The sequence below is a fragment of the Dendrobium catenatum genome, unplaced genomic scaffold, assembly GCF_001605985.2.
Source record: "Dendrobium catenatum unplaced genomic scaffold, ASM160598v2 fragScaff_scaffold_313, whole genome shotgun sequence".
Lineage (NCBI taxonomy): Eukaryota > Viridiplantae > Streptophyta > Magnoliopsida > Asparagales > Orchidaceae > Dendrobium > Dendrobium catenatum.
The window spans coordinates 1,024,352-1,081,325 of NW_021318775.1; the positions used below are offsets into that span (position 1 = coordinate 1,024,352).

General features: G+C 33.9%; 1 protein-coding gene across 1 annotated transcript; it reads right to left on the minus strand.

Moving 5' to 3' along the window:
- Positions 1 to 16,579: 16,579 nt before the first annotated feature.
- LOC110092697 (CLIP-associated protein) lies at positions 16,580 to 55,855 on the minus strand. The gene is given in 23 exon segments (XM_020817350.2): positions 16,580 to 17,102; positions 17,560 to 17,661; positions 21,265 to 21,333; positions 21,458 to 21,526; positions 21,601 to 21,675; positions 21,773 to 21,877; positions 27,217 to 27,318; positions 27,441 to 27,634; positions 27,637 to 29,161; positions 29,163 to 29,239; positions 29,433 to 29,793; positions 29,871 to 29,969; positions 30,674 to 30,791; positions 30,871 to 30,956; positions 31,028 to 31,096; positions 31,187 to 31,261; positions 31,464 to 31,561; positions 37,605 to 37,766; positions 42,938 to 43,103; positions 43,255 to 43,323; positions 53,403 to 53,465; positions 53,701 to 53,856; positions 55,289 to 55,855. Coding segments are annotated over 23 exon segments (4,335 nt in total). The 5' UTR covers positions 55,622 to 55,855; the 3' UTR covers positions 16,580 to 16,940.
- Positions 55,856 to 56,974: the final 1,119 nt, after the last annotated feature.

Genomic DNA, 56,974 nt, shown 5'->3' on the forward strand with positions numbered 1-56,974 from the left:
TCCGCATTTATTTTTGTGGCGTGATTTTGGTTTATATTTTTTATTCTTTGTTTAAAGAAATTTTAAAATACCAATTCACCCCCTCTCTTGGTTAACTTGGGCCAGTTCTATAGGGCTTAACATCCCTAACGAACTTTCACGCTGGACTTCCACCAGGCAGCCGACCGATGCCAAAATTCTACCCAACTACCGACTGATGCTAGAGTTCTGCTCAAATGAAGACTAACGTTGGAGTTCTGTCTGACCGATGTCTAATGCTGGAGTTCCGCTCGATAGCTAGCTGATGTCAGATTTCTACCCGACCGTCAATTGAAGTCGAATTTCCGCCTGACCACCAAGCATCATGAGATTTCCAATCTCTGTTTGTAACTAAATTTTAACTCGAGACTTGATTATTGTGATCGGATCATCCTCAATTTCAGTGATGAGTTAGCCACTTATAATCTAAACAAACACTAGTAGAATCCTTTCAATTAGGCATGGCCCCATGGTTTTTCCCTTTTTCAGAATTTCCATATAAAAATTTTGATGTTACACCTTTCTTCTATTTGTGTGTTGCTTATCCATACAACACTGAGAAATTTTTTTTTTAAATGTTTGATGTCATCTCTAAGAACAATCCCACAATTCTAAGTATTTCTTCAATGGCGAACAAGCATAGCAAGTGCATCTTGGGAGCCTCCCACTCCAACACCCATCAATCAAGGAATCAGTCTATGAATTATAGATGCCAAGAGTTACCTCTATTTATCTTGAGGGAAAAATGCTTTTGGAGAAGAAATTTTAGGACTTAGAAGAACATATCCGAAAGATGGAAGAATCTCAAAGTGAGATCAGTCAACTTCAGCTAGAGACTCAACAAATGCCTCTAGCAGCACAGGCGGATGTTCTTCTCCTTCAAAATCCACCACTGGCCGAAGATGTTCAACTCAAACTTCTTCACGCAAATATTCCTCTTCCTCCGCCAAGGAGGCATATGCAATCGCATCAAGACAACAAACTTACTCACACTGTAAGTTCTACCTATCCTTCGCATACAGGTCAGCAACCACGCATTCCTCTGAATATCCCTAAGGAATTTTTCTGACAACACATTATTGAGCTCCCTCTCAATACCCTACAATATGAACTGCGAATATTGGTCCAAAAAGAGTTTCCTGTGGGAGGTGTAATACAACCTCTTCATTAGTGGGACTTTTTGGAGTTATCACCCATAATTGGATCCATTCTTCAACACCTCATTTTGGTAGGATTCAAACTACCAAGCATTGATTCCTATGATGAGACATCTGACACGTATGAGCATATCAATCATATTATAACCATCATGCATATCCAGTGAGCCTCAGACTCGCTCTTGTACCAGGTTTTTCCTACTACCCTTAAAGGATAAGTTCGAATGTGATTCTATTCACTTCCATCTAGAATGATCCCTACTTTTATCAAATTGGTCAAAGTGTTCATTGAACAATTTGTTATCAATCAAAGAATTGTTAAGGATTCTTCTCACCTTTTTGGGATCTCCCAAAATGAAAGTTAATTACTGAAAGAGTATTTTCAATAATTTTCTACCGATGCTCGATAAGGTTTAGATCTTAAATTAATGAGAGGAGTCTTTCTTAGAGTCCTCCATCATGGCCCCTTTTAATTGACACTCATGTGAGACATGATTCATTCATATACCAACCTGATTCTTTGCATGAAGGTACAAATCTCTATAGATTAAGCCATAAATGCGCATAGAAAGCAATTCGAGCAAATAAATATAAAGCAAAAAAGAGCACATATAATGGATAATTTGTTTTCATAATGAAAAAAAAAATAAGGGAAGAATAATTTGCTTTCTGGGCCTCTGATGCCACGACTGGAACCTCCATAGGAGAAGACATATACACCACTAAACGTATCTCGGACAAATGTGTTGATATCCATCCGATATTAGGAGAACATGAAGTGGCATAATCCTTTGAAGCTGAATATAACAAAAATCATAATTAATATTATCACTTTCAATATATTCATTGTCACACTACCGAAGCTTGTAAGCAGCTCAAGGATGAAATTGAGAGGCTTATATGCCAAGGTTATCTTCCACAATTTATTCAAGATCAACCTACTCTAGAGAAAGCTCATCCCACTGGGGGATAAAATCAATAATAGTATAGACAACTGTTGAATAAACGTCTAATAGTTGGTGAGATTAAGACAATTACAGGAGGCCCCTTATTATCTGATTAGGTCATATTTGTTGTAGATGAAAAACCAACACCAAAGAAGGCTTGTATCGATCATTTTATTACTTTTGACGATTCTAATTTGGAGGGAGTAAAAACACCTCATCAAGTTGTGCTTTGTGATTAATACAGGGATAGGTGACCCGTGTTATAATATCAAAAGAATTCTTATGGATAATAGAAGCTCCAAGGATGCCATATTCTATTATATTTTTTTAATATGGGTCTCACTAGAGAAAAGCTTCAGCTTGTTATAGATCCATCATATGGGTTTGATAATTAATGTGTATGACCAGAAGAGACAACTATTCTCCCAGTTGTACTTGAAAATTTTCCCTAACAGACTACACACTCCACTCAGTTCATTGTAGTAAAGTTAGAATTACTTTATAATGCTATCTTTGGAAGGCCTCTCAAATTGATCTTTGGGATTATCGCCTCCATCCCTTACCTTAAGATAAAGTTCCTTACCCTGGCGGGAGTCAGTGTAGTACACGGAGATTAATAAATAGCACAAACTTACTATCTTAGGCAAGTTCAAACATAAGAATTTTGATCTCCAAAGTAAGGATATCCCTTAGAGCGCTTCTCGTATAAAAGACCTTACTATTTTATCCATATCAGAGAAACACCCTTCAAGGACTTTGCAGATCATATCTCTTCTCTCAGAAGAGGAGAAGAAAAAATACGTAGATTTTCTACTTAGGAATCAGGATGTTTTTTTATAAAGTCTGGCATATATGCCTAGAATTGACCCTGAAATGATTGTGCACTACCTTAAAGTCAACCTGATGTGTAAGCCAATAATCTAGAAGAAACAAAATTTTATGTCAAAATGTTAGCAAGCAATCAAGCAGAAAATGGATAAGTTTTTAGAAGTTAGATTTAAATGGGAAGTGCACTGCCCCACTTGGTTGGTGAATATCATTATGGTATAAAAGGAAATTGGAGTTTGAAGAATGTGTATAGATTATATATATATATATATATATATATATATATCAATAAAGCCTACCTAAAGGATAATTTTATGCTTTCTCGTATTGACTAGTTGATCGATTCCACTTTGAACATCAAATGTTGAGCTTTATGGATGTCTACTCCGGCTACAATCAAATGAAGATGAATCTAACGAATAAGGAGGCAATAACTTTTTAGACATATAAGGAGTTATATTGTTATCTAATCATGCCATTCAGGCTCAAAAATGCTGAAGTAATATATCAACATCTTATGAATAAGATTTTTAAAGAGCTTATTGGGTGTAGTATGGATGTATATATTTATGATATGCTAGTAAAAAGACTTAAAAATTCTCAACATATATCTGACTTAGAATAATGCTTCCATCTACTATAATGTTATAATATGTGACTCAACCCTACCAAATATTTATTAGGAGTCACCTCTGGAAAGTTCTTAGGGTTTGTGATAACCCATCAAGGGATTGAGGCCAATCCTGAAAAAATCAAGGGACTAAGGGACATGGTTCCCTGATGAATATCAGAGAAGTTTACAAACTAAATTGAAAGATTCTTGCACTATCTTACTTCCTTGCCCGCTCAGAAGATAAATATCTGCTATTCTTCAAGATACTTAGAGGTGTTCGTAGCTCAAAATTCCAATGGACTAATGAATGACAAAAAGCCTTCGAATAGATACGAACGTATTTGGCATCTCTACCACTACTTTCTAAACTAATACCTAGAGAAATTTTGTATTTGTATTTGGTTATTTCTACCTAGGCAATCAGTTCTATCTTGGTTGAAAAGAAAATATTATACAATGTTCCATCTATTATATTAATAAGATCTTATCTGAAATAGATGGATGTTATCCTCTAGAAGATAAAATAGCTTTAGGTTAGTTTACTCAACCAAGAAGCTATGCCCTTATTTTTAAGCCCATACAATTAGATTCTACACAAATCTACTGTTGAGAAGTATCCTGCTAAAGTGTAAAACCCCTCCAAAGCTAGTTTTTTTTAGTGCTATTAGTCCGTACGAACTGGCCTTAGTCCCGGACGAATGAAGAAAATGCCTGAAGAATCTGTCATCTTGTCTGTACGAACCTGGAAAAAGTCGGACGACCGTCGGGCGACACCTGAACCCGAGAGCATCGTCCAGGGACGAAATAAATTGGAATTAATTTTGTCTGTACGATCCGTGTCCAGAGGAGTTCGTCCCGGGACGATCTGGGCATCGTCCTGGACGATCCTGCTTGATAAATATCTGATTTGAGATATTTTGGATCATTTTGAAGAGAGAGAAAAGGCATGATAGAGAAAGAGAAGGAAAGAGAAGAAGAAGCTTGGTTTTGGAGCCCGCGGAGCACTTTTTGTCCGACAACGAAGTTGGAAGATTTCTTTGTCTCGCAGTAAGGAATTCAAATCCTATTTCTGATTTCGAAGATTTCGAGTTTTGATATTTCTATGCTCAGTTTTGTTTTTTCGTTACCAAAAAATATGCATAATTTTGTATTGACGAAAGTTTTACCACACAACTTTTGATATGTTTATGATATGATATTTTTACACAATTTGAGTATTTTCTGTAAAGTTTCTACCGGTTATTTTGAGTTTTGTGTGATTTTTATCGAATAGAAAATTATCAGGATGTTGAAAAATATTGCTTCAGTACAAGTAAAGCTTTGTAACGTTGTTTTATTAGATTTCTGATAATTTGGTAATTTTCGAGAACTGTGCATTTTGAAACGACATCTATCTGCTATATGATATTTTAAGGAGTTCTTCTACATTGAGCTAAATTGAATTTATTAATTGCAATACCTTATTGATATGCATATGAATGTGAATATATGATTGAATTATTGTTATTGTTACTGAAAGATAAGTGAAGACTGGTTGAAGCATTGGTTGGAGATTGACTTGACCTGTACAGGATGGTGGGCCGACGGGCTTTCCTTTAAAAAGAGTTTGGCGATATCCTCTATTAATCATTGATACAATGATTGTGAGTCATGAGGAGATTATTATGCCGATGGGCGGCCGACGGGCACAGAGTGACGACTCTTATTGAGCCAACGGATATTTTTATGGATTTCTACAACAGCACTATGGATTTCTACAACAGCACTATGGATTATCGACTCGAAAAACGCCTTAATAGCCAGTGATTGTACTTGTTCAGTAAGACTATTGTATTGAATTGCATGTGTACAGTATTGTCCTTATGATCTCATTATGGATTTTTTTGACATTGCCTTGTATGGATTTCCTGATATGAATTGATATATTGATTTCTAATTGATTTATTGATTACCCTACGCATGATTGATATCGACGGATTTTATAGACGAATTTATTGGTAGTGAATGGATTTATTGATTTATTTATATGGACGGATTTATTGTATTAAATTTATTTATTATTGAATGGATTTATTGACGGATTTATGGATTTGCTGTTACTGTACGATTTCATTGATATTCGCATTATTTCAATGCTCATACTGATACTGATATGGATATCGATATTGCATTGACTTATTGATACTATGGACAGGGATACTATTGATTCATTGATACTGATTCATTGATATTGACTCATTGATACTATCGCTTCATTGACACACCATATTGAACTGGTGCATGTGATTCATTAACTGATATGGAATAGGTTTTACTATATTGATTTGATTTCAACCGTTCTTGCGATGTATTGGTTTAATTATTTTATATGATTTCATACCAATTGATGTTATTGACTAGAGATGATTGATTTGATTGATTTTATTGATACGATATTGATTTAACGGTTATTATCGAGACGATGATTTTCCTCTATTGATTTGATTCGATTCTTCCGAGATTTGACGTATGTACTAATTTATCGAACTTTATGGATTTCTTCCTATTGTTTATCGATTCTTTTACCGATGATTGTGGATTGTATCGATCATGCATTGATAACTGATTTTCGTACCTGCTACATAGATTCACTGATTATGTGTAATTGACTGTTATGGATTTGATAGATTGACATGCATATTGTTTCAGTACCGTGCTTTGATTTCAGTTGTAGGCTTTGGTGACCTGCTGGGCTTTTTGAAGCTCATTATATGTAGTTAACAATTTCAGGCCTGAGCAAGGGAGTAAGAAGTGATGGTTGATCAAGACTGTCGACGAATCCTTTCACTATGGATGCCTGGGGCGTCACAATTGGTATCAGAGCAAGTATAGTGAAAGGATTTGATTGATAGTTTGATAGAATAGATAGTTTCAAGTGCATCATTTACATAGTAAATGACATGTGATTGAATGAACTGTATGTCCGTATGGTTTTCGACGAGTTTTGATTTTGATTTGATTTTGATTTGAGTTTTGATTGGACGGATTTGTTTGTCGATTTTGGCGTTCGCTCCCTTAAGGAAAATGTCGTCTTAAGGTGGGTAGATTATAAAACCCCTCCAAAGCTGATTTTTTCTTAGTGTTGTTAGTCCGTACGAACTGCCTTAGTCCTGGACGAACTGAAGAAAATTGTGAAGAATCTATCATTTTCATCTGTACGAACCTGGAACAGTCAGGACGAACCGTCGGGACGAACTGAATCCGAGAGCATCGTCTAGGGACGAAACAAATTGGAATTAATTTCGTCTGTATGATCAGTGTCCAGAGGAGTTCGTCCCGGGACAATCTGGGCATCGTCCTGGACGATCCTGCTTGATAAATATTCGATTTGAGATATTTTGGATCATTTTTAAGAGAGAGAAAAAGCAGGAGAAAGAAAGAGAAGGAAAGAGAAGAAGAAACTTGGTTTTGGAGCCCGCGGAGCACTTTTCGTCCGACGACATAGTTGGAAGATTTCTTTGTCTCGTAGTAAGGAATCTGAATCCTATTTTTGATTTTGAAGATTTTGAGTTTTGATATTTTTGTGCTCAGTTTTGTTTTTCCGTTACCAAAAAATGTGCATAATTTTGTATTGACTAAAGTTTTACCGTTCAACTTTTGATATGTTTCTGATATGATATTTTTACATGATTTGAGTATTTTCTGTAAAGTTTCTACCAATTATTTTGAGTTCTGTGCGATTTTTATCGAGTAAAAAATTATTATAATGTTGAAAAATAGTGCTTCAGTACAAGTAAAGCTTTATAACGTTGTTTTATTCGATTTCTGATAATTTGGTAATTTTTTGGAACTGTGCATTTTGAAATGACGTCTGTCTGCTATATGATATTTTAAGGAGTTTTTCTACATTGAGCTAAATTGAATTTATTGATTGAAATACCTTATTGATATACATATGAATGTGAAAATATGATTGAATTATTGTTATTGTTACTAAAAGACAAGTGAAGACTAGAAAATTATCTGGTTGTTGAAAATGTTGCTTCAGTACAAGTAAAGCTTTGAAACGTTTTTTTATTCTATTTCTGGTAATTTAGTAATTTTCGGGAACTAAGCATTAATGATGTCTGTCTACTATACGATATTTTAAGGGGTTTTTCTGCATTGAGCTAAATTGTATTTATTGATTGCAATACCTTATTGATATGCATACGAATGTGAATATATGATTGAATTATTATTATTGTTACTAAAAGACAAGTGAAGACTGGTTGAACCGTTAGTTAGAGATTGACTTGACCTGTACAGGATGGTGGGGCGACGGGCTTTCATTTAAAAAGGGTTTGATGTTATCCTTTATTGATCATTGATATAACGATTGTGAGTCATAAGGAGATTATTATGCCGACGGGCAAAGAGTGACGACTCTATTATTGAGCCAACAGATATATGGATATTTCTACAACAACACAATGGATATACAATGATACATCGACTTGAAAAATGCCTTAATAGCCAGTGATTGTACTTGTTCGGTAAGACTACTGTATTGAATTGCATGTGTATGATATTGATCTATTGATCTCATTATAGATTCATAGATTTATTGATATCGACGGATTTATATTAAAATTTATTTATTGATGGATTTACGGATTTACTGTTAATGTACGATTTCATTGATATTCGCATTATGTCACTAAGCATTGATATTGATACTGATATGGATATCGATATTGCATTGACTTATTGTTACTATGGATATTGATACTATTGATTCATTGATATTGATTCATTGATACTATCACTTCATTGATACACCGTATTGAACTGCTACATGTGATTCATTGATCAATATGGAATAGGTTTAACTGTATTGATTTGATTTCAACCGTTCTTGCAATCTATTGATTTGATTTATTATATTGATACGATATTGATTTAACAGATATTATCGAGACGATGATTTTCTTCTATTGATTTGATTGGATTCTTACGAGATTTATCGTATGTACTGATTCATGGAGCTTTATGGACTTCTTACTACCATTTATCGATTCTTTTACTGATGATTGTGGATTGTATCGATCATGCATTGATTACTGATTTTTCGTATATGCTACATAGATTCACTGATCATGTGCAAGTGATTGTTATGAATTTGATGGACTGACATGCATATCGTTTCAGTACCGTGCTTTGATTTCAGTTGTAGGTATTAGGTGACCTGCTAGGCTTTTTGAAGCTCATTATATGTGGTTAACAATTTCAGGTCAGAGCAAGGGAGCAAGAAGTGATGGTTGATCAAGACTGTCGATGAATCCTTTCACTATGGATGCCTGGGCGTTACAGATTGGTATCAGAGCAAGTGTAGTAAAAGGATCTGATTGATAGTTTGATAGAATGGATAGTTTCAAGTGCATCATTTACATAGTGAATGACATGTGATTGAATGAATTGGATGTTGTATGGTTTCTGACGAGTTTAATTTGATTTCGATTCTGATTCGATTTGATTTTCATTTGAGTTTTGATTGGACGGATTTATTTTGTGTCGATTTTGCATTCGATTCCTTAAGGAATGTTGGAACGATATTTTTTTAAGGTGGGTAGATTGTAAAACCCCTCCGAATCTGATTTTTTTAGTGCTGTTAGTGCGGACGAACTGACTTTAGTCCCAAACGAATTGAAGAAAATTATGAAGAATCTGTTAATTTCGTCTGGACGAACCTGGGTGCATCGGGACGAACCGTCGGGACGAACCGAACAGAGAGCATCGTCTAGGGATGAAACAAATTGGAATTAATTTTCGTTTGTACGATCTGTCTCCAGAGGAGTTCGTCCCAGGACGATCTGGGCATCGTCCTGGGCGATCCTGCTTGATAAGTATCGGATTTGAGATATTTTGGAAATATTTTGAGGAGAGAGAGAAGGCAGGAGAGAGAAAGAGAAGGAAAGACAAGGGAAAGCTTGATTTCGGAGGCCGGTGAGCACTTTTCGTCCGACGACACAGTTGAAAGATTTATTTTTCTCGCAGTAAGGACTCCGAATTCTATTTCTGATTTCGAAGATTTTGAGTTTTGATATTTCTGTGCTCAGTTTTGTGTTTCCGTTATCGAAAAATGTGTATAATTTTGTATTGACGAAAGTTTTAACGCACAACTTTTGATATGTTTCAATTCTGATATGATATTTCTGCACGATTTGAGTATTTTCTGTAAAGTTTCTACCGGTTATTTTGAGTTATGTGCGACTTTTATCGAATAAAAAATTATCTGGTTGTTGAAAAATGTTGCTTCAGTACAAGTAAAGCTTTGAAATGTTATTTTATTCGATTTCTGTTAATTTGGTAATTTTCGGGAACTGTGCCTTTTAAAATGACGTCTGTCTATTATACGATATTTTAAGGGGTTTTTCTGCATTGAGCTAAATTGTATTTATTGATTGCAATACCTTATTGATATGCATACGAATGTGAATATATGATTGAATTATTATTATTGTTACTGAAAGACAAGTGAAGACTGGTTGAACCGTTGGTTGGAAATTGACTTGACCTGTATAGAATGGTGGGCCGACGGGCTTTTCTTTAAAAAGGGTTTAGTGTTATCCTCTATTGATCATTGATATAACGATTGAGAGTCATAAGGAGATTATTATGCCGACGGGCAAAGAGTGATGACTCTATTATTGAGCCAACGGATATATGGATATATGGATATTTCTATAACAGCACAATGGATATATAATGAAACATCGACTTGAAAAATGCCTTAATAGCAGTGATTGTACTTATTTAGAAAGACTACTGTATTGAATTGCATGTGTACGGTATTGACCTATTGATCTCATTATGGATTCATGGAATTATTGATATCGACGGATTTGTATTGAAATTTATTTATTGACGGATTTACGGATTTGCTGTTACTGTACGATTTCATTGATATTCGCATTATGTCACTAAGCATTGATACTGATACTGATATGAATATCGATATTGCATTGACTTATTGTTACTATGGACATGGATACTATTGATTCATTGATATTGATTCATTGATACTATCGCTTCATTGATACACCGTATTGAACTGCTGCATGTGATTCATTTATCAATATGTAATAGGTTTTACTGTATTGATTTGATTTTAACCGTTCTTGCGATCTATTGATTTGATTGATTATATTGATATGATATTGATTTAACGGTTATTATCAAGACGAAGATTTTCCTCTATTGATTTGATTGGATTATTACGAGATTTATCGTATGTACTGATTCATGGAGCTTTATGGACTTCTTCCTACCATTTATCGATTCTTTTACCAATGATTGTGGATTGTATCGATCATGCATTTATTACTGATTTTTTGTATATGCTGCATAGATTCACTGATCATGTGCAACTGATTGTTATGGATTTGATGGACTGCCATGTATATTGTTTCAGTACCGTGCTTTGATTTCAGTTGTAGGTATTAGGTGACCTGCTGGGCTTTTTGAAGCTCATTATATGTGGTTAACAATTTCAGGTCAGAGCAAGGGAGCAAGAAGTGATGGTTAATCAAGACTGTCGACGAATCCTTTCACTATGGATGCCTGGGGCATCACACATAGCATGAGAAGGTGGTGGGGTTAGAGCCCAAGGATGATCTTGAGGTTGAGAGTCCTAGGACGTCAAGTCGACATCAAGTAGAGAAGTATATATTTTGATCATGACTCCACATGAGGGAGTGGAGCAAGGCTATAGTGTCTTTTTTTTCCTAGACTATGTGCATGCCAAACATATGTAATACACGGTATGATCTATTAATCATGGCATTTTATTTGTTATTTTTTATTTCAATTCATGAGATATTTTAATAGGTTCCTTAGTCAAAATAGGGTCAACCTAATTTGTAGGTCAATTAGGTTGACTTGATCTTCCTAATATTTCATGATTGCAAGGGTTGATTAGGTTAAACCAATGGGAATAATTTGGATTTAGGTTCACATGGTGTATTGGATACCAAGTTCAATGAGCTAGAATGTATTAAGAATTTCATCTATGTGCTAGAGAGTTGGTAACAAAAGTGGTGCTAATAACATGATTACACGGACTCCATGACAACCACCTTCTAAAGAATCTTACACCATCTCATTTATTATGATTAATCATTTAAGTTCAATAAAAATTTACACTAACAACTTTATATTGCTTTTCAAAAAGACAATGGCCAAAGCGCAATAAATCCACTACACTCTTTTATATATTTTTTATCATATATCTCCTTCTTCTAAATGATTTTCCTTGTCATCATTTACTCCCTATTCTATGGACAAGTGATATATTAAGAATATCTACTCAACCATAGCTGGCAACACATAATGGATGGTAAAATGCATGGGTGCCTTGCTTAATCATCATACTTAATATTTAGTTTCACCCCCTTCTGAGATTAAACTCATTTCTTCATAATGGATCTTATTATTAATTCCATGCTTATGACTTTTTTTATTGTTATAATACATAAATAGCTATAACACTCGATTGGTGATGAAAGAATGTACTTTAATATATGACATTTACTACAATGGGGACTTTTATCATCAATTGCTCTCCTAAATTATGTTCTTATTGCCACTAATCAAAGTTGTTCAATGCTCCCAATAGATGTCCATAATTTTTGTTTATTTATGAGGAACTCATCAAAATTGTTTATATGGAATAATCTCAAAGGTATATTTCTTTAAAGAGAACAAAAATATGATACTTTTTTTTGTAAAGTAATACTAATGATCATTTTATCTTTTATTTGATACTTTTTTTGTAGCACCATGATTCTTGTTGTGTATATTAAGGATATTGTACTCACAAGAAGTGATGCTTCTAACATTACTAAAATAAAATAGTATATATATTTATATGATATTTTTACTAAAGGTCTGTAATGTCAAAAATATTTTCTTGATATTAAGTTTGCATAAAGGGGACATTTGATTTTAAATATTGTGAATTCAGAGGGATTTTAAATATATTATAACTTAAGCATAAGGTATTAGAAACTTAGGAGATAATTTTTTGTGTTGGATTGGAACTAATTAAATAATCTAAAAAATAAACCTAATAATAATAAATAGAGCTAATCCGTGTGGGGGACTTGTCTCGAATTGGAGGTACCAATGACAAAGGTGAAGGTGGATCTAAGTCGTGAGCAACGAGTAGAGGTGCAGAGGTGGAGGTGGAGGTGGCATCAACGTAAGGTGTTGTTGTGCATGCAAAAATAGTGCGTAGGTCAAGGATGTGACTCGTGATGTTGGGCGACATGGAGAGCACAGAGGTCATGAAGGCAATGTGGAAGTGCATGAAGGTCACAATGATACAAAGGAGGAAGTAGCGTGGAGCTTCTAGCAGCATCGAGTGTCCATGCAACATCGCAATACCATGCATAGGAGCTTGTGGCGTAAGATTTTGAAGCAAAAGCAACAAACTTGAAATCATCCAATTCAATTTTTTTTAGAATTCACTAAAAAATAAGCTATTCGCTAATTTAGAAATTCTTAAAATTAATACTTTGAATTTGCTTAAATCCCAACAAAACGAAAAATTTTGAATCCCAGCATTTCAAATGCGTTACAACTTACACCCAAAATCCCTCCAACCAAACAACCTCATAGTCTCTCTCTCTTTCTCTCTCTCTCTCTCTCTCTCTCTCTCTCTCTCTCTCTCACACACACACACACACAAACAAACAAACAAAATATACCATGGTCCTTAGAAAAATTTATCTTCTTGGATGCAATTCTAAAGACTCATGAGAACTAATAAGTCTTCAAAGACATTTCTCATTTTTCAGCAACTACTTAATTAACATATTTATCTAACCATGACTGAACCTGGCATATATTTTTTTCTTTTTTATAATAGTAAGCACACACAAATTTCAAAGAACCACTTAAAGCTGCGTTAGAATACAATAAAAAAGTTGTGCCATATAGCTTTCTTACTGCTTAGCTTTTTTCAGTACAAAAATATTTTTTCGATACATGCAAAAAATTGTACTAATAAACTGCTTTCTACAACTTTAAAAAGTTACTTTCTTTATCATAATTTTACAAAATAATAAAAAAAAGTTGTCTCAAATGAAGCCTTAAAACTCTTTTAAAGAATTTAATTTTCCTATTAACTTGCTCAAGATCTTAAGCTGTGCTAAGCAAGTTACAAACTACATTGCTAATGATTTTATCTTGTTTTAAAGAGTTAATGATATCCAAATTGATTGTCATTTATATCAAGAATGGTATCTATTAAAGAAGATAATTACATCTAGCTGGTGAGGAACAATTGGCTGATCCATTGCAACTTTGGCTTTGTTTGGGACACTTTATTACTATTTTCTAAAGTAGCTTTCTAGTACAAAAATTTATAGAACTAAAAATTTTTATACTAAAAAGCAAGTTTAAAAAGCTATAAGAAAACTATCCCAAACAAAATCTTTGTCATATATAAAAAAATATTTTTATAAAAAAATCCTAAAATTTATGGATCCAAATATATTTGTCATGCACTTAGCGATAAAAGCTATTTTTAGAAATTTATTTACAAATGGAATTCAAATAAGTATTTAATTTAAATAATTTGAAGGCGAGTTTTAGAAATTTATTTACAAATGGAATTCAAAAAAGTATTTAATTTAAATAATTTGAAGGAGAGTTTTTCAATGTTTAAAAAATTGTAATTCTTTCACCACTAAATTATGATGATATGTTAACTAGCAGAAGTGATTAGCACCTATACAAAAAACTTATTTTTTTGTTAATTTATGATACTAATTTAAATACAAAGGCTTCATTTGTGATAGCTTTTTTATTACTTCTTAAAGCAGTCTTTTAGTACAAAAATTTTTAATTTTTTTACTAAAAAGATGCTTTAAGAAGCAGCAAAAAAGTTTCACAAACAACGTCTTAATGAACCACGAATTGCATATGATGAAGAGGTAATTTTGTAGTAAAGAAATTTATAATGTAGTAAGAAAATAGACAAAGCCTCTCTGGCTTTGTTTGGTATTGCTTCTTAAAATATTTTTATAATAAAAAATTATTTTTTTACTAAAAAAATATTTTAAGAAATTATAAGAAAATAATCTCAAACGAAACATGTATTTAACCATGTCTTTCTTTAAAAAATTCAGCTCATTAAAAAGATTTTTAATAGCTTTACAATATATTTCGCAAAGGTGATTATATATGTTGATATGATAGAACATATGTTCGACTGACACCGACGCATGAGACAACTGGTCTTCATCCCACTAGAAGTACAAACAAGTCGAGTCGAGCTCAACTGTCAAATATCGAGCTCGAGCTCAAAGTCGAAACAAACTCCAAAGTCGAGCTCGAACTCGTCACATCTATAAAGCAAGCTCGAGTCAACTTGCAAGTCTCGGCGGACTTTTCTAAATATTATTAATTAAATTAAATACTTAATATTAATATTAAATGTTTTAAACATATATTATTATTATTTTAATATTTAAATTTACTAAATAAAATAAAATATTTAATTTTTCTAGTGATTCTCATCCCAAGAATACCTCTCTGGATTTGTTTGGTATTGCTTCTTAAAATATTTTTATAATGAAATTTTTTTTTTTACTAAAAAATAATTTTTAAGAAAACAGTAAGAAAATAATCTCAAACGAAACATATATTTAATCAAGTCTTCTTTAAAAAATTCAGCTCATTAATAAGATTTTTAATACCTTTACAATATATTTCACATAGGTGATTATCTATGTTGATATGATAGAACATATGTGCGTTAACACCGGCGCATGAGACATCTAGCCTTCATCCCACTAGAAGTACAAACAAGTCGAGTCGAGCTCAAGTCAAAGGGTGTTCGTGTCAAGTTAAACTGTCAAATATCGAACTCGAGCTCAAAGTCGAGCTCGAACTCGAGCTTGTCACACTATAAGCAAGCTCGAGTTAACTCACAAGTCTCAACGGACTTTTCTAAATAATATTAATTAAATTAAATATTTAAAATTTTATAAATGTTTTAACATTTATTATAATTATTTATTATTATATATTTTAATATTTAAATTTACTAAATAAAATAAAATAAAATGTTTAAAAACATTAATAATTATTCAGCTCACAAACTCACGAGCCTAACATCATCAAGCTCGAGCTGGCATGGCTCACTCACACCCCTACATCCCATTTATCGGATTACTGTAATATTTTTCACCATGATTTCCTTATTAGTATTAAGAGTGAAATTCTCATATATATATATACTTTCTAACTGATTTTTAAAACCTTTTCTTGATAAAAAAATTTTTAATTCAAAATTATTTTGTACTAAAATACTGCTTTAAAAAATAAAAAAAAAAATTATCCCAAATGAAACCTACATACGCCTTAACCTTTATTTAACATAGGCTATTTTAATACATCTACTCTATCATCAAAAGACTAATATTTTATGTGACCAAATCTTCTAAATCAACTCCCTATAATCTTATAAGCCTTTAGAATTACTCTAACCTTATCACACACTTAATTGCAGGTTAAGGTTTCGTTTGGGATAATTTTCTTAAGAAATTATCTAGTACCAAATTTTTATTTCAAAAAAAAAAAAAATTTGCATTGAAAAATTACTTTGGAAAGTGAGAAAGTTGTCCTAAACAAAAAATAAATCAGCCAACAGACAAACCAGTGATCCTAAATAGGAAAACAAATAGGAAAACCAGACTACTGTTGAAGTAACTAACCAAATTTCTCTGAACGAGTTAGTTCTTCATGATCCTTTTAAGTCTGGAGAAATTATTCTGTGCGAAGACCGGATATAGAACGCCATCCAGAGACAAACTAGAATGCGCTAAGTCAACGGTACCGAGTCGCGGCACCGATCAGTACCGAGCCTTAGTATCGAACACAGAAGTGACATGGCTCATTCTGATTGATCTTCGGACAGCATTCAACGTCCACACATAATAATTAATCGTAAATCTAAACACTGAAGCAACAATACTGAACAAACCAAATGTTGAGAATATAGAACCCTGCATTACCAATATACTATAAAAACAAAAACAAAGCTGGAAGAGGTTATCTGGAATTACATATTGCTACTAATATGCAAGGATTTGGAAAACCAAAGTTCATGTTAGATACTCATCTAACTTTCATTCGCTCACACTTGCAACTTCTACGGCAGCCACACAAATCATATACAAACACCCTTAAACACAGAAGAACAAAACAAATCAGCTTCCTCGTCCAGAAAAAGACCTTTGAACCATACAAAATGAACAACAATGAATCAACAGCCTCATATATTGGTACAAACAAATAAGAGAGAAGAAGAAGAAGAAGAAGAAGATGAAGATGAAAGAGTTGATACTTTCAGCCATGTTTAGCTTCACCTGTAGCAATGGACCTCGCTTGAGAAATACGGTTGGCATATATGGTAAATAAGCGGAGTTGGGTGCTGCTTAGTCCCTCCAGGTATGGTAAGAATGATTTGCCAAGCAAGATGTAGATATCTACCAAGCAGAACACAACACCCTGTAGAAAATCCAGACAAAGAATCAAGAATGATTTCAATTTGAATGGCGGAGAGAAGGATTCTTCAGAAAAGCATAATATTCCAACTATGGATCAATATTATATTGATGAGTTCAAGTTGAATCTGACTTAGGTTTTGTTTGTGACAGGCATTCTTCTTGCTTTTCAAAACAGTTTTTTGGTACAAAAATTTCTAGAATTTGAAATTTTTGTACTAAAAAATCATGTTAAAAAGCAGTACGAAAAGTGGGACACTAATACTGCACACATCAACCAGGAACTAGTTGTATAAACATATTAAAAACTGGATCCAGACCAGATAGAGTTGATGTGTTCTATATGAATATAGATGGTTATTTAAATTTTAAGTTCTGAATTGAAATGGGTCCTTAACAAAATAAATGTATCCTACATCAATATATGTATGGTTATTTAAATGGAGGCAGCAGGTTCAAACCTTTCGAACATCCAGGCTTTGACTTCCAAATGCGTCAAAGATAGAAGGAAGAAATAAAGGCAATTGAGACAGCAGCTCCTCTTGCGAAAGGCGGCTTACCAGCTGCATGGGAATGAATATAGAAAAAAAAAAACATTACTTCGGCCCAGTTAATCAGACACATGAGAAGATCTGACAAATTGAAGAGACAGTAGAAGTAGCGTATAATAACATAGGAGGAATAAGAATTCTGAAAGCAAGCACACTCTAGAATAAAGCAAATAAACATGTCATGAGGATTGATCATAGATTGATCTAACTAGGATCCTCCATCAAGTATTTGGCAGTAAATTTCATGTGAGATGAGGATTTATATATTTTTTAGTAATGTGTTATTGAGTCTGATGTGGGTCACGTGTTATTGGGCCTTGGCTGGTTTTATTAGTTTACGAGTTATTTGCCATCTATCCTACTAGCTTGGCTATCCCCGGCCCCTTCCGCTAGAAATGCTATTCATTTATGAAAAATAAAAATATGTATGCTAAAATTGACCCTCCTTTATGTGGTCGGTAGCCCTTTCCTTTCCACTTTTTTGAATTTAGTTTGCCGCGCTCGCAACTTTTCTAATAAAAATCAAACATTGTACTAGGATTAGATGGGGCATTTAAAGAATATTAACAAAATATTTTTGAGAGTAAGATTTTAGATTTTAAGATTTTGTCTGTGCATGAAGAAGCAAATATTATGTGGGAAAAAATAACTAGTGATATTAAGAATATTTCAAATAATGTGCTTAGAGTATCAAAGAAAAAAGCTCATAATAGCAAAAATAGTAGTAGCTAGCTGGAATCAAAATGTACAAAAAAAAATATAAAAAAATAAACAATTTTATTAAACATATTAGTTTAGATGTAATAATTTAGATAATTAGGAAAGATATAAACAAACTCGTAAAGAGTCTAAGAAAGTCATATGCAATGCAAAAATTTTAGCTTTTAATGATTTATATAAAATATTAACTACTACGAAAGACAAAACATATATGTATAAGTTATCCAAACTAACATATATTAGTAAGGATTTAGTTAAAGTGAAGTGCATTAAGAATGAAGATTAAAAAGTGATTTTATTAGAAGAGAATATTCAACAAAGGTAGATGAGATATTTTACTAAAATTTTCAATAAATATTGTGAGAATGCAACTGATTTTAGTGATATTATCACCCTAAATAACAAAAAAGATTTTTATTTTTATTGGCGTATTAGTAAAACCAAACTTAGAAAAGCTTTAAAGAAAAATAAGTGTAAAAAAACTGTTGGAACATATGATATTCCAATAAAGGTGTGGAAATGCTTAGGAGACGGAAGGAATTTCTTGGCTTACTAAACATTTTAAAGACAAAAAAGATGTCAAATGAGTGGAGAATGAGTATGTTGATTCCTATTTTTAAGAATGAAGGTGACGCACAAGATTTTGTGAATTATAAAGGAATTAAGTTAATGTGTCATACTTCAAAACTATAGGACAGAGTTATGGAGCATAGGTTGTGCCGTGATATTAATGTTTCTCAAAATTAATTTGGATTCATGCCGGGTAGGTCTACTATGGAAGCTATTCATTTATTGAGAGATTTAATGAAGAAGTATAGTGAGAATAAGGAAGATCTATAGATGATATTTATTGATTTAGAGAAAGCATTCGATAAAGTTCCAATATAAGTGCTATGAAGAATTCTAGAGAAGAAAAGGGGTTAATAATGCTTATATTCAAGTCATTAAGAATATATATGCAATAGGTGTTACTTGTATTCAAATACAATGTGGTTTAACCAAGTATTTTCCTATTTCAATTGGATTACATCAAGGATCAACCTTAAGCCCATATCTTCTTGTTTTAGTCATGGATGTTCTCACTAGACATTTTCAAGAGGTTGTACCCTGTTGAATGTTATTTGCTGATGATATTCTTCTTGTTGATAAGACTAGAGAGGGAGTTGAAGGTAAACTTGAATTATGGAGGTCAACCTTAGAGTCTACAGATTTTCGTTTGAGTAGCTCTAAAATTGAATATATATAGTATAATTTTAGTAGTAATAATCTAGTGGGGGGATTGAGACTTTTGGGCGATCAAGTCATTAATAAGAGTACATGTTTTAAATATATTGGGTCTATTGTTCAAAGTAATGGTGAAATAGATGGGGATATTATAAGTAGAATTCAAGTTTGATTGTTGAAGTAGAGGAATGCATTGGGCTTGTTGTGAGATAAAGAAGTCCCCCTCAAACTTAAGAAAAAATTCTATAAGATAATGATATGACCTGCAATACTTTATGATGCAAAATGTTGGCCATTAAAAGAGAAGCATACTATTAAGTTAAGTGTTGCAGATATGAGCATGCTATGGTGGATGAGTGGCTTAACTCTTAGAGACAGGATACGGAACGAGCATATATGTGAAAAGGTTGGAGTATCTCAAGCGGAAGATAAGATTAGTGAGAATCGACTTATAGATGGTTTGGTTATATAAAACGGAGGCCTTCCAATGACCTAGTTAGGAGAGTAGATGCATTAGATTTGGCTTATGTGAAAACAAGATAGAGTTAGACATAAAAAGATTTGGTTAGAAAATATTAGAAGATATGGCCTTTCCTTATTAGTTATTAGATTTAAATGAGAATTTGACCCTTAACCGGGCATAATGGAGAAAAAAGATTCATGTAGCCGACCCCACATAGTGGGATTAAAGCTTAATTTTGTTTATTATTTGTTGTAAATTTTATTCTCTAAGTTATATCTTTAGCAAACCCTAGTAAATAGATGTGCTACAGATCACCTCTTTAGGCCATTTGTGGCAAGGATTTTAATTGAATTGGATGTTACTATGTCTCTGAATGGTGAAGTTTGGACTTGCTTGTCTTCTTGTCACCATTGATAGAAAGTCATATTTAAAAAATTTTAGCACAACTACTATGATTACTTCAGAGCTCATCTGGAACCCAGAAAATCATCTGTTATCGATCTTTGTAAGTAAGAACATTGGGAGCATTTAAATAATTAAAATATCATTTCACGTGGTAAGTGTAGTTCCATCTTCCTTGATACAAGCATATACATCAAATCTTGAACAAACTCTAGTAGGTATTATAGAATCAGATCCAACAAAGCTGTCCTTTATTGAAATAGGTTTAGTGGAGAATAACATAAGCACTTCTCCATCCAAAACCATTATTACATATCCTGCAGAGAATAGAGCCATGGTTATGTAAATATTGACAAGTAGTTTAATGCCACTCAATCTGATAATTTGGATGGCAGTTTTTAGAGTATTAATACCCAAGTGGATAAAGGTTTCAAACCATGTTTTCCAAGAGGGCATAAATGAGAAAAAAATTTAGCATCACACAAAATATTCACCAGGCTTCAAGCGAGACACAAATTAGAGCTTATCATGCATCTAATATATTAATATTTTCTACTTTGACAAACTATTATCCATCATTTATCTTTTTTTTCTTTTACATTGTGATTGGGAAATGCACTATAATTGTTAATTGTGCACTCATTTCACTCTATGGTTATAATGATTTGCCTTAATAGAGCTCAATGGAGAAAAAGGATTAATGTAGCCGACCTCACGTAATGGGATAAAAAGTTCTTTTCATTGTTGTTTTTGTTGTTGTGTATTTGTGTGTGTGTGTGTATATATATAAAGAGAGAGAGAGAGACCTTGGTCAAACAATTGATGCAAGTAACAAGCATGTTTTCATCATCACTAGCCAGCAAAGGTACAATAACCTGCATATTGCAAAATGAAAAATATTCAGAAAAAAAAAAACCCAACAGACATCATGTATATATATATATATACTCGAATAAGAGAGAAATAAAAAGTAAATGATGGTAAAGGGGAAGCACATACAGAAAGGCATCTAAACGTGTCATACTTGGTTAGCACAATTGTCAAGCATTGGTGCGCTTCATTTGAAACCTGCATATAGGCAGAATAACTAAGATGCAAAGACAAGACAAAAAATTACCCAAAGGAGAAGAAAAGGATGACACCTTTGCAACTGAATCATTAGCCACATTAAGTAATTTTTCAATGACAACTTCAACTGAATCTTCCATGGCCTCTTTCTACCAGAAGTCGTCAGTTAGAACAAACATCACAAATTGCGCCCATGAAATAAATAAAAAACACATACAATTTTATATGTGAAGGGCTGAATGTAACCTGATGGTTGAGCATTTCGAGTATCAAAGAAAGAGCAAGCTCCCTTGTAGAAGAATTGTGATCGTCCAAAACATCAAAGACAGCCGTTAAAATTTGATTGAAGTACTGTAGAAATAAAATCAGTTGTCAGCTATAGCATCCCTCACATTAGTCAAACCTTAAAGGTTCACCAAATCCACACCACTAACTCCAACAAATTAAAATATGGGATGATGCATGGGTGCAAAACTATGTATCTTGTACAATTGAAATGAATGGGTTGGTGAAACAAATCTCCGCATAATGTACAGGCCTAACAATGTGTTCAAAAAAGGCTTCGGCAGCTGCAACTAAATTGAAAACACGACCATAAGTATGCACCTCTTATCCTAGTGTTCCTTGCTGGACATTGAATTAATAAACATAAGGAAACCACAAGTTTATTAAAAATTATGTGCCATAACTCGCATAATCATTATGCAATTGTAAGTTGGCATAATATGATATCTACGATGCACCGATACTTCTCCTCAAATAGGTATGCAGTGTCTGACACATATTGGACATGGTACGTGTCCGACACTCCTTCGATAAGTGTCGAACATGTTGAAGATGTGTCCGATTAAAAATAAATTGGATACACATGTCTAAAATATTTATGAAAAATTTTATAAATATAATTTATTATATCTAAAAATTTTTCTAGTAAAAAAAAAACTAAATTTCTTATTTCCTCTCCATAACCCCAAATCAATTGACAGAACTCAATGCCTCATCCCCTAAACATTTTCATATTATTTCTCTCTTGTAATTTGCAGATAGGATTGCACAACAACGCTCGAAATTATCTCAATATCGACGTCCAATGTCATCAGAACATTAACATTTCAAAACCATCTCAAAATTAAAATATGACATTGTGTTGACATTGACGCTTGACTCCGACAATTTTTACACCCACAATCACGCCCCCATGTCATCTTGACATCTCATCTTTATCTAATATCGTCTTAAAATCGAAGACCACTGTCATCTTGAGATCGAAGACCGATGCCGTCTTGACATCAATGCTCAATGCCTATTACAAAACAACGATGTCTGACTATCGAGAACATTGTCATCTCCCTTCTCGATGCTTAACACAACTTTAACATCCAACTCTCGACATCCTAATATTAATCAATTTAAGCATAAATCCTAGTTAAATTACTTATTATTTTTCAATTATTCTTAATATTTTGTTTATTCAAAATTTATAAATTATTTTAATATATAAAAATTATAATATCATGTCTAACCCGTATCTATCATATATTTTCAATAATTAATGTGTCCCGTGTCTATGTTTGTGCATCATAGCATAGTATATAACAATAGACAAAAATTGTCTATTACACAATGAAACTAAGCTCAACTGATGCAAGTACAGTTCAAAACTTATAATAGAGCGGCCAAATCAGTACATAAGCAATGCATGGTATTCACACCAAAGCTTGTTCCAATATTAAAGAGTTCACATCGATACAAATATTTTGGCAAATTTTATAGCCCAAGAATGTCTCTGAAAAGAAAAAAAGAACTCTTTAATTGTACATCATAGTTAAGATTCCATTTACTAATAGTTATATGAAGGATTAACAGTGTTTCTAAGCCACCAAAGTTAAATATTAAATTTATTAGAAAAGAAACCAATTCCAGAAACTCTCGATAAGGATCCTCTTTTAGGTAACAAGTTCATACTTTGCAATATTTTCAACTTGTTTAATCCACTAAAAAACTTAATAACCCATCAAACAAGTTAAAATGCTATCCTCTCAAGTGTTCGTTTTCTAAATGCATGTACATGATTATCATCGCACAGCATTCAATTAGCTCAAATTCAGCTGCATAGGACTAGTTGATCTTCGAATGCCCTAGCAATTATGATTCTATGATAAAGAGAGAGATTTTTTTCCTTCAAAGTTCGAGAGTTTGCCTAATCCGAATTTTGAAATAACTGGCTTGTTGAAACTGAAAATGCCCGGAAATATTTATGTAACCTTCATTGAAAAGTAGTATGAAGAAATAAGAATCGTGAATCAAAGAGGTTTTTTGTTAACTACAATACTCGTTAAATTTAAAAATAGTCATCTAACTATTTGTATAAAACCATTTTAAGCCTATAGTATAACATTGCTCCAATTTAGTCCATTGACTATACAAAATTGATCCAAAATGGTCCCTTTGGGACTATATTGAGATCTATTTTGTAAAATCAAGAGATAAATTGTGATCAATTTTATGTCATTATTCCAATATGAGAAACTAAATTAGGGCAACATGATACTCTAGGCTAAATTGGCCATTACTGAATAATTTGGGGGATATTTTGAAATTTTTCTGAATTAGAAAATAAGTAAATGCACTCACCATAATAGTTATATTAAAAGAATTAATATTTTATGTGTTTGTCTATTTGTATATATATATATGTTTGTATATGTATGTATATATATATGTATATGTATGTATGTATATAAAGCCTGCAGTTCTACCTCTTCACAGAGACGTGAATCCTTGACAAAAACAGATCGAGCAGAAATGGATCGAACAAAAGAGTAGGTGCCAGAGAAAGAAGGAAAAAAGTGTCTGTGCGACTCTCATTCGGAAAAGAAAAGGAAGAAAAAGAATTAGGGTATACGATTACGTTCAACTGAGAGGAATCATTTTAGGGATTTTGTTCCAGAAGAAAGAAGATGAATATAGAGTCTGCAAACTCATATGATAGAAAGAAATATTGAATGGTGGAAGCCGTTCATCTGTGATGTTGTCTTTGACGTCGTTCGACACTTCTAATGTTGTCTTTGACGCCTTCGATGCTACATTCGATTCCTTTGACGCTAGGCTTGAAAAGAAAAGAAAGTTGGGGTGAGATGAGGAAGACGGAAAGAAGAAAGAGATAGATAGGGAAAGACTGCAAAAAACAAGTGTCTAGTATGTGATTTATATTTTATAAAAGATATATTGATGGTTAGATTTGAAAAAAAGAACAAGAATTATAGCACAATTTAATAAACCTTAATGCAAACTTCCTATGGAATTGTATCAAGATTTCAATGTGGTTTTAAGAAAAAGAAATATATGAAAGATCGGATTTTCTTTATCTTTCAAAACCAAGACTTTTAAGTGAAAAAGAGTGAAGCATAAAATCAATCAGAAGACTTAAATTTAAATGTTAGTTTTGAATTAAATAATTAAAACGTTACGAATGTGCACATAATGCATAAGTTGTGAATTAAGAAAGAATTGAGTGAGGTTAGGCCAACATTGAAGTAACCTCAAAGTGAAAGAATTAATCTTCTCAAAGGAATTGAACTAGGCAACTACATTTCTATTTTAAAGCAGTTGAAGTAATTTCTATGATTTAATGCATTAATTTATATGGCCTATTATAACTTGATAATATTTGTAAGCCTTACTAAGAAATCATCAAATGACCTTTATCATATTGTGATAAAGGTTAAATGTGAAAGCATCTTATTAAAAGTCATGTATGTGCAAAATTAAATATAAATATAAAATAAGATAATGAAAGGAATATAATGAAATGAAGTGCATATACTTGTTAAATGAAAAAAATTACCCCTTTAAAGTACTAATTTAGAATGCAAACTACGTATGCAGGTAAAACGAAAAATGTTGGAAAAAAATAGAAATTAAAATGATTGTTTCTTAATTAATGCAAACTTTAGATAATTCTCCTGAAATGAGTGTTATATTAAAGTATATAATTTGATAAATACAATATAAGATTCTTTCAATTGTAAAATGCTATTTTTATCTTACCAAGTAAGCACATTTAAACTTTCATAAATGAAAGATTTAATGATTATTTAGGATGACTTATATGTTATATATTTTCTAATTATTTTAAATTTCTATATTATAGAACTATAATTAGCACTGAGTTTAATGATTAAAACTCAACCTATTAAATGAAATATTTCATGTAAGGATCCTATAGATTAGATGACTGACAAAGAAGGTTTTATATACATAAGAAGATGAGCACATGAAAATAGATATATATATATATATATTCTATGCATTTGATTTTAACTCAATGATTTTGGAAAACTTTGGAATAAACTTGAATCATGTGTTTTAAACTGTGATGGATAATTAGTAGCTCTTTATAAATTTTGAATGATAGTTTATTAGATTATTTTAGCTATTATTTAAAAGAAATTTAACGGCAGTCCGACTGTTTGTTGCCAAGTTGGTATTCCAATTATTTAAGTCTGGTTGTGAATATATATATATATATATATAACAGAATATATAGTTTCAAATGTTTGCATGATCTGGAATCAACAAAGGATTTCGGAAAGAAAAAAAAGATGAAACCACCTCAAGAGTAAGAGAAATGTTCTCTTTAAATAAATAATGCTTCCAATATCTCACAATAAAACTATAAACCAGCCAAAGAGCTACTACTCAAGCAGTATGCACTAAGTTACCTAGATAGTAGATCTAGGTCACGAGTTCAGCTCTAAATTGTTACATTTAACAAAGTATTCATTAGCTCGCTACATATAAATCAATCAGTAACTAGTCATGTGTCATGCTTATTTGAAACTACCATCATGCCTTAATCTATAACTAACTTGATACCTTCCCTTCAATTAATAAATATTTAGGATAAATTTCAAGCATTTTAAAAAAATTCATACACAATTAGATGCCGAACAAATCAATCTCAAAAGCTTCTTTATAAATATAAACAAAATGAAACGTTAAAAAATCCCTTAGCATAATCACTTTAGTTTCTAGCAAAATTCAATCACAAATGCCCATTAGTCAAGTGTTCAATGGTCCCAATCCAAATTTTAGCGGGTGAGAACATCTCTACCCCCAAGCAATCCACTATCATCCTCATTTCTCGTCGCCCAACATAATCAATTCACGAGCAAAAATTTCACTTGTTAAAAGATTTTATCAGTTGAAAAACTTCAGCTCTGATTTCTAAGAGTAAGAAAAATGCTAACCTAGTATTAATTTCCAACACATTAATAGATAATGTGAATTGAAGCCTTAAACAAGAAACTACCAGTTAAAATCTAAGTTGGAAAAGAGACATACATGGAAGATGTGGTGCATACTAAAACAACTCTAATAACATTCTAAGGCCACAATATATGAACGGTGTATTTCTTTTAATAGACCTTATTCCCGACATTCTTGAACTGAACATGTCATTATGCCAAATCTGAACTATGTTGAAAAAACAAAGGAAACATTAAAGAGTAACAATAGGAGTTGGTATAATCTAAAGTTGATGTGTTTGTCAAATTGCATAAAATTCCGTTCAATTAGAGCCAATCACAATAACACAAACCATATAAAGTTTTATCTTGTTGAAAAAATTCATCACAAAGGGGAAGTTGCGCCGCTAATGGAAACCAAAATGAATATATATTGCTAACCTTGGCCCATATTGAGTTATCATTGGCAATTGAAGCCCCAACCAGTTTCTGCAGAGCTTCATGTTTACTTATACTAGATTTCTCACCACTGATGCTGCATATCTACAGAAGACGCACACATGAATATAACTAGGAAAACAGATATACCAAAAAATGTCTAGAAGACCTCCATTCATCTTTACAATCAGAAATGAAGCAAATAGAACAAAGATCTTAGCACTTACATGGTGAAGAATTTGAGGAATGCTTAGTTCACTTTCCGCTTCTGCATTGATTGATGAAGTAGCTTTCTCATGAAAGAGCTCAATATCATGCAATCTTTCCCCACCAAAAGTTGACCCTATGTCCTTAGAACCATCAGAACCAATCATTTGGGTGATATCAAGTTGTTGATTTCCCATAGAGCTCTCATAATCCATAAGAGAGTCAGGTTTTCAGTGTGATTTATCCATGAAAAAGTATTTTCAGAAAATACATCTGTGCTATGCCTCAAATCTTTGCTATGTGGACCAAGAACCTCATTGTCAGACCCTGTTTCAAGGTTATGGTATATCTGTCTACTGTCATCTGAAGTTGTCTTTGCAATCAAGGCATCAACTAAAATTGATTCTTGCATAGAATCCCATTTCTTCCCACCATCAACATCAAGTAATCCTCCTGAATACTTACCAAGAAGCTGGCTCTTCTTTGATAATCCATTGTAGCCATAATCTGAGGAAGTTCCAATCACATCTGCCGGGTCATAAACAGCTTTAGAGCATTGCCTTTCTTTCTTGCTCTGCAGGACATTAACTAGGTCAACCTCAATGCGGGGAGTGAACTGTTTCAATGCCCGTCTCAACAAGTTCTGTTCTTCTATGGATAAGCTAAGGATAAAATTCAAGACGGCGGCTGAATCATGGGTATAAACAGATATTATTCCAGATATGGAAGCTTCTTTCAGTTTAGTATTTTTATCGGTTACTAAAGGGGCCAGTTTAGCAAGCCACAATTTAAGAATGCCACCATTACTATAACCATCAGGGTTTGGTGAATGGTTGTCAAAGGAATTATTTGCAAACTCAACAACAGCCAGCTTTGCTATAGGGGACCTCTGTTCATCCAGTGAACGAAGAAGTGCAGGTAACAACGAATCAATGCCATATGTCCTATTAACAATTTCCAAGTTTGTCATACATGGTTGCCTAACCAGCTCCTTGGGGTCAATCAACCTTGAAAATACATATGGCAAGATTCTCTCAAGGTAGCTTTCAAAAGGCTTCCTGCATTGGGGGATAATCTCTGCAAGTGTTGAAAGAGCTGCCTACGCAACTTTATGGTGTGGATCATCCAAGTGTCGAAAGAATAGTTTCATGACCTTCTCAAAGTTCTGTGTAACTTCTTGTATACCTCTAGGCCCTTGCTGCAACAAGTTTCTCAAATAGTTGAAAGCAGACACCCTGGCAACCCAATCTGAACTAGAGCACAAACCCTCGCTAAGTGCATCACCAAGGGATGTTGGACCATCCACATAACTGGATAATTCACCCAAATGAGACTGGTTATCATCAAAACTGCGTCTCCGACTAGCTGAAACCCTTCCAGTTGCTTGCTTTCTAAGAAGTGGCCTCTGAAAATTTGGAACATAATTATTGTTTAGATCCCTGAAGCCAGCGTCCTTATTAGCTGCATCCATAAACTGTCTATCTAAGTGCATGTTCGAAAGTTTCTTAAAACTGAGATCAATATTTCGTTCAACGGTACTTCCATCTAGTGGCCTTTCAGCGTGTCTTTTCACCATGTAAGGTAATGAAAAAGAAGACAATGAATCAGATGCTAGATTATCATATTTAGAATGACCGCCCACATATTGGTTATTTGAATTTATAACTTCAGTCAAACTTGAGCTACCATTCCTAGTGCTACTTCTGGCAATGCTAACAAACGTTGGATCAGCCAATACTGAGTCTTGTAGAGAGACGATGATTTGAACCAGGAATAGCTGCTGGGACTGGTGGATCACGAGAAGATGGGGAATCAACCCCTGCACTAGGAGCAAAAGAAAAGAGAAAAAGAGGGAAAAGCTTGAGCTATATCTGACATATTGAAAACAGCATTAAGAAGGAAGAGATGAATGGGCACTAGAGAACAGCAAAAACTAGAAACTGTTCTGCCAAAAGATAAGTAAACATTCAAACCAATAGCAACATGTTCAAACAAAGTATCATAAATCATACCTAGATCCAAACTAGTCGAATGTGTACTAGAATTTCTTTGTTTATCTGATAAGCTAACACCTCTCAGTAAGCTTTCAATGGCCGAGACTTTTTGTTTGCTTGCCTGAAGCATGCTTTCAAGGCTTCTTTCAGAACCTTTTTCACGTAGCTTCATTTGTGATAAAGCATGGGTTCCTGTGGAAAGTGACATTCCTGAAGTAACACTGGAACTTCTATCCATTGCAACAATGGCGGAAGTAGAAAATCCAGGAACATTCACTGTAACAGCATGAGATGGCACACGTGAAGGCTGTAATCCTCTATCACGAAGCAATGGAGATGCATATCTTTTATGTATGCCACCATCTTCATCATTTATTAACTAAACATGATACCACCTTATTAGTAAAGACCGTACAAAGAGAAACATACAGAAACAAATATATATATATTACTTACCCTTTGTATGGCAGGATCAAAGGATAAAAATAAACGCCGAGAACGTTCTGGCCAAGTTTTTGAGAACATTTTGTAGCAAGTCCGTGCGGTTGAACGGACCTAACAAGTTTTAGATAAAACTAATCAGTCCATCACAGACAATGGAAACTTGAACTAGCATAATAAAAGGGAATCAGCTTCCTATTGAAATGAAAAAAAAAAATTAATAAAACAAAAATAGAATTGATAAATATGTCCAGAACACAAAAGCCACTAGATAATCAGTTGAATACTTGAATTTCAATAGACTCAAAATGAAAATCGCTTTTATTTAACCAGATTGGCTCACTCGTTATTGTTGCTTCAACCTGAAATTGGCTTGATATATGTTCACTGTGTAATGTGTATTCTTCACACATTGGTAAACAAATGATATACTTGCATATATGTGTAGATAGATAAAGAGAGAATGAGAGATTATTATACCTATTAATGGATAGGAATTCGTATCCTCAAACATCATATTACCATTCATGAACACATTTGAAAAGTTAGAGATTTAAAATAGATCATCAACACATTTGAACAGTTAGAGATTTAGATAAATCAATCACACTGTCTTCTATCATAAATAAATTATTGTACAATAGTATAGAAGTTTACGTTAGAATGAGACTATTTTTTACCAAGCAATCAAAGATAAAGCATACGTCTTCACTAAAATGATTATAATGAAGTGGAGAAGCCATTATTCAAGTAACCTTCAGCGCAATGCTAAGCATTTTTGCAGGCATAAAAAATACCTACACTCTGTCAGATAATACCTCACTCATTGCATCTGCAACACAGCATTTTATCAGATCTTCATAAAGCTCTGCCGATCTTTGCAATTCTGGGGCATCTGCCCAGTACTCCAGAATTAAAAGTGCATATTCACAACACCTGATATAGCCCATAAAAATAATGATTATATGATAAAATAACTGTAACAAAAACATCCTTAAACATACAGCCCTTCTACCTGGCACGGAGTACTGCATTTCTATCATTTTTCGCAGATTCCACTAAGCGTGGAAGAACACGGGCAACCTTACAGTTTCGAAACATCTGGGAAGAAAATGCATAACATTAAAAGAAATAATTCATGCATTTAATCCTTCAGGTATAAAATTACATACCGTTTTTATACAGTTGTCTGCAGATTCTGCTATCACAAGTACAGTTATCACAACAAGCTTAAAAAGTACCTAAAAATTAAACAAACATTTACAAATGCTTAAGACATCAAATTAACTTCTTAAGGAAATCAACAAACCATTAAAAGACAATCAAATCACCGGAATAAACATCTCAGCATGAGCCTCAAATTCAGACAAAAGTTCCTTGGACAAAAAGCATAGCAAATGGCAAGCCTACAGAAAGAAACATATATCAGAACCAAGAAAAAAGACAGACCAGTTGTCAAGTGTTAAAAACGATTCAGTGCAAGTTCAGGGACATAGCTTGCATTTAGAGGCACACAATCCTAGCACATAAAACTCAATAATGAATACCACGATAACACCAAGACATGCAGCCACACCAGATATTCAACAACCAAAATTAACAACACACCTGTTTCACTATACTTGATCGTCTATCCAACAGCTGAGTGCTTAATGGAGAAACAAGCTGCTTTAAGAGCATGTGAAAGGATGGGTAATCAGCCGCACCTGATAGCACATTGAACATTTTAATCAAATCTTAGTAGATAAAAAGGAATGAAAATGTCAAAGCCAACATAAGTGAACTGTTTTTATGAATGCTAATGCAAAGAGAAGGCACAAAAATAATAGCTCCTTATCATTGAACAAGTGTCTATCTTCCATGACCATGCTAGTTTTCAAGCAGCATATTCCTCCTTATGTAAGAGAGAAAAAGACTACAGCGAAATGAGTAGATAGTCAAAACACTAGAGAAAGTGCAAAACATACGTGTTAGTGGAGGATTACAAAGTTCTTTCAAGGATAACAAGGTCTTCTACTAAAGCCTTGAATACAGAGAACAGACGGAAGAACACTGGAACATTGAAGCATTCTAAATCGTACATAAGGCAGATTGAATTAGGCACAAACGAGGATGTTCTGGTGCAAATGAATCAGATGATTTTTGTCTACTTTTTTTAGATATACACCCTATATAGCTATTTAAAAATAAAACAAAATACAAAAATCTGGATTATCGTATAAATTATTTTCCATATGAGAAATTAAATGCATGTGACAATAAAGCCTACATCATTTAAACCAAGCTGACTGATAAAAGAACCTCATTCCTTGCATAGAAAACTAATCTATGATCTCAGACCTCCATTTCAATAAAAGGGATGTTGCACCGTAAATACAGTGAATGGAAAATATGTTAAATAAGCAAAGAGGCTAACAGAAAAATATAAGAGAAGACAATCTGAAGTCTAACGGTAATGACAAAACTAGGCTAATGGCCCTTAATGCCCCAACCGGAGTTGGAACATTACTTCATGATGCTCTGTTACAAATGAAACTATGTTTTTCAGCAGTGCAGGATTATCAAATTGGAGAGACAAGATTAATTATAATTTGGAACTCTTAAATAAGAGAATGACAACATACATATGGATACAACTTCTACAGTTAAATCTGGTTTGTTCAAACAAAAGTGTAAGAGTATATCATGGAACTTAGAAGATTTTATAAAATTGTGATAATGAACAGACTTTACAATATAAATCTAGTGTTGAACAATAAAACAATCGTTGATAGTCAAGCTGTGTGGCAAAAAAGAAAATGTTCTGGAGGATACATAACAAAATTAGAATTTATAGATTGATAAATAATTATACCAAATGGACAGAGGGAGTTGAATGTACTCAAGATAATTAAACCTATACTTGGGAATTTGGATTGCATAACAGGACAAAGTGACAATAAGAATAACGGATAAATTAAGGTGGAAAAACTAAAGAAATGGAGTAAAGAACAAACATAACGTGAAAATATTTTGAAAAAACTGGAGTATATGGATTCATAAAAATGACTCCAAATAGCAAGGATAAGCTTATGAAAATGCCGAGTAGTTTTTTACTACCAAAGAATATTAGGATCATTAAGTTATTGGCATATTGAAGTTGGGTTCGAAAAAAAGGAAGAACATAAAAAGAAAAATAAACAAGTAGAAGAAAAGAGGAGAAGCAAATGATTCAATGGCATGCGTAATATGAATTGAAAAATCATAAAGGTAGAAAGGAGTAAATTACCGCAAGGATAAGAGAGAAATATATTAATGGAGTATGGTATTTTATATTTCTTATTCACTAGAACCCTCCCACCCAAACAAACAACACTACACACAGGAAAATGGATACAACGTTCTAAAGGGCAATACATTAATATAGACTACTTACCAAACAAAATATTTTCATACACTAACATTCCAATCACACTGTATATATCAACAAGATCTAGTTTGTACATGGATTAAAAAAGCGAAGAGATCCAAGAACCTTGATAAATAAATCAACTAATTGATCTTCACTTGCAACATACAGAGTAACAATATGATAAAGTGATAGTTGATTTTAATAAATTTAAGCTTTTTATGGAAGACAAAATTACTAGCAATGTAGATTGTAGCATGATTCTCACAACTTAAAACCATAGGTACTGGAATAAAAAGAAGAAGAAAAATTGTAAGAGTTTATCCACGTCATTCACAGATGAAGTTAGTCATGACCATATGTTCTGCTTTAGCACTAAATTTGGCCATGATTTTTTGCTCTTACTCATCCAGCAAAGAAGATTGCAACCAACAAAGGCACCTAATGTCGACATTCTATCTTCAATCAACCGATCCAACATAATCAGTATTAACATGGATTCAATCCTTAGATGATTATTCTTTTGATAAACTAATCCTTTTTCAAGATATATATATATATATAGTCTAATGCAGTCAGATAAGCAAGTTTATCAACCATAAATCAATAGAAATGAATCATCTTCAAAATTTTGCTCATGAGATTACAAAGTATCCATGGGGCAGCCTAGAAAAAGACCAGCTTCTTCAAGAAAAGAATATACCATAGTTCCTACGAGAGAATGAAATACCATCATTGCTATATGCAACTTTAATGTAAAGACAATATTTTGGGCACTCTTGATCTTTGGTAACAAGAATCTTCTGAAAATATTGTTTGATTACATTAATGTTAAAAGTGTCATTCTATTAAGGCGAATGCTACTTTGAAGTACAACTAATCTCACGGAATTGTTCCAATAAAATAATGCATAAAAAGATAGATTAATAAGCAAATAATTATTGTTCCAACAAAATAATGCATAAAAAGATAGATTAATAAGCAATGCTACTTTGAAGTACAACTTCAACAAAAATCTCACTAAATTTTTTTAACCAAGCATAAGGACTTTGCTTCAAGCCGAATATAGTTTTCTTAAGCTTGCATAGTTATTATTCATCAGAGCAACATGGCATGGAGATTGCTCTAATCAACAACTTTAGTGAGGTCACATAAAGAAAAGCATTGCTAACATCCATTTGGAGCATATCCATCCTTGATTAATGGCAATAGACAGAAAAATAATAGAATTAAACAAAGCAACTAGGGACAACATCTCAAAAAAGTTGAAGCCATAGACTTTGTATATCCTTTTGCCACCAATCTAACTTTGTAGCATTCAATTGATCGATATGTATAAACTTAAAAATGAATACCCAAATGACATGAAATGGGGTTTAATCCCATAAGAGGGTGCAACCAAACCCCATGTATGATAATCAATAAAACCACCCATTTCAATGGCAATTGCGTACGTCTAGATAGGAACCAGCAAAGTCTCTTGATATGTTGTGAAAAATATAGACAATAGACAAAAATAAACAAGCCAAAAAAAGAAAGAGGACAAATGGCCAAAGGACATAAACGATTGTTCTGGATGATCAATACAAGGGTGTTAACCTTGTTTAAAAGCAATCAGAAAGATGTAGATATAAGGGTTCAATTCAATTGAATGCTAATCTATAAGACAGATTGGTGATCGACCATGACAGAAGGGTAGACCGAGGGGGATCAACTGCTAGTTGCAAACTTGGGGATAAGAGATGTAAGAACTGGTTCATATTTAACAGATAGAGGGTGCGGGCAAGCCGAGCGGAACCGAGCAGAGACTCGGCCCAGGCAGACCGCACGCAAGCGCGGACGGGCCTGGAAGGGCCAGTTTTTTATTCCGAGCGAAGAATTGTGTACGGGAATGAAAACGAGCAACTCCTCGTGAGAGATATGTTCATTTCACTCGCTCCAGTAGTAGGAAACGGATTGAAAATAGTGAACGAGAGGAAGAAGAAGAAATGATGTTTGGTTATCATTTTTTTTTCATTTCTATATAAGTCCTTCCGTGATATTTTATATAAACAACGGGGAATGTTTTCTCTAAAGGTAAAGGAAGAAAAACTGAAGGAAAAAGAAGATAAATTTGGGGACTCTTTTAGAGTTTCTTCTATTTCTCAAACTGTGAAGGAAATAGTAAGTGTTTAAATTATTGATTTTGTTGTTCAACTTAGATAGAATATTTATAATGATATTTCTCTAATTAACAAAATAAAAGGTGATTCTCAATAGGAAGAAGAAATCTGGTGGGAAGTGTCTCGATTCAAAGAGTAATAGAAGAAGGCTTATTGAGGTAATCATGTTCACAAATAATTCATGGTTGATAGTTATATAGATGATTATTAACATTTTTGAGGTTGTTATTAAAAAAATTAATGTTATCATAATATTTATTTTATAAAACTGGTTACTAATGATTAATGCAATTTAAAATGATTTGGAAAAATTGAGAATTTTGATTAGACTAGTGTACGAAGGTGAAGTGCTGAAGCCAATAAAGGATCTCAAAAGGGATTTGAGATAAGATTACATTTAGAAAATATTTATGTGAATTAATGAAATATTATAGTTTATGTAATTGGGTGTGTAACATTAGGTTGGATTAAGGAAGACTATCTAAGAAATCAACTATTTAAAAGAGATTGAAGAACAGAAGTAAATGAAGTGGGTAATTTCAATTGTGTTATATTAATTCCGGATTCCTTTTATGTTATTTAATTTCGCTTTATTTATTGCAACTCTTATAGATTAAAGTATTATGTTGATGTAATGAGTATTATGTTGATGAAATGATTATTATATAATGAAGATTATATGAATAGAAATGAAAATGTGAATTATTCGCTATATGAATAAAATGACTAGATATATTACTATAAAATGTAAAGGAAATAAAATATTGAATGATGATTTAACTGAAATTGAAGAATTAAAAGATGAAAAAAGTGGATGCATGCAAGTTACAGGAGTTCATCCCCGTATGGTACTGGCTGGGAAAGCAATATACCCGTGCACGTTGAATGAAAATGGAAAAGAAAATGGAAATGGTTGTACCGTTATTGATACATTTAGTCGGAGTTCTTGTACTAATGAAAATGGAAATAAACTAATTATTAAATGGAAATGGACAAATGAAACGGAAAAAGTAATTTATGTGAAAGATAAGTTCTAAAATTTATAGTATATGAAAGAAGATGCATATGTTAACTGTATCAAAAAAGCAAAGGAACATGCATGCTTTATATATATGATTAACTATTGTATATGAAATGGTGATTATCCACTAGTTTACTTTGTAAACTCAAACTATTAAACTAAAGTTTTTCAGGTAAATCATTAGAGAAGTAGAAGTAGTTGAAAGAGAGGAATAAGTCTATAGAAAATGACGCTCAAATGAAAGCAAGTAATATAAAGTTTATACAAATAAAGAAGATGTGAAAATTGTATTAGTATTTTGATGAAAATTTATATTAGTGGCTCTTCAGTTTATTTGAAATGTAGATGATAAACTATGTTTGAAATTAAAAGAACTGTTATAACCGTCCGACTGTTCATTGCCGCCTCTTTAGTTCGAGTATTTGGGCCCAGTCATGACAAGAGAGTCAAAGTGATGGGGGAAAGAAGGGGGCAAGGGGTGGCATCTACAATAAGAATTAACCGGCTCTCATACCATACTAATGAAGCAGACTAATTTCTTTTTTTTTTATTCAACAAAAAACCCTTATAAATAATAAATGGGTGAACACAATATTCTATGATACACTACATTAATGGATTAATGGATATTACTCACTAAATCTAGATAAATCCCAAAGAAATTATTTTCCCACACTAGCAATACATAAAAGAAGAGGATGAAAATCATATGAATTGTATAGAGGAAGACTACACAAGAGCAAAAAAAAAGAGAAGTGACACAAACAGTATATATTAGGATTCAAGTTAGCGTGATCTCCTAACAAAAATTCTTCATGCAACTTAAATGGATCAAGTCCCACAAAAATTCTTCATGAAATACTGAAAGGTAATAGGATCAAATTCACTGAGATAGGGACTCGGGAGATGCATACAAACGCACACAAAATAAACAAATAAGTGATTGAACTAGCTCACTTGCATATTAATTACAAGTCAATCTAGGAACAATCCTAAACCATCCAACGTGGATAGGGTAAGGTTCAGGTGTGTTCCTTTTATTACACACAACCAAGTTGTAATCAATATCCTAGACATCAAATGCCTCAAGCCAGGCAAAAGGTATATCCATGAGGAAGAGGTCGGGCACCAGCGATAGAAACAACAAATTATATGTAACAAAATCAGGGTGCTATAACCTCCATAAATTAGGCCTTCAATTCTCTGCATGGCTGAGATTCGGAGTGACCAATCCTTCTCAGGCACTAAAGTAGATGCAATCTTCTCAAATTCCCTAATGAGTTCCTTCTCAGAATACACCTTAATAGGTTCCACAGGCTTTTCAGTGCCATCCGCTTCCCCTGTAACACAAAAGCAGTAAACAAAGTCATTAAATGGGAGCAAAGCACCATCTCATCTCCCAACTAAAAAGAAGCAAAAAATTGCAAAAATAACATAGAATTATATTAAGTGTAAATAAAGTACATCAACAATTAACCAGAAGTGATAAGAACAAACAGCATATGTGAGAGCACACACACAAATGTATACTGTCAAAAAAGGCATGTACCATGTCCATATAGTCTGGAATAGTTAATTCAGGAAAGTTGTTAATTCATCAGACCATAAGGTTTTTCTCAGAAGCTAATGCTATCAAATATTCTGTATTTTATTTTGTATTGAACATTAGTATGTTTTTTATGGGCGTGTCTTTTGGTGCCTCGGTTTTGTGCGGGCCTCTTTGGTTCTGTGGCTGCCTCTTCGGTTCTTTGACTGGGCTATTTTTCCGTGAAAAGCAAGGAGAAATCCGTGACTTATGATGCTTGGGTTCTTGTGGAAATTCATTAAAGTGGTTGTTGGCATTCTCCTTTCTTACCTATAAATATGAGATATTTTGTGAAGGAGTAGTTGAATATTGAGAGCATTTTGCTATTGACCTGCGGGTTATTGGAAAAGCTTGCGAGCTTCTTCCACCTCCTCTGGAAATCTTGCAAGCTCTTTCCACCTTTCGTATCGGCTTCTAACCTCTTTCGTTTCTCCGCAAGTTCCACTCCATCTATTACATGTTTCAAGTAACTTCAAGTTACTGTTTATATAATTCAGGTCTCATAATTGTCAAATGATCCATTACGTATGTTTAAGTAACCATATGTTACTTTCCACAAATCATACTCATAATTTGATAATAACATATGCATAATAATGCTAAGTACATATTAAATGCTTACGATAATGATGTTGAAAAAGGACATCTATGAAAGGTCATGTTATGTGGGGTAAGTTGTCACATTATGATGACTTGCGCAGAGATAGTCAAATGTATTGTCGAATTGAGCCTCTGGATTGGGGCAAATTATTAGGTCCGGTCACCTGACCTAGAAATAGGTTCGGACATCCAATAAAAACTTGCCACGTGGAATGCGCTTTGACTACACTTTGACTGCGCTTTACCTGTGCTTTACCTGCTCTTTTGACTGCGTTTTTTTGAGTCAAAGCGCAGTCCACGTGGCAAATTTTTAGTGGATGTCCGCACCTAGAAATAGGTTCGGTGACCGGATCTAATAATTTGCCTCTCAACTCTCAATAAGTAAACAATTGAATAGTATCAGCATTATCAAAGCATTGTCAATAGCTGCTATGTTGGAGCATATTCAATCCTTATCAACTACAACTATAGGCCAATGGGCTAGAAGACGGCCATATGATATATAAATGTGTCAAAAACTGGACAGATATTATATGAAGCATTTAAATTATGACAAGCAAGAATAAGAATATAAATGTAAAGGTGAAACTAGTATTTTGACATTAACATTTAACTAACATAGTGCATTGAATGATTGAAAATTAAACAGTTATATTTCACACCTTTCAGGTAATCCTGCTTATTGCTTATGATTGTGTCCTTCACATGTTTAATAATTAAATCCTGTCTCGATTAGATGTTTATTGCACTAAGCTAATTATACTATGATTATTAATACCAATACTCATGTCAGCAAAAATGATCAGTCGGATGAATTATTTTCTTTATCTTATATTTTCCATCTTAGTGTTTTCATATAAAGTTTTAGGTGAATCAAAGAAGAAAAAAGTCTATGATGTATAAATATGTTGATTTTCTACAATGTTAATTAGAAGCTGTGTAATTATTTTGATGAATTTAATTGCATAAGCTTCTGGATGAATGGGGGTGTAGGATATATTGGATGATCATGAAAAGTATTTCACGTTTTCTAAGAACCTAGCTAGACAAGTTTTCTATTCACCCAATTCTGACTAAAAAGAGTTAGGATGAGTATTGGTGGGAAATGTGTTTGATTGGGTCGCCCAGCTCTGCCAGGTCTCATGTTGAATAAGAGGGTCGCAAAATGACGCGCATCACTTTCTACATTGGCCAAAAGCAAGGGAATAAACAAAGATAGCGAAATTGTAAGCACATGGACTATCGAGGTGTGGGGCAAGCATCTTAGGACAAACCACATTAAAAAAAAAAATCTCAAGTGTTTAACCATCAATTGGTATTAGAATAACTTGCATCGAAAAATAGATCCCTCTACAAAACCATAGCACAGGAATTGGACTCTAGCCCCTCACTTGAGGGTTAGAAGACCGCTAGGCCACCTTGTCTAACAATGCCCCATTTTTTTAATTATCTAGTGATGGTATCTATAATAAAGTTATATGCATATTTGGGGCCTCATTTTTTAAGAGTTATAGGCCACAAGCAATGTTATTGATGGCCATGTTCAAAAACCCATAAGATGACTAAACACAAGCCGAGTTGGATCACAGATGTGAAAAGTGTAAATGCTATTTATTATGCATCAAAACATGATGATTACATGAAAATCTGTACACTAAGAATAGTAAAGGAGATGTAGGACAAATTGATCAAAAGAACAAATGAGGTAAAGGAAACGTGCATTAACTTGCATTTGTAATACTATGAACATTTTTCAAGATGAAGATGACAGAAACCAATTCAAAATCATACAATAAATTAATAAGATCACCAAAGAACTCATGCACTTGGTAAAGAACATACCATACGAGTTGATAAGGTTTTTAGCTCTCTACCCAAACTGTTGAATATCTGACATAAAAGTTATCTATTTATTTTATTGATTAACTACAGGATTTTTTGGTAGTACCTGAACAAAAATTTCCTCAAGAGATGAAGAAGAAACCTTGCCAAAAATGTCAAAATGGTCACCCTCAAAAGTCAAATTGTAGATGATAGTGACGATACATAATCCAAGAGACAGCCCCAAAATATTGCACAACAAATAAGACGCTTCATGAATATGATGAAAAAGAACAATCACAAGCACCGAAATAAGAAAAGTAATTTTAAGAATTCTAAAGATAAATTTAGATATGGTGCACATGATGGGAAAAGGAGGATAGAACATACTAGAACTGCAAAAAGCTCAGGCCTTTTCAATGGGAATGTTCGCTTGTAAAGAAGGATAGATTAACAAAGAAAGGCAAGAAAGCACTCAAGGTGACAATGGTGGACCTGGACAACAAAGAAGAAAGACCCTAGATAAAAAAAAAAGAAGAAACATCTACCTCATAGCAATTAAAAAAACTCTGCTGATGACAACAATGAGTAAAAAATTTACTTAAATATGATTAATTACGCAATATTTAATATGTGTTGAATGAAGTATGTGTTAGTTTGAAGAAGAAATACAAAACTTCAAATAAAGATCATGCTAACTGACAAACATCTTTGTAAAATGAAAAAAGGATTAGATGTAATGAATATATAAAGTCGGCATTTGATTACTAGATCAAATCATTGTGATAGATTAATGAGAAAAAAATTATTTTGAAAGCAATAATTGATTTTATATCCAAGAATGCTAGCATGAGAAAGCGCAATAGAAGCATAACACAAACTAGGGTGGCTTGATAGATTTCAAACAAACCACGCCCACCAATGAAACACAAAAACAGTGGCATAGACATTACATGACACGGACACAATGCCAGGGCCACTCCAACATGGACACAATGACACAGGCATGACACAATGCAGACATGACAGAAATAGGATAACAGCAAAAAGTTAAGATAAATGTTCTTCACAACTCTGTAAAAAGTAGGACAATTGGGTAATCTTATTTGCCACACATAGAACTTGGGTTCCACACCTAATAATTTCTCTTAAGAGATTACATAAAATTAGTGTCAAGGGACTAGAAACAAGAAGGTTTAGCACAAGGTAATATAGAAGTTGTTCAAAATAACTTGCTAAGAATAAGTTTAGCACCTCAAGTATCTCTAATTAGAAATGAAGGAAATTTGAGGATTTATAACGCCAACCCAAATAGTTAAGATAAGGCTAATGATGATGACAGCAAAGACTATAAACCTATTGCTTCCATGTAAGCTTAGTTTCCAAGTACGCACTTGCTTAGGTAATCTAAAATTAGCATGCAGAAAATTCTACTAACAAGTGCATCATAACTACATAAATCAAAATTCATTATATTTTACTAAAAAACTAATCAAACAAATTATTAAAGCTTATGTATTCCAGCAACAAGCTCTACAATTTAAATTACTGGTATCAATCAATCAAACATATGGTTTTTGTAAAATGAAATTAAAAAAACAAGAGCTCTAAAATTAAGATTTAGTGATGTTGAGGATGTCATCATACATAACCATTACACATAATTACTTAAGGTTGGCTTTTAAAATCTTCCTCCATTTATGAGTGCAACATGATGGGAGCCTTTTTCATAATTTTAGCCATGTTATCTTTTGGCCTGTCTCTTCTTAATTCGTATCCTACAAATTTTCTCTTACTGTTACACACTAATTATATCTACCTGCCTTATTGGTACAATCAACATCATTATCATCATTAGCCAATTGCATAGTAATAATTTGTAATTGGCTTTTATATGGTTATTCCCCACTGGAGAATGCAACATGTAGTGTTGATTCCAAGTATTTTGCACAATTTTAGCCATTCAACTTTCATCAACCCCTCCTACCTTATCCTGCATATTCTAACTTGCCTCTTCACACTATTTATAACTGCCAAACTGTTTGGTGCATCTTAATCCCGCCTCTCGCAATTTATATGTTGTGCGAACCATGTAGTCTATTTTTTCACTACCTCAAGACTGCTTAAAATCTCTCCCTAATACAATCATATGCCTCAATCATCACAGTGACTTCTTTGTTACCAACAACTCAAATCCATAAAGGTGAAGATGTCATAACTGTTTTAAATTAATAATCCAAAAATAAAAAATAAAAAGTACTACCTTGAAGAAATAAAACATGCTCACCCTGTCCATTGACAATGTGGTCAATTAATTTTCATATAATGAAAAAAAAAAATTGCATAATAATAAGGCAGACCGTAAAACTGCTGAAAATTGTTAAACTCAAGTTTCCAGCTGAGCAAATGGTATTGGTGTGAGATGGCAACAAACTTATTACAAATTTCCTAGTAATTTAGAAGAACAAAAAAGGTGTTTGAGACTGCTAAGAAAGTAGAACAAACCTCCAAAAAGTGAGGTTTCCCTGGGAGTACTCTTAGTCCTAGGACTGCCTTTTTTGTGGCTAACATTAGATGACTTAATTTCGGTGGAGATGAAATGAGCTCCAGCTCCATCTGATTGGTGAACTTTTGGTTCTATTCTTGCCAGTCTAGCACTAATATCTTTCATCTGCAACTCAAAGTTGATAAAAGGAATATAATTAATGTCACTCCTTCATGCAATATTTCTGAAAAAAAATATTGGAAGAAGAAGAACATCTGTTTCTCCAGAATGATCCACAAAAAACAAATAAAATTGGAATGAAATATTTGATCATTACCATGGATGATGGGAGCTGGTGACGGTTCAGTTCTTCGAGAAACTGAGGTCCAACCTGGGTGTACATCTCCTGCATAGAAGGATATAATGGAAGGCATTTTAAAGTCTTAAAATATTTTCCATCAAAGTATTGATGCATATACTTCATGCACAAGGGAAGTTAAGTCTTTCTCAACCAAAGTCGCAATGCTGCATGTCCAACTTGAAATACCAAACATTCATTAATGCAATTTTCAATAATTTCATAAAAGCCATCAACTCAGTTTCTCTCACCTTCATCTGATATGCATACATGTATTGATTAAATACCAAATGAGTTGAACTTCAACGTATCAAGTAATACCAAATCAACCCTAAATGGATTTTGGGGTTGTTCAGGTAAATCAGGCGATATATTCGTGAAAATACTCCTCATGCTTAATTTTTCCCCCTATCATAAAAATAAATAAAGGGAAAGAAACAGAAAATTTCAACCAGTATTATACATTTATGTTTAATAAGAACAAATTTGGAATTCTTATCCTCTCAGGAAATTTTTGCTCTATTTGGTATCAAAAGTGCATATATACATGCAATGTAGGGACTGTGAGATATTGTAGAAAAGAAAAAGGATTTTTTAGAGGACTCTCTAGAATCACAAAAAAAACAATATAGAGGTTCGGTTCATATAATCTATTTTCTTAGGCAAGTAAGCCACAAGTGGAGAATTACATTTTGGATAGGTAATCAGATTTCTTGACAAATCCCACAATTACTCCACAAGATTTCATTAAATCTGTTATAACCTGAACCGCACATAACCGGTCCAATTTCTCCTGCACATGCAAGCAGCCGAACCGACCCTCCTCCCGCTCCTTCACGTGGATCACGCAGACGCACATCAACCACTGTTTCGCCTCGTCTCTCTCCCCAATCGCGTAAATCACATGATTGTTTCCCATTTGAATTGATTTCTCCCTCCTATAGCATCCCTCTCTAGTCATTTGAGCCTAGTAAGGAACCTAGGGCATCGAATACTTCTCTTCCCTCTCGCAGCAGCCGCCTAGCCTCCTTTGTTTCTTCCTCACAATGGTAACTCTCGGCAAACTCTTCTCAAACTCCTCTCCTTGTGCAGTGAGTTTTCCCTCTTTCCTTCCATCTTTCCTTGCCTTTTTCTTTTCTTTTTTTTTTCCTTCTTTCTCTTGGATCAAGTTTGAGCCTTCCTCCTCCTTCCCTCGTTGTGTGATATCATTTAACAAGGGTTAAGTTAATATTATCATTATTGTTATTTGAATTCTTAAATTTGATTGGAGACATTAGATCTTAGTTAATCATACTTACATGATTTTGTATTTTTTATTCATGTTGGTATGTTCTCTTTTTATGTTGCAATTTAGTTCAAAAATTAGGGAATCATACATTGTTTAGATACCTTTGACATCATTATTTCATGTTAAATCTTGTAGGTTTTTCTAACAAAGTTTAGGTTGACTTGTGTGAGCTTTGTGTTTTATATATTGGAGTCATTTAGTGTTATATTAAAAAATAGAATTTATTGTTTGTAGGACTTTCGAGCTTTACCCTCGAGGTGTGATCAATAGAGCATCTTTTGGCTTTGGATCTTGTGTCACTCTCCTAGAGGTAGGTATTGTTATTTATTTTTTGTATAAATGTACAATTCTTTGTTAGGGGTGTAATCCATGCCAATTGTAATAGGCTCCCTTATAACTATTTAAATTGCAAGTCCTATGTTGAATTCCTTAGCATAAAATCATACATGTAGTAACATTTGCTATCATTCTTAATGAATCAGCCTGGGAGTGATTTATTGCTCATTAGTTCTTATTCATGTAAGTTTATGTTGGAACAATTAAATTTATCTAATTTAGCTTTGTTAAATAAAATGAACCTCATTCCTATAAATCATAGCAAATATATCAATCATATCTGACATATTGATTTATGTAATGATTGTTGGTTATTCATAAAAGCATATACCTTGTATGATTATATGCATGTCGGTAGAACCCTATTTGGTTTTGGGCTAGTCGAAGTAGACGGGCACCAGATTGACGACTCTACAAGAAAACTGATGTAAGCTAAGTCTAAATATTGGATATAGAACACTTAGGAAAGCAACTAGAAAACTTTTCCTTTCAATGAAGCATAAGCATCCACATATAAAACTAAAAGTAGAAACAGGTTCTAGAAACAGCTTACAAAATCCATAAACATAAAGAAACAACAACAAGGCTACCCTCAGAACAACCGACAAGCGGCCATCTCTCATGCAAAGCTCGAAATATAAAGGATATGTGCTCAAAGGATAGATCTCACCCATAATCTACCACTGAAATGATCTGACACAAGTCCACAGTCCTCCAGCAAATGCCAACCAAAACATGGAAGCAAACACCACCAAGCTCGCAAGAGAAGAATGATACAAATGAGATGGGAACCATGGATAGAAAAGTAAAGGTAGATGACCGAGACGAAGTAATAGAGGGGAAGGGGAAAGGAGACTAGCTCACAAGCTAAAAAAACCACAGGTCTGTCTGTATGCAAATTCTTTACCAAAAATCTCTCTAATGGTCCTCGGACTACCCAAGACCATTAGGAAGCATGATTATGTCTATGTGGTAGTCGACCGATTCTCAAAAATGGCACACTTCATTCCCTGTTCCAAGACTTTTGACACCTCTCGCATTGCAAAACTATATTTCGATGAGGTAGTTAGACTTCATGGCCTTCCTAAAATCATAGTTTCAGATAGAATGTTAAGTTCACTAGCTATTTTTGGAAGACTGGCACAAAATGGGTACCAAACTCCAATTGTCCACTTCCTTTCACCCACAAACTGATAGGCAAACAGAAGTTGTGAATAGGAGCTTAGGCTTATAACAAGGACCCTAGTAGGTGAACACATTCGATATTGGGATTCCAAGTTACCTATAGCTGAGTTGGCTTATAACAACTCTGTGAATCGAACACGGGTATGAATCCAGCTGAAATTGTGTTCGGATACCAACCTAGAGAGCCTATAGACTTAATCTCTATGGGTAAAAGTATAGATCATCTGCATTTGCATCACATCTACAAGAATTGCACAAAAAAATTAATAAAAAGATTGAACAAAGCAATGCTAACTACAAACTTAATGCGGATCTCAAGAAACGATTCAAAGAATTTGAAGATGGAAACTTTGTAATGGTTTGGATTTTGTCTGGAGCGCTTCCCACAATGGATCGTTAAAAAGTTAAATGTGAGAAGCGCATGACCTTTTAAAATAACATCAAAAATAAATAGTAACGCTTATGCGTTAGACCTTCCTAAAGGTTTTAACATTAATCATATGTTTAACATCGAAGACCTAGTAGCTTTTAAGGGTCCAGAGTTCAACCCCTCTAATCCACTAAATAATGAGCCTTGTGTGAACCTACCTAGTGAGAACCCTAGCTTACCTCCACTCCCAAACATCCCTTTTTTACCCACTACGAAAAAGGTTGAGGCAATACTTAGTGAAGAGATTATTTCCACTAAAGGCAGTGGAAGCTGAAGGTATCTAGTTCAATGGACAGGGAAAACGGGGACGGAGAACACGTGGATCGACCGTGAGGTGCTGGAGAGATTGGACCCTGATCTGCTAGAGTGGTACGAGAGTTCCAGGGATGCTTACTTGACGGGGTCGAGCTTTCTCCCACATGGGGAGAATGATGAGGACATCAGCCAGAGATTTCGACATGTGTATCATCGACGGAATAGTAGGTCAACGACTACGATTCAGAGTCTTTACTTTTCATGTATTCTATGTTTTATTTATTTTGCATTTTAGTTTTCCTAATTTACCCCTATGGGTAGTGAGTTCTTATTGTAGCCCTGAGGGCATTTGAGTCTTTCTTTATTATTGAGGCCTATATATAGATGTCTTGTGCTTTGTAAGAGGTTAATGAATGATTAAATAAAAATTTCATATTTGACTTCTTCTTGTGTGTGCACTAGAGAGAAGAGAGAACCCTAAGTGAGGGTGACCGCAATACGCGTCAATCATTGGAAGAGTCTGTTGCTCGCGGCTTATCTTCTTCTTGCCCCTTTTTCTCCCACCGGCCGACCACCATTCACCTTCCAAGCCGCCGGCTGTACCCTCCCATTGCCCTAAACGCCGGCCACCTCCCCACCATCCTCCTACCCATCGGCCTCTAGCCCTCCCCCATCCATAATCGCCAGCCAAGCCCTCACAACCACTGGCCAAACCTTGTCCTCAAGCTCCACCGCCAGCCACACCCTCCTTCCCCTTTAATGATGAATTCAATCATCATTATTATTTACCTAAACTAGCCTAATTAATTTGGGACATAAATTACCTCAATTTGAAATTCAAATTTTGAATTTCAAATAATTTCCTAAATTAACAAAAGCTAAATTAGGAAAGTTTCAAATCTAAGTCCAATTTGATTTAATTATCCTTTTCTTAAATTAGAGAACTCATTTAGGAAACTTTTAAATCTCCTCCCAAAACCCACCTCCCTCTCACTAGATGCCACCCCCCCCCCCCACCTGGCTAGATGCCACCCCCCCCCCATACTAGCCCACCTCCATTGATTTTCTTCTTTAATCTCTAAAACCTATTTGAATTTGAACTCTATGTCAAACTCAATTCCCTCCAAAATCAATTAAACCTAAAATTAATTTCATGTTTATTGGGATTTCCCAAACCTAAACCTAACATAACCCACAAACCTTCCCTCTCTCCTTGGCCGGCCCCTCCTCTCCCATTGTTTCTATTGGACACCCTAATTCTTTCATGAGTTTTAGAGCAAAGAAGAGAAGACAAACTTCCTCCTCCCATCTACCATTAGTGCACGTTCGACCCTGAGGTCGAGTACGGATTCGCATACAATGCTCAAGGGGAAATCGACATCTTGCAATCCCCAGATTGGGAATACGAGGATTCAGTGTAGAGCTACATAAATCGCATACTCTATCATCTCGCCGAGACGATTGACGAGCAACGACCAACGGGATATTGGCAAACCGTCGGCCGACCATCAACTTCTCCTCCTCTGGCTACTTCTCCGGTGGACAATACCTTACGCGTCACTTGTCTTGTGGTGGCATCACTAGGGTTACTTCTACCCTTTCTCCGTTAAATCTCAATTTGAAGAGCGAGAGTGAGGGAACTCAGGGTGAACACTTCTCATTATTAAGCTGTATATTTTTGTTTCATTGCCATTAGTTTTACTTTCTTATTTTGTTGTTACTTGCAAGTATCATGTTAATCTCATTTGAAATCGTTTGCTATTACATAAACTTCTAACGGAAATTTCTAAGAATCTAACTTGGTGAAACATAAGTTTACGATTAGCAAGGTTAAAGTTCACATTATTATTAAGTTCCAAAAGCAATTCTTGTTTACTTATATATTTCACATCAGTAACACTCTCAAAGGTCTGCAGTGACTTGTCAGAGAATCACAATGCATTAGATTTTGCATGTCACTTTCTTTAGAAGAATGTAAACACATTTTGAAAACTCTTCTAACATATATTGATCGTGGGTCTTCTGGGGGCAGCTTTCTCACTATTTTGCCTTTCAGACACTGCCACACATCCATATGGCTAGTGCTAACTATTTTTCAAATATTTTAATGGTGGGAAATCGCTCTTGAGAATATCTGACTAGATGTGCTAGTGAGGTCACTATAAGAAAGTTGTTGTCCGAATTTTTTAAAAAAAAATATTTATAATCCCTACAACAATTTTCAAAGTTGCTTTCTCCCCAACAATTTTGTAACTACCTTTACAATAAGCTTCAGCTACCCCAAACTAACCCTAAATTTTCAGTATAATTTAGTGCCGCTTGAATTCACCTAGATCTCAAATAAACATCTATCACTTCTCTCTCAATCTCAAATCCACTTTTATCAATCATCCATTTATATGATGTTTTCTCTAATGAATATCTAAGCCTTTGTTCTGAGATCAATTGTCATTTAATGACTATGAAGTAAACCATAATGCATAACTTATTATAGACCATTATTTCATATAAACCCTAACTTTTCTGTTAATTTAATTTCTTTGAAAAGTTTCAACAATTATTTCTTTGTGGCCCTGGATTTAGGGATCTCTTTGAATTTTCCTATGCTTCTTACTACAACTCGGTTGGTTCATTGGGTTAGGCCTCTGGATGGTAATTTCAAGCTGAATGTGAGTGCTATGCATAATTTCGAAAATTTGGGGATTGGGGGTATCATCATAGATGGCTCTGGTAAGGTTTTAATTAGTTTTGTGGGGCCTTTTGATAGGAGCTATTATTTGGCTATTTTTGCTGCTATCCTTCATGGTTTAAATTGGTGTTTGGCCCTTGGTATTGTCAATATTATTATTGAAACTGAGACTAATTTTCACATTCAGTGTTTATTTAATGATTGAAACTTGATGTGTCATCCGGAGGCCTTTTATACTATTAGAGACATTAGGATTTTGATGAATTCTATCAATGTTCACAATTCCTTTATTTAAAAGGAGGCTAATGCTTGTGCTACCTGGTTGGCTTGTTTTGGTGCTGGTAAGGCTAAATTGATTGACATTGTTGGTAAAAATGCTCCTGCTGCTTTGAACGGCCTCATCAATTTGGATAAATGTTCTTTTCCTTATGTCAGAATGTAATTTTCTCGTGTCTCCTTCTCTGGAGTTGCTATGGTGTTTTGTTTTTCTGCTCCATTTCCTCTCGTGGTGTGGTATTTTTTCTGGGTTGGTTCATCGGATTAAGCTCTGTGGGGGTGTTTTGAACTTTGACTTAGCTGGTGTTTTTGGGGTTCTATTGTTTTGTTGGATAGTTTTTGTTAGTTTGCAGTTTAATTTTGAGTTGGATAATCTTCTTCTGGGTTGGATCATTGAGGATTATGTTAGTTGGTTGCGGTGCTTTCTTTTGAATTCTAGCAATTGCTCCTGTGGGGATTACTGGTTGTGTTGTTTTGGTGTTTACTGGCTCCTTTTCGTTCTGCTGGCTCTCAGTGTTTTCTGGAAGGGTTTGAGCAGGTGGATCTGGACTTCTATGGTTATGTTGGGGGGTAATTGTTTCAGCCGGGTTTGCTGGTTCTGTATGGAAGCTAATATGTTTTCTAAGAATTACTTGTCTCTTTGTAGGGATAGTCTATATTTCAGCCGCCATCGGACATTATCTCATTGAAGTATGTACGTTTTTCTGTGCTTTTATCCTTCTATTTTAAATTTTGTTTTGCAGGATCCTTTTTTGGCAGATTATAGTTCGCATCAGTTTTGGATCTTGGAGCAAGACCTGAGACTTTTTTTGGGTTACTTCCTTAATTTTTGGGTGCTCATTTTTGAACACCGTAGAATGTATCTAGGAAATTTTATATTTTGGCTTAGAAGGGAACTTGAGCTCTTAGGTTTTTTGGTTTTTTGGCTTGTAGCTCGGCAGAGCGTTAGTAGAGCTCGAGGTCCCTTTAAGGATTTTGTAATTTTGCCATTTATATCAGTGCGTAGACCCACTGTGGGTTTCCCCTAAAAAAATGAAGAATTTCAAGGAGAACCAATACAACAACATCAAGCCTTTGTCCCAGTACGTGGGGTCGGCTAAACCAATAACAAAGACAAATCGCAATAATTCTCTCATGTCCTTTAAATCATCTAGAGAGCAAACTAAAGACAAACAAGTATTCTCTCAATAAAATCTTATTTATGGAACATCACAATAATAAGATTTGTTGCTCAAAAAGGTAATTTCTCATCTACCCTTGGTGCAAATAAAAGGAATATTACAACTTGGAAATAGATTTGGGAGCATAAGGTCATTTAATCTTTATCATTTTAAAGACTTGAACTCAAAATAAAGATTGAAATTGAGAAGATGTGTTCAAGGATTTACCTTCTAAAAAATGATCACTCAAGTACAAACTCAAACAGCATGTTGTGTATCCACCAAAACCCCTATTAAAATTCCAATCAAACATCAAATCATGATAGTAATCGCTGGCTTTAGCTTTATCTCCTAGGACACCTAAACTTTATTTTTCAGTCTCTATTCAACAACAAAAATTCAAAGGAATTTCAATGTGAAATGTTTCATTTATCTAAACTCTTCCATCCCAGTCAAGCCTACAAACCTTTTTAATTTTTTCTTAGTCCATGGTAATGTGTGGGTCTTTAGAGTTAATAACGCTTATATTCAAATCATTAAAGATATGTATGCATGAGCTATTAGTTGTGTTCAAACACAAGGTGATTTGACCAAATATTTTCCTATTTCGGTTGGATTATATCAAGGATCAGCCTTAAGCCCATATCTTTTTGCTTTAGTCATGGATGTTCTCACTAGACATTTGCAAGAAAATATACCTTGGTATATGTTTTTTGCTGATGATATTCTTCTTTTTGATAAGACTAGAGAGGGAGTTGAAGGTAAACATGAATTATGAAAGTCAATCTTAGAATCTAAAGGTTTTCGCTTGAGTAGATCTAAAATTGAACATATGGAGTGTAATTTTAGTAGCAATAGACCTACTGAGGGGATTGTGACTTTGAGCTATCAAGTCATTAATAAGAGTACACGTTTTAGATATCTTTGATCTATTATTCATAGTGATGGTGAACTAGATGGGGATATTATCAGCAGAATTCAAGTTGGATGGTTGAAGTGGAGAAATGCATCGAGCATGTTGTGCGATAGAAAAGTCGCCCTCAAACTTAAGGGAAAATTCTATAAGATGGTGGTGAGACCTGCAATGCTTTATGGTGTTGAATGTTGGCTATTAAAAGGGAAGCATTCAAGTTGGATAGTTGAGGTGATGCATACAAAAATGTTAAATGTCCAAGCCTTTGGGATGATATCAAATAGTTGAAAAGTCTAGACCAAATAAACATACTATTCATTTGTCTAGTAACATGAACATTAATCCATCTTTTAACCATTGAATATTTACTACCATATAGAGACACTTTCAAACCTACAAATTTTCCAGTAGATATCTATGCAACTGCAGTTTATGCATCTCAGGCAATCTAGTTCCTCCACCAACTCCAACTACATTAAATGTTAAGAGTATATTTTGTTAGATGAGTTTGCATGGGTTCCTTAATGCGACCATCAATTCCTCATTCAGTTGTTGCATCGACTAACATTAGAGGATTCATAGGTGACACATAATGAGCTTGAACTCTCCAATTCTATTTGATTAATTTCTCTCTCATAACCCTCCAAAGGAGAATTCTTCATACCATTGAGGGATTGATGGCCATGGAGCTAATTATTGATCAATGATTTTTTTTACCGAAGTATAATTCTCTCCAGCATCTATCCTCACTTCGCTCTATCTCCCTCCCAAATTTTCTCTATTTATTTCTTCCTCACTAAATTTATGAATATCTTTCTTGTTAACCTCCCTCATGAGACCCTCTCCCCTCATACAATTTTCTAATGGGCCTGTCATTTTTCTTCGATTCCCCGCACACTATTCTCTCTCCCCTGAGATTCCTTCCCAAAATCCCCCATTGGTTGTCAACTCACTCTCCTCTCTCATTCACAATATCTACCCTCTACTTCAATTTCAATTTCCCCTCTTTCTACATCCCTTTATATTCTTTCTCCTGTCTTACGGTTAGGCTACTGCTCTCCACATACCTCCACTGATTTGTGAACTAAATTAAGTTGCTATGCTCTGAACATGAAATCCATTCGTTATGGACAGCTGAATCAGTCAATCACAGCATCTTTAAAACCCATGTAAACTCCCAGCCATCTACCATTTCAGAAAGCTCTGCTTAATCTTTCCAAAGACAGCCTCTGAAATTGAGAATATTTCAAGTGAAATGATTCCATTATTCCTGCTGACAGCTGCATTTCCTTCATTTAATTCTAAAACTGAAATATGGAAACTGCTTGGGATTGCAATGCAACTACTACTGTAGTCACTCTAGTCATCCATCATGTTAGACTTCGTGTGATTGAAAAACTTGCATAAACAGCTTATTAGTTAGAAAAAAACAACTCCACTAATAAATGAAAGCCACAGATGGTTTACAGAAAAGGCGATAGCAACACAAAGTATGAAGAAAGTACCTAAGAAGACCAGAGCACAAAATTTAGGTTTGGAAAGAAAAGTTTGCAATATTAGAATCTAAACAAGCTCTGGAAGTACAATCAGCTGACCTCAATTGAGGAACTAGCAGCTTCTCGAACACTAAGGTTTGGATCATTAAGCAATTGCAGAACCTACAAAGCAAGGACAAAGTAAGAAATTAAACTGCAGCACTTTAGTTTTCATGAATCGACACCATTAGCATCTCATCCATATCCCAACTACTCATGTCAACTATATAGATTTTTCATCAATAATATAATAAAACACATAAAAGATATAAATCATAAACAAGTTAAACATGACATCTTATAGAGAAATGGAAATAAGAATTTGCAAGAGTGCAGCTAAAGTAAAATATATACATACCGGAGAAAGTAGAACTCGTTGCAAAGTAAGTTCTGTGGAAGCAAATAGGCTAACTGCAGTGCTAACCGTACGTGCAAACTCTTCTCGAACTCGCCAGCTTTTGTGGGTCCAAGCATAGGCTCCAGCCCTTTCAACAATAATTGTTGGTGAGGATACCTATGAACAAACCTCTCAAACATTAGAAATATTAATTCATTAAAAATTAAAGAGAGTACTTAAGCTGGCTATCTTAACTATGAATAGTATAATGCCATCATAAAAAAAGTTAATAAAATGCCATACACGCACTTGGATGTTGCAAAATATTGCTCTGTCTCAACATATAAATTGACCAGTAGGGAAAGACAATGAAAAGACAACTTAAAGAGTTACAAAGGAGCAAAAGAGGAAAGAAGACAATAAATATGCGAAAACATCCAAACTATTCATACATAAATATAAATGAAAAGATCACAAGGATTTTATCATTGCTAAACAGAACAGAACAAACTTTTTTAAACACCTAGGACACCCAACTACACAAGCTTTGTACAAACGATTGGTAAAGACATAATCCACAGTGGCTACAATAATTAAGAAATAAATAAAATGGCCCAGCTATGCATGTTTGCAAATAACTTGATTTTCACAGATGAGCAATGGATAGAGGAGGAAGAAAAAGAGTTCATAGAAAAGGCAAGGAGCTTAACTTGCTCTGATATGCAGGTAGCGATGGCCAATATTATCAAATAATTGTTATTTTCTGAAAATCACTCATAGCACTTCGGCTATGCAGATGAACAAAACATGGAGCTAGAAACAATAACGAATAGTACATCTTAAGCTAACAGAAGAATTCTATTATGACAATGCAAACAAAATATATTGTGTACAAATTTCAAGATTTTTCAGTATCAAATGATTATAGTATTGCAATCCAACTTTCCCAGTAGCTGCATATCAATAAGAGAAAAAATTTAATTTTATTCAGAATAGCCAAGGCATAAGGAGATGATGTAAGAGAATTAAAATATTCCAAAGGCAGTAGGAAGCTGCCACCTTCCAGTTGCATATAAGATACACAAAACCCCAGGATACTAATCCCAAAGAGTGTAAAAGAACTTATAATACATCTATATCCATTAATTATACTCAAAGCCCAGATTAGCATGCATCCGCCTGAGACTTTCTGCAGGTAATAATAAGATTTGCAACCCAGAAAAAGTACCTTAATCGGCATCCAAAGTAAATGGCCAAAACTTGATCACACATCTAACACCTCAACAATTCGGGGAATAAACCAGAAATCATGGATACCCCAGAATCCAAAAACCTATCAAGATTCAGCAAAAGCACATTTGCCAAACTAACTAAACCAAACTTTTCCTATACTTTAACTAACCCAAAAGAAGCCTTGTTATGTATGAAGAAGCTTTCAATGTCCCATTGCTAGCAGCGTAAGAAAAATTGGAAATGTTATCAAGCTTCCAACAAGCATATTCATCGATATCAAACAACCATAACTTCCCCAGATCCTGATGAAGCCCATACACAGAAACAAGCAAATAAAAAATACGAATTAAGCACAATTTGGCCGCGTTAACCTAACCTCCATGAGAGTGACAAGGAGCTGGCGCGCGGCGTCACGAACGGGCTGCTTTCCATCTCCAAGGCGCTCCACAATCGCAGGTACAAGACCATTAATGTGGAGCTTGAGGTGTTCGCCAGCGAGAACGGCGGCGGAGGAGAGCGCCTGCAGCGCCCCCTGTGCCACCCGAAAATTGTTGTCCCGCAGTAGATCCATGCAGCAGTCGACAAGCGAAGATACCTCGCCAGCAGAAAGACTCCGACGAGACGACTCCAGAGACTGGTGAAGCCGCTCAACGGCTGCCAACCGCTCCTTAGTATCCTTAGCCCGCGCCATCTCGAGCGCCTCCTCCATCTCGATTGGTAGGCGAAAGTTAACTATAGGTTAGGGTTTTGGATCTGGATCTATAGGTTAGGGTTTTGGATCTGGATCTGATGTCTTCCCTGGAATCGAACACTAGTCGAGTGGGAGACCGAGATGCCGAAAAAGTGAACGGAGAGAGGAAGTTAGTGATGGATTTCTTCGTGCGTTCGAGTGATAGCCGGAGGCTGTTCAGTGAGCAAAGATAGTACGAATGACACTGTATTTAAGAAAAGTTACGTTGATAAGCCAAAGGGCTTAATTAGATTAATGTAAGCTACGAACATTATGAAGATCTCCACACATATGAGGACATCACATATTAATTTCTTCTCAAGTGACCTATTTATTACTATGTAAAGGCTATAAATGACGCTTAGTTTTACTGACTAAATTTTTTTATTAAAAAGCACTTTCAAAAAATAATAAAAAAATCATCTCAAATTAATAAGGTTTTATTTAGGTAGAAATTATTTTAATTTGACATCGAATCGTACGGAGGTGAATCAGAGCGCGTCACGTCACCCAATACACAGTCATGATACAGTGCAATAGGGTGACGTGACGCGTTTTGATTCATCTCCGGTCGACGCCTGTATCTTCACAGAATAATTTCGCTGATTTAGGATGACTTTTTACTATTTTTAATAATTTTTTTGTAAAACAAAATTTTGAATTAGAAATTTTGTACTAAAAAATTATTTTATAAAATAATAAAAAAATCGTCTCATCCTAAATATTTTTTAGATAGTTTAAATTTTATTATAGGTTTCTTGATAGTTTATCATTTATGAAAAACTATAATACTTTTTTACTTTTGTTTTAATTTTTATTTATTTCAAAAGTGATAATTAAAAATATTAAGAATTGGTGTCCATAAATTTGAAGGAAATAATGTTGTGCGAGCTTATACAACTTGAAGGGATTTGTAACAATATTATAAGTACAAAATCAAATCTTGACCATAATGGTTTAGGGGGTCATCGGATCAAATGTATGATTCAAAATGATTATCTTATTTTTATCTAGGGGTGTAAATGAGTCGAATTTAGGCCCTTACCGAGCTCGGCTCGTTAGTTCGAAAGTGAGCTCGAACTCGAGCTCATCTCATAGTAAACAAGCTCGACCCAGCTCGTGAGTCATGGTCAGGAATTTTAAAATTTATGCATGATTTTTAAGAATTAGGCGGGATTTTTAAAACTTAGAAAAAATTTAGAAAAAAAAAAGATGTAATATTTAACATTTAAATAAAAATTAGGTAGTTTTTTTTATTAATTTTTAATATTTAAATTTAATAAATAAAATTAAATTATTTTAAAAATATTAGTATTTATTCGAGTCGGCTCA